We start from the raw sequence: 72,089 nt of genomic DNA, 5'->3' as shown, positions 1-72,089 counted from the left end.
AATTTGTGCAAATTGTTTATTAAAATGGCAATTTTGAATTAAGTACTTATTATATTAACTTTTTCGAAAGAAAATTTGCAATGTCAATTTTAAAATAAAAATTCTAGTTAGTTATAATTACAAAGAAATTGAAATTAAACAAGCTTCGAAAATTCAAATAAAATTTTAAATTACTATCTTTATGCATGGTTTAAGGTCTAATTTTGGGTTGCAAAAACATTTACAGAATCGATAGGTCATTATCGGTTATGTTAATTGAATAGATAAAAGACAAATAAATAGGTAAGCTCCATAAGTTTTTTTTATTATTAAGAAAATATTACCGACTATATACAAATTAAAAAATAAGTAAGCTTTTAACAAAAAACTAATATTTACTAGGCTTGAATAAAATGAACAAATAAGTAAATTGACTTATCACTTCAAACAAGATAATTTATGGTATAACACTAATTTGGGATATGTAAAAATTAACAGTGTATCAGGTGCTTTATCTTTAAATTAAAATGTTTTTATCACGTAAAAGAGTAAAATAATTGACATTTGGCTTACTAAAAAAATAAAAAATTAATTGCTATTTGAATTTTAAAATTCTATTAAAAAATATTCGATTTTTAAAACAAGTATGTTCAAGTAAAGTATAAAGTACAGTACCTATTAAAATGATATTATCAACCTTTTCAGATGATTCTGATTAAGATATTATTCTTAAAATTTAAATCTAATTATAATTTAACTTTTTTTCTATGCTCTTATCTATTTTCCATGACTAAGGCATTTAAGGAATAAGATCGAATCCTATTGACACTAGTAACATAGATTATATGTATAATGAATTCATATAATCTGTGTTAGTATCAATCATATCGTTTTCTAGTATGATATAATTCTTTCTTATATCTATCTATTTTTATTATCATTCTTCAATTATATATAAAATTTATAAAATTTAATTTCAATGTATTTATATATATATGATGTTCATAAAATATAAATAAAATCATTATCTTCACTTCGTTTATTATTCTGACTGTGAAATATATAAAACAGTAAGTAATGTCTCATTGACGAATTTTTAGCTTAAACAACTATGCTTAACAATTTACCACCCAATTTGTGTTCATTATTTTTATAAAATACGAAACAAATCACCAAGGTGAAAAAATATATTTATTAACTAGGATATAAAAACTTTTAGAGCGATGTATAAACTTAAACAAAAAATGATAAAATATGGTAAAATATAATAATATCTTTATATACTATTATTTTAATAAGTATATAATAGTATATAAAGGTATTAATAAGTAGATGTTATTAAAATTCGCAATTTATTAAATTCAAATTAATACGGATGTTTAAATTTTTAAAATATTGCCGAACTAAGAAAAAAAAGTACTTCCTACACACACAAAAAAAACTAATAAATGTTTAAAATGTTAACAAAGAACAGGTTTATTTGATAATAACAAGGGTATTCATTAATAATTGTAATTTACCTCCACCTGTAATCATTTATTTTGTTACTTAAACAGAAAAAATGAAGTTTAGAGGTCACCCGGTTGATCGAACAAATTTAAAACATATAACTTGATTCGAAATAGATATAAAGAATAAACTTATTTCCTGAATCATCATTATCCGATTTTTGAATAAAAAATGTAATATGTTTTGTTTAATGAATATCTTACGAATAAAATTATCTTTTTGTTCCCTTTAAAATAATTAATTATTTTTACTATCATACTTTGTAGAAAATCATTGAACGAAAAAAAAAATTAAAGTTAAGAAGCTAAATCAATGAAAAATAAAATGATGACATTTAAAATATCCTTTATGACAGTTATGTGGAGTGAAATTTTATAGCAGTTTAACAATGTTGGTAAATATGTACCTTCAGAAACCGGAAATAGATTTGTCTATAGCTGTAAATTTATTAAAGGATTAAAAACTTATGTTAGTTCATTAAGAGATAAACTATATTCATTGTTCGAAAAAATTAAGGATCCCTACTAAAACTTCAATAGTATAAGTTGAAATTTGATAAATATGATTATAGATCTCAGTGTCTAGAGTTCTAACCACAGACTCGGTGGCGTAACTTTTTGCATTTTTTTTTTACTTTTTTTTTGTCTTAATTTTAATTATTAATTTTATAATGGGTCGCGTCTCGGGGAAGGTTTTAATGTATAGTACGATTAGGAAAAATTGATTAGATATTCGAAAATAATAATAAAAGAAAATGTGTAACGTCAAACATGTTACAGTTAGTACTGTACAGCGTGAGAATTGCCTTAATACCCCGAATACCTATGAATTCTACTGATTTACCTAAACAATTTAAAAGACTTTCATTTCCCACTAAAGTTTCGTTCGCTATTACAATTAAAAAGGCTCAAAGCCGAACATTTCAATATGTTAGTATTGATTTGCGCACTGATTGTTTCTTACATGGACAATTTTATGTAGGCCTATCAAGAACAGGTAATCCGGAAAATCAATTTATTATATTACCAGATGGTTTGAAAACAAAAAAGTTTTATTTACTCTGAAGCAGTAGCGTATATAGGAGGGGTCCCGAGTGGTTTACAGCCCTCCCCCCGAAGTGTTTAAAAAAACTTAAAAATTATTTTAAACGTATGTTATATTTTAACGGTGCTTTATGCTTATTTAGAATTTGCGTCCAACGTCAAATAGTTTTGGGACATTCTATAAATGAAATGTAGACAAGTACCTACCGTGTCTTGTTAGTAATTCTTAGATAGCAGTGGTAATTTAACTCTATCTATAGTAGCCCCTCCCGAAAATATTTTCTATATACGCCACTGCTCTGAAGTATTCAATTAAAGAAAATATTTAAATATTAAAAAAAAAATCATATTACATGCATAAATGACACGCAAAGTAGGTTATTATTAACTTACGAGAATACTAAGTTATTTAAAAAAACGTGTTTAAAATTAAAAAAATAATTAAAACAGATCAATCTAACTCATATGTTATTTATGCGCAACGATATGCACAAGGTATGGCTAAATATATGAAAGAAGGATAAAATTACTAAATTACAAAGTTACGAATCAAAGTTCACCGGGTAAAACATACCTATGAAAAATATAGCAATAGTAATATTGCCGGGTCAGCTATAAAATGTGAAAGGAATAAAAAAATCCTAAACACTCAGTATTAAGAACCACACAAGAAGATTTCATCACAAGTAAAAATGTTTAACGCCCAGCAAAATGGACACAGGTCAGCTTGTAAATAATAATAATGGTAACATTACTTTTAATTATAAGCAAACTTTTAAGTAAGATTTATCTTTATATTTTGTTATATAAATAAATCGTCTTTAAATTTGTAGTTTATATTTTTTAATAGATAATCATTAAAATAATATAATTTAACTATACATGAAAATGTGTAATTGGATCAAATGTTTAAATTAACTAACAGGTGATTATCATTATAACGTTATACCTTATACGGATTTAAATTAATTGGCTTGCAAGACATATAATTATTCATACATATTGGAATTTCTCATAATTTTATCAATCAAAAAAAGTAATTCGTTTTCATCATGAATAAACCGTGAACAATAATTTATTTATAACCAAAATTCCGTAAAAATTGAAATAAATTAAAAATTTAATACCTAAGTATATTCTTATTAAATATTCATAATTTTTTCAGTAACGCATTTACGTACGATAATGTATATGTATAATTTGTTTTTGTCAACAAATAGGTACATATCCAGCTGTTAAATTAACTATTTGAAACTAAAAAATAAACATATAACTGTATTGAATCTAAAACGCCTTCGCCCTCAATAAGTTAGTGGAAAAACGACAGAAATTGAATACGATTTATAACTGATAGTCATTTTTTGATAAGGATAACAACAACAAAAAATTTCATTTAATTTTTTTTCATAATCTTTTTATATATATATATATATATATATATATATTGTGAATTAAATGGAACCCCTGATTAGATAATATACACATAGTCCAAAGCTTTTTTCTTATTGATAATAATAAAAAAACAACTAATACTTCGACTAAATGATATATATACACATACACACACACACACACACACATACACAAAACGGTTATTAAGTCCTCAACTTCAATTGCATATTGTATTCATGTATACTCGAAATTGAACGACCAATAGCTTAGTATTTATCGTATTTTTTTACTTACCAAAAAAACACAATGGGTCGTACAACATGAACGCCAGCACATTGAGCATTTGTTCGTAGTAAACATCGATCGGGTCCGTTTTCGTCGGGTCTTCGACGTTGACCTGAGAGGCGGTGACACTGGACTCGTGGGTCGCATCGGAACTATATTTGACTGAATAATAAGTTGCTGCCGATATCGATAACACGGTGGCCGAAATGTACGTGGACAATTTGGGAACAGGCAGACGGTCGACCATCATGAATGACATACTTTTTGGTCACTGTAGTCGGGTATTCTAGTAGGTGCGGTCTGTTTAGCGTTTAATGTTTCATAAAGTACAATGAGATCAAGGTCGAAAGTTCGAATTTTCGTATTTTTGGGTGGAAATAAACAAAAAAAACAAATTATTCAAACGATCATGATGATGTAGATACTTCTCAACCGGAGTGAACAGCACCACTGTTATTTAATCACGTATGTTCGCATATACTTAGAATAATAATAATAATAATAATAATAATAATATAACGAATACGAATAGATACTATGTGCGATTATTAGAAGAGGAATTGTTTTGAGCGGACGAATACGTTGTCGAACGGCGTTAAATAAAAAAAATTCACGACGACAACGACGACGGGAACGAACACACTGAATGGAAACTGGCTGATAGTGTAACGCGACAGTAGGACTATTTCTTGATAGTGACGTGTGTTTTGTGACGTCACGTCAGTATGTTTGAATCGTTTCTCACAAGTAGGCACGACTGGTAGCTCCCTCTGTGAAGCAATGCGTACAGTTAGACATTACTTATAACAGGTCTACGTGTACGAAAAACAATATATTTGTATATGTTTAAATGTGTATAATACGTATTAATGTTATTTATGTCAGTGGCGTAGTTAAAAGGTGTGATGCATAACGTGATAAGACACCTCCCAGAACCCTCGTTTTATTTATAACACGCTGTACGTAATAATAGCCAACTTATTTTTGTTTTTATATTTTTTCGATATGAATATGTATTCCGTTATAAACATATTAAAATAATGTGTGTAAAATGATTTTAATATTTTGTTTTATCGAAAATATAATATGCATAACGCATGTTATGAGTCTTGTAACGAATATTTCACGAAACTGGAATTTAATATTATCTATAATCACATTCACCTGGAAAAAAAAATTGTCATTGAAAAAAAAAAAATCCTAATCCTACTATGTGACTCACGCTCACTGAGTGTATAATTTACAAGGCGTACGTACTTCATACGTCTACTGCACTTGACTTATATTTTCACTTTTCACATATCTCCCGACGTATCCATTGACCGCCAACCACCTAGATTTCAAGGTGTACCTATTCTATAAACAGGATATCCTCCACTGATCACGGTTATATAGAGTTATGATAAAATAAATTATGTATTATTGTTATTGAATATTAATTATTTTTGTTCTAGAAAATTCGGTTGGCAATTCGGTTACGACTCTATTTTTCTTATTATTACTGCGCTTCAGAATTAATCTTGTTTTTATTAACAAATTAAAAACTAGCATAATGAAATCGTATTTCTAAATAGTCTTTATTAAATAATATATAATACATAAAACTTTTCTCTAAACCAGAGATTTTTATTTTTAATATAGGACCATTAAAGCCTCCAGGACCGTTTCCAAAAGACAAGGACAGTAGATATTTTTTCAGAATCATATTATTTTTTTAAAAGTCACTATGGACCAGTTAATCGCTTTTGGTTGTGTTATTCTGTACTTTTAGATGCAGCCTATTGTCAACCTTGTTGGTTGTTTTCTTCAGAAATAAGTACATGGTGTACGAGCCTTTGAAACTGGAAGTATTTATTAGAAAGAATCAAATATCATAGTTTTTCGAAGAACCATATTGATGCATGTACTGTGTACGATAGATTGCAAAACTTGAACATTGATATGTTTCTTGAAAATGAAATTTGTAAAAAAGCATCTTTTTGGAGAATGGTTCTTAAGAGGTTATTCGATATTGTAATAATTCTTTCAACAAACTCTTTATCATTAAGAGGGTATCGGGAGGATTCCCGTCTAGAAGGATACCACTGCATTTTTTTAACAGTTGTATAACTTGTCTCCAGTATTACCAAACTCTGCATCAAGTTTTGGAAATGCCCTAAGATAATGGAAAATTTAAAACTCAAGTTTTTAAAGTTTTTAAATGTATTTTTGTTATTTAGGATCCATGAGATACTTGAGCCCAACTATTTAAAATAAAATGATTGAGTGTATAGCCACTACTCTTGAAAGTCATTGGCTGGGAAAAATTAGAACATCGTCATTTTTTGAAATTATTATAGATACCATGAAAGACATAATGAAGACAGATCAGCTGAGCATTGTTGTGAAGTATGCAGTGATATTCAAGTCTGAATATGGGCAGAAAATAGAAGTAAGAGAAGTGTCCCTTGGTTTTTATGCAATCATCAAGCATGGTGAAGTAAATTTAGTAAATCAAGTGATAACATTATTTTCCTATAAAGATCTTGATATAAAATAAAATATGCGATCCAAAGTTATAATGGTGCAAATGTGATGAGTTGTAGGTATAATAGTGTTTAAAAATATATTAAGGATATTCAACCAAACGATGAGTATGCACATTGTGACAGTCATAATTTAGATTTAGTGATAAATTATGCTGTACGCGAATAAATGGAAATACAACATTTTTTCATAACTTTGAAAAACTTGTATAACATTTTTGGAAACAGTATTAAATGTTAGGATATATTATCAGTATTTATATGGAAATCAGAAGTCACTCTAAAAAAATTAAATCGGACAAGATGGTCTAGCAGAATAAATAAAGTAACTGCAATTAAACTTCAATTTTTCGATATTATTAAACCTCTGAAATAGCAATAATAAATAATAATTTCGATAAGCGCAACGAAGCATAAATTATAACAACAAAAAGTTTTAAATTTAAATTTGTGTTAATCTGTGAGTTCATATATCGTGTATTGAACGAAAAATGATTTTTCTAAAATTTACAAAAAGTAGATATTGATTTTGATCAAGGAAGGAGAGTTTAAGAAGAAACTAAAAAAAAAAAAAAAAAAAAATTGAGAGTACATAGAAATTACTTTGGACCATTTACAATGAGATAGACTATAGTCATAAAAATAATGCATTCATAAATTATAGTGCAATTTCTTGAAAACCAAATAAATTATAAATATATAATCACCATTTAAAAACAACTTGTTTATTGTAAGTACTCGTATATTTAATTGATATGCTTGTGATTAAAATAATTAGGTATAAGGTTTTGTGGAACGTGGGCAACTAAAACAGCAATATTTAAATTTGATAAGTAATTATATTAGATATCCTTGTATAGATGATTTATAATTAAAAAAAATATTATTTATTCAATATATTGGGTTATTGGTAATCACTGTAACTAAGCCACTGTAGATAAGTATACCAAAACTAATTTAAATAAAACAAAACAATTTATAGAGTTTTATTTTTTACCACACGTAAATTGAAATAAGTAGGTACTAAGAATTGTAATCTTTTTTTAAAAAATGATCTATAGTACAAAAATGTTAAATTCGGCTCTTTGCGTGGACCTATGTCACCTATCCCTTGGACCGGGTTTGAATATATATTATATATATTATATATATTATCCTTTATAATATTTATTGTTAACTATTTTTCAAAAATGTAAAAAAAAAAGTAGTATTTATCATTAGAGGAATATATTATATAGGCATAGGCGTGCGAAGAGTTCCTGGTCAGGTGCAGCACACATTTTTATCGGTCTTGATACCTTTTATTTTAAGAAGATAACATTTATAGCAAACTCATTATATATTACATATATTGAGTATACTACTGTATATAGCAGGGATCTTCAAACTTTTTAGGCAAAAGGCCACATCATTTTTTATAAATTACTTGTGGGACGTGCGTACACATAATAAAATATATTAATAATACATAATAATAATAATAATAATAATAATAATATGTTATATTATAATATATTATTATTATTGTATTGATATGCATAGAAATATGTTAATATGTGTCACTTTTATATTTATAATTGTAATCTGCGTTCTCCAGTATTCATTGTTATGAGTTCGTCTATTACTGTTCCAATTTTAATGTTATTTAAATTATTTTGTTCAACAAACAATAGTAATAGTGATTCCAGCCTTTCTTGTCACATTGTATTTCTGAGTTTAGTTTTTACAATGGTTAACTTCGAAAATGCCCTCTCACAGTTGCAGGTATAGTAGACAGGTATAGTAGAAAAACCTATTAAGACTTTTTTAAAATTTGTAAAAATGTCTCCCTTTAAATTTTCTTTTAAAAAATCTAGCCAATATATCCAGATTTTGTTGATGTGTCATTTGGAACACTTGTAATACATTTTAAAATTTTAATATCAGCAATAAATTCTTCATGAGAAATTAAAAAAAAAAAAGTAAAAAAAAAAACTTTTTTCAATAATGTACAAATATATCCTTTTATAGACTATAACTATATTCTTAAAATCGTCATCCCAGAAATGACAGATGCAGCCTAGACTGCATGTGCTGCACCTGTGCGCACGCCTATGTATATAGGTATTAGTACGTAGGAATACTGTAATTAGAGGACAATATTAAATAATTATGATAAAAGTACGTTTTGTTTTTTTTCTTTTAAAATCTCAATTTACATTTGGTAGTTGATATATTACATAAAATTGTTAACATTTTATCGTATAAATTAAAACAGTTAACGTTATTGATAAAAATTCTTTTGGTAAAAATAAGAGAGCGAATCATTTTATTTATAACTTTAAGTACAAAGCATTGAACTATTTAAAGTTTATATAAATTATATGATAAAATACAGGAATCCAAAAAATAATAAATTTACCCATACGAAATATATATATTCCATTAGTATGTTATAGTAATAGTCTACTTGTGTACGTCGTAACATACTTATAAGTGTATAGATAAATTAAAAAAATTCGTAAATGGTGACATGACAAGTATAAATTGTTGAAAACTATAAAACAACTGTTTAATTTATGATTGAAACGGTATGTCTTATGAACACAATATTTTATCATAAAAATAATTTTCCTCTGATTTCTTTTACCGCTTAATGAAATAATTGATACGAACGTTTCATAAGACGTATTTAATCTATTCTCCCCTGAAGAACTTGTATAAACCTTTATGGATCTATGTACATTACTACTATGTATATGAACACACGATACGACTATAGATTACAAATTAATATAACATGTGAGTTCTTGAACCTAACTTGAAACCGATCCGAAGTTTAATACAATCTTATTGGATGATGTATTACCTTTATATACATAATTGAGATTGTCCATCAGCTGGTCGACTTTCAAGCATGTTTCAAAATATTTTAGAAATGCTTTATGAGTCGTCACGCTGATACACCTTAAACTTTCCTAGGTCTTTATTCATAGATAAATCATAGCTGTCATATAATATGTCTGTACCCCATAACCCCAAAGTACACGCAGATAAATAACAGTCTTAATTATATATTTGCGTTTTTATTGACTGTTACAATCATTCATATTCATGTGACTGCCGGAGAACGATTTTGATTTTGCTGCGTAAAAACTCTCTTTAAAAATGCCATGATTTCTACGTTATAACATAAATATATCGAACGTACGTACGTAATACGGGACCTTAAGCACCTTGGCCCCAGGCAATGAACAAATTATAACGTAATAAATTTCAATATTCGCTAGAATGGTCGAAAAAACGGTTCGTGACGTCATGCAAAGTACGTTCGTAGACGATTATGCGTACGCATTAGACCGATCATAACATCACGATGAGTGGATTTCAACTAGTACCTAACGAGGAGCCATAGCATAATCTGCCGGTCTTGTTAATGATATTTTAATAATATTGTAACATTCGCAGTACAATTATTATAATAACTGAATAATATCGTACTCGCCACACAGGAAGCGAAGCGCGACCGGAACACTATACCTGTTGGCACGCTATCGGCTGCAGCAGCTTATACGCGGATATGATATTATGCGTCTATGCGTACGCCAATAGCATTGAATATTTGTTTAAGAACATTTTATGTTTGTGCGACTACCTTGAACCACACGTCTACGCGCGGTTGTAAACCGGTCCGATGTTTCTGACCACGGCGTCAATGTCTTCAAGAAAAGTGATCCTTAAATTATATGTTATATGTCGTGCGCTCGAATAATATTGTATGTGAATTGCACGTGGATGCACAAGGGGATCAGTTCCACATTCTACTCTCGTTTACTCGGTAAAATATTTTCTTCCACATTTTTCCCCCCATTAATTGTATCCGTATCGATGACGCAACGAACGTTTGTGTACATTAATATGCTGATGTTGCGTCGCCGATTATGTGTTTCGTGTTCATCGTGTCACTCACCGAGTCTAAATAAAATATTTATACCCAAATTATTGGTATAATAATTACAGATTTCATTGAGTTCCGTGCACGGCGAAACATATGAATGATACCTATACATCCTCTAAACAATAGGTGTACTAACCAATACCATTATTAGCGTTATTATTTTTAGCGCCCCGTGTAAAGAATCATTTTTAACGTCCCCATCCCTTCTAACATATATTTTTATATCTATGAGCTATAAGGAGACTACACAAGAATAAGAGGTTCTACATAACTACTTAATTTGTAATTATTAATATAATTAATATAATTAATATAAGTAATAATCAACAACTAAAGAACAATATAAGTAATATAACTCTAACTGTATAGGTATACCTATACGATTAGGGTTATATTACTTATACTTCTATAGAACAAAACATGTAGATAATAACCTATCATACTAAACCGGTATAATTTATTAACGATCAACTTTAGACATAAGTCAACTCCTCAACGAGTTATTAATTGTAAATTGCCATTCAATTTGAACATATCCGATGTACAGAGTGAGAGTTTGTTATGGAATCATTCATCAATTCATCAACCTGTAGGTTTATGTGAAAATGATAATGTTCCTTACATAGCAGCAAGTCCAGGTAATAAAATCAATATATTTATAATGGCATGAGCATTTATTTTTAATTTTAAGAATTACATTACCTTAATTAATTGTTACTTATGTAGACGGTCTTATTGAAGGCGATTCAATAATTGAAAAAAAATTTCCTTTTACTGCTAAAAACGAAGTAAATATATTTGAATGTATTAAAACTGGTAAAGGAACTCGAAGAAATTATTTTATTTTATTAATTTTTAATATGTGGACATTTTATAACGAAATCAAATTACGCATGGCTGTGAATATTGATTTGGGCTTTTTGTCGAGTCCATACTTAGTGAAAAATCAAATAAAACATAAGCGTAACTTTCAAAACATAGACAGGTGTTAAAAATAACTACATAAAAGTTGATTCTAAGTGGATCTGGCATTTTTTTTTTTTTTGGGCTTTTCACGAGCCATTTAGACTCTTGGCCGCTAAAACTAATTCCTTCCATCGTTCTCTGTTGTATGCTTGTTCCCAGTCCCCTCCAATTTCTTCTAATAATTCCCTGACGCTATCCCCCCACCTTTTCAGTGGTCTTCCCCTTGGCCTCTTTCCTCTTATCACATAAGTTAATGCTCCTTTCAGTACACTTCCATCGGCTCGCCACACGTGGCCTGCCCATTCTACCCTTGTCCCTCTGGTAAATTGTACCACATCTTTTCTTTTGTAGAGCTGGTATAGTTGGGTGTTGGTTCTTATTTCCCATTTCCGTGCCGCATTGTTGAATACGGGTCCGTAAATTTTTCTAAGAATTTTCCTATCGAATAGACCTAGTTTTTCATCATCGCCTTTTATCGTTGCCCATGTGGCACATGCATATGTCAATACACAGCGAATGTAACTTATGTATAAATGTTCTTTTGTTTTTCTTGACAACAGTTTAGATTTAAAGAGGGTTCTTAGTGCATAAAGGCATCGATTAGCAGCGTCCAATCTGATATTTATCTCTCCATGCATGTTGTTTTGGTTATTTAGAGTAGACCCCAGGTACTTAAACTCTTGTACTTGTTCGAAGATGTTATTCCTCACTTGGAGGTTATTATGATCACCTCCTCCTCGTTTTACCATCATGTATTTAGTTTTTCCACTGTTGATTATTAAGCCAATATATTTTCCTATCTTCATCAGTTCTTCAACAGTACTCTGAATACTCTCTTTTGAATTCCTAATAACCACTATGTCGTCTGCATATGCTAGTAGGACATTTCCTTCGTCAAGGTTTAATGTCTCAGTTCGTGGTATCTTTCTTATTACACTCTCCAATGCCATATTGAAGAGAACTGATGACATCGCATTCCCTTGTTTTAATCCATTATTTATTGTAAACGAAGACGATATCTCGTTGTTCACCTTGACTCGGCTGCTGGTGTTTGTGTTACATAATTTTATCATGTTGATTAATTTAGTTGGTAAACCAAAGTTTTTAAGGATTTTCCATAGTCTTTCTCTATCAATGCTATCATAGGCTTGTTTGTAGTCTATAAAAACCATATGCAGATCCTTCGCGAATTCGTAGCTTTTCTCCATAATTTGTCTTATGACAAATATGTGATCAGTAGTTGATTTATTTTTCCTGAATCCACTTTGGTAGTTCTCACTATCTCATCTGTGTATATTTGCAATCTTTTAAGTATAATTAATGATAGTATTTTATATCCAGAATTCAACAGTGTTATGCCTCTATAATTTTCGACTTTATTTCGGCTACCTTTTTTGAAAATTGGACATATCAATTCATTCCATTCTTTTGGTATCTTTTCCTTTGTCCATATCTGTTGAATTAGATTATGTAAGTTTTTTGTTAGGTTTTGTCTTCCTAACTTCAGTAATTCAGCAACAATTTTATCCTCTCTTGGAGACTTATTATTTTTTAGAGTTTGGATTGCATACTGTATCTCTTCTAAACTCGGATTTGGTACTTCTGGTTCCGCTGTGTAATATATGGCGTGGTCTTGTTCACCTATTCCTGTTGTTGAGTCTCTGTTAAGGATTTTTTCAAAGTACTATCTAAAGTTTTGTAATAAGAGTACCATTATTATCTTCTATCATCCGTATAGCAGGTACAAATCCATTTTTAAAGGTTTTCGATGTCTTCTAATCGCTCTTTTTCTTCAATTCTCTTTTCTTTTCTTATCAGAGTATTTACTTTTCTTCTTTTGTTCTCGAAGTCCCTTATGTTCTCTGGGGTTGGTGTGTGTATTGCTTTGATTCTGACTTCATTACGTTCCCTGATTGCTTTCTTGCAATTATCATTAAACCATTTCTTTGTTTTCTTTCTTTGTGTGAGTTGAATAACTTTTTCTGCGGATTTCGTTATTGAGGTCTTAATTACTTTCCATGATTCTTCAATCTGTTCTTTGTCGAAGCCTTCTCTTCTTCCTAAGATATTTGCCACTGTTTCTTGATATGTCCGTACAGTTTCCTTGTTTTATAATTTATCTAGATTATCTTAGATATATTAGATATCTTAGATTATATTATCTTAGATTTGCTTTTTATATAACTTCAGACTTACAAATATTCTTAATGTATGGTAAAATAAATTATTTTATTATAATGATAATGAATAATCCGGATAATCCGTGAAATCTTATATAATATATAATATATAAAATCCGTATAATTTGGATTTTTGTAATCCGGATATGCCCACCACTAAACATAACTTCCTGAAGTTTTAACTAGCCTTTTTGGTTATATCATCAGTACGATAGATGTAATACTCCAATATTATGTAACCCTTAGTTAATACAAATTAATAAAATTATAAATAATCGAATTAGAAGCGTTATATATGTATTCGTACCAAACTAAGTACCAACTACTAAGAATACAAGTATAAATTCGTTATAGACAAAGCATGTAAAATATATAATGGATTACAATATATATGACAGCTTTTACATAGACAATTATAAGGTTAATGCGTAGCCATATCTAGGTAATTTAATAATATAATTATTAAGTACACGAAGATAAGCGATATGTATTGTAATTTGTATTTTCAGGGTATATAGAAAGCTGCCAGTGCCCCTTTCCCAACTTAGTTATTTTTAGCTTTCAAAATTCTGGAAAAAATATACACACAAGTGTCTAAATAACTATTTAATTTAAAATTTTAATTTTTTTCTTAAAAAATAGGTAACTGAATAGCCATTTTTTTATTATTATAACTGACAATTTACAACATTTTGTTTTATTTTTTCTGTTACAAAACAATTTATTTTTACCAAATATCTTAAAATAAATTACTTTTAATTTGACCAACATCAGTTAAAATACGGGCACCTTACTTTTAAACTTAAATTTCAGAGCCCCATTCACAATATTTTGGGAGGTGCCTGACCACATCTGGCACCTTCAACAAGTACGCCTATGATAAGTACAATATAATTGTATACAATTTATCTAATGCCTATTAAAATTTACTGACATGTTTAAAAAAAAAAACCGAATGAAAGGTTATTTGTATTAAGTGTTTAATTTATGTGGGCCAGTGTATATAAATGTTTAAATTAATCCGTTTTACCAACAGAACTATCGTAAATTCATAGCCTAAACCAGTAACCATTAAGTTCTCCGCCCAGTGGCGTGACAAAAAAATGTGGGCCTTCTAGCAAAAATAAAAAATGGGCCCCTAAATATTGTTTAGGTAGGTATATCAGTTTAAATACATTAATCTGATACAGGTAAATCACGTATTTTAATTACGACTTTGTTATGATATAATAAAAAATAAAAATATTTATTTAATATTACTATTGTTTATACATACTATACATTGCTTACTGGCCGGTTTTCGATGGCATGAAAAAAAAAAAAATTCTGATAGAGGACGATTCAAAACTAATAATCATAAAATCTTATTTAATTTTGGCCGTTGTGTTGTAAGGATGGTAGACGAGTGTGTATCGATCAGTATATTATGCGAGCACTGTGCACAAAAAATTATCATATTTTGTTTAATTCGTTTAGTTTATTCTGTTCGGTTGCTTAACATGGAAGTTCGAGTATAGAAGAATATACTAGACAATCGGAAAAATTTACATTATATTTTTTATTTCGAGAAAATTATTTATGATAATATAATTTTGAATCTCATAAGGACATTTTAGTGTCCTTAAGATTCCCCAGGGCAGGTTAGTTATGTAGAGTAATAAAACGCCTTATCGTTAATATTCTTATTACTTTGTAGGTATTTCCACATAAGATTATACGTACTATAGATTATAATGGTATACCATGATTACCATACGATTACGAATATATTTAATAATAATAATAGATCATTATAAACATAGTTTAACACTAATTTAATTTGAAATAACAATTATTCAATTTTTTTTTTCGCGGGAATTAAATTTACTTTAATCGAAGGTCCCAAATTACCGTGAGGCCCCAGTTACGCCACTGTCTCCGCCCTCAATAATTTCAATAATTTTTCTTGTTGTAAAAAAATTAAATTATAACGTCCCCCTGTTTTAAATAATTTTATTGAGATAGGAGTTGGTTAACATATATCAAGTGATAAATTTATCAATTCATAGATCATCCATCTGCTTCCACTGTATGGAACGCCACTGTAACTATATAGGAAATTAGGATAACTGTATATTTTCAATATTATTTTAATTCAATAAGAAATCGTTCGTTTTCATCTCACAGAGATAACATTTTGAGTTATGTATTTGAATAGATATTGCCTTAATACCACAATATATACAATTGATCTTATAAACACTGCGCACGTGCACGTGCCGTCGGTTTATACCTCCTCTCCGAGTTCCAAATAAATTCGGTTCCTCGTGACCCTTCCCGTTCTGCAGACGATTATTATTGCACTCTTTCAAGCGATATTAGCATAACATTAGGCACCCATCTTAAACACGGTCGTGCGAGGCATTTGCGGGCGGTAAGAGTTGTACAATACGTGTGTGAATTTCCGATTGATATAAATTATAATGTTCAAAATCTCGGTCGGTATAATTAGAAATTCGACAGCCGCTGTCGCGGTTCAGTGGGTGGGAGGAAGAGTCGAGGACAACTGATTTTTATCAGCCCTATTTATCTCGTCTCACAAACACAACGCTAGTATACTGTATGTACAATAATGTAAGGTCACTCTTTTTTTATATGTATTCATACCGTAAATTGTACACTGTTCGCATTACGTCGCTGCATATACTGAATATTCTCCAATCTCGCAAGTCTTTTGTCTCTTTTATTTTTTGTTTCGCCGCAGGAACGTGCATTTCTGAGTACAGTGACTATACATTATTTTGAGTACACCACCGGCCTCGGGAAATGCCTTTGTTACAGAGGAACACTCGTGCGCAGCATTATAAATTAAATGTATACCTATAATAGAGGTTACGTTAGGTCGATCAGTTTAGTCGCGGAAATCGATTTACTTAGCTGATTGGTAGTCTAGTTCCTAATGAAACAGAAAGGGGTGGCTCCAGGGGGAACCCGGTGGCCACGGCCCTCCCTCAAGCACATATTGTATTTATAAAAAATGTATATTGTTAACAAAAAATGCATATTATAATATGGACTATCATACGACACGCACAAGTATGTAGATAGAGCCATAGAGGTATGACGGTTGAAAGGAGTTTCTCCACACTTCGGAGACTAAAAACCTGGCTTCGTTCAAGGATAACTGAAGATAGACTATCAGCACTATGTCTAATTAATGTATATCATAAAGTAGATATTCTAAATCAAATAGATCATATTATTGATATTTTTGTCAATTTTAAAATCAGATAACTTGAATTTGTGTTGTAAAAATTATTTTCTTTTTGTTATAAGATTTTGTAAAATTATAACTTGCCTCCCCCCCGTCTAACCAAGGCTATGGAGCCACCCCAGAGTACATAATATAAGCCATAGGTTTCTGTGAGCTGTGTAGGTTGAACAAAATTTTAGGTATTCGTTAAATAAATAAATTCATATTGGATATATGTGGGCCTAATTATCAATCGCACAGTTATGTAGTCGCACAGTAGAGTTAATACTGTTAATAGTATAAACCTACTATTCACAAATATACAACGATTATTAAAAATAATTTACATCCATCTCTTAAGGATAAATAAAGTTTAAAAGATAATAAGAACCTATCGGTCTTGTTAAATTACACCGTTGGAAATATAACATATTTTTTTTCTACACGTAAACTTCATGGATTGTAAATCGCAAGTAAAAATAACCAATTGGAGTAAATCCGAGGATGCACGACGGTGCACTTGCACCTCTGGCAATATTTAGCAGGGATAAAAGTATAAATTTGTACCTGCTGAAACAAACTAAACTCAAAATTCTATGAAAATATAATTATATTTGATAAAAGATAACAAAACTGAACAAATTATAACAATATAAAACACATTACGTTGTATAATAATTATGTTATCATTAATCAATTATAGTTTAGCTAATATTGTAGAAAAATTTAAGTAAATAATTTATAAAAATAAAAATACATTTTTGTGTTGCTAATGCGGTCGTTTCTATTTTTAAAATAAGAATAAGTATGTAAAAGAGTATGTATGAGTAATAAATGGAGATTTTATTACTCATCAAATATATAAGTTATTAGTATATTATGTTTATGCTTTCGTCCCAGGGGGCTCCAAGACTTAGTTGGGGGAGGGGGGAATGAGTATTACTTTTTATAAAACTATAACAAAAAATATAATATATCAATATCTAAGAATACACATGTTCCAAGTCCATTTTCCTCATTTTTGCAAATTACTAAAGAAGTTTTGTTGTTTGCATAGCTTTAAAACTAGAACGAATATTCCTTTATTTTTATCATGAAATGTATATAGAACGTATGTGCACTTGATTATATTGTGTACCACGATTTTAATGATGTTAATATCTCAATTATGCCAAATTTGGACATAGCATATGTGTGCTCTTAGGTATCGATATATAATATGTTCTTAGGGGGAGGGGCTGGAGCCACGCCTGTTTGCACCTGCTAAAATTTAATGGAATTAGGCCAATGAACGTAACTATAAGATTTAATAAATATTTCATAAAAGCGTTGTTTCATATGATAATTTTTCAAATATTTTCTAACAAAAACCAATTACAATACCAAAAAATAATTAGATACCTTCAAATAAATATAATAAGTATGCTGTTAATTTATCATCAAACTTTTTAGTAAAATGCTTCGGTGCATCTATTTAATTAAATTAGTAGAACCCTAGACAGATACTTTTTTTTTGTCATTTAACTTTTTTTGATTGTGGTCTATAATCTTAATTCAATCACTTTTTAGCAGAATTTTTAATTATACCTTTTAGGTTTCTTGTTTATTGGGGAAAGACATGGTTATACTACTACTAATCCAAAGAACCCAAACATAATCACTAAATTATATCAGAGGTATTATATATAGTATTATTTATAAAAACTAAATAAAATATTTGGTCTATTTCTTCTTGTTTATTTTTTTATATGCTAATGGTTAAGTTAATAATACTTCATTAAGTAATCTGGTCATAATTTAAATATAATTTTGGACATAAAATATTCGTTATATATATAGCTATAAATATACAAGTTAAAGATACATATCACGTGGCAATAATTGAAATAGCTTTGGAAAATGGTGATTTATTTACCTAAAAATTAAAATGTATTAGTTTAGTAATTAAACAAAATACTAAACTAGTAAAATGTGTGCAATCAAATATTGTTATGACTAGTTTATTTAAATTACATAGTACTGCTCAATTTCATATTTTTATATTTTAATTACTGACCAAAAGTTTTAATGTTTATTACAGAAACATGGTTCAACTAAAGTATAACTTAAATCATACAATAGCCAGTCATTTTATTAGTTGGAATATTTTTTGATAACTTCTGAATTTTAGCAAAAAATAATTTAATCTTCAGACAATAGATCAAAATGAAGTATTAATTTATTTAAAAACTCAATTTTTAGAACCCACTGTGAAAATATTTACCATATTAGATCCTGTATAAATTATATTAAAATGGTATACATTTAATTTCAATAATAAAAAATGTTTAAGATACTTTCCACATTTATTTATTTCTTTAGAAACTATGCAATTTTTATTTCAGATGTTAATATAGCAGCATTGATATTTTTAAACACTTTATAAGAAATTGACATATCAATTTAAAAATATCCAATATATTATATCCAAGTTGTAATAGTATGTATGAAGAAAACATTTGTTGGTGTTATAACTATGAAATACAGTTAATTTTCATGATGGAAATTATTTATTACCACAATTTATTTTATTAATGCTTTAATGTTTATAAACCATACAAAATGATGTACTTATAATTACAATTTTTAAGACCTTTATATTTAAAATTTTATTTATTTAGCTTCATCCTTTATTCTGTCGTATATTTCATCACAATCTTCATTCTTAATATGTTTCCATCCATCTTTAGTAATATGATATACTGAAAATTATTAAAAAATAAATAAAATAATGAAAAGGAATGAAAAATTGTCTATAACTATATTAATTATCTTACCTCGAACAATACCACCACTGTAAGCATCTCTGTGAGTAGCATGGAATATAGCTCTTTGGCCTAGTTTTTGAGCTTCATCATCAGTAAGATCCCATTTATAACCAGAATCAAGTACACCAAATGCATATATTGAACCAGAACCTACCGAAAATACTTTTCCAGGTGTCCTAGAACCATCATTGTCAATATAAAACAATGACGGACCCTTAAATATTAAAAAAAAAAAAAAATTGGTCATTTATAATTTGATTTTAGTTTTAAAGTCAATATAGATTACTTACATTTTTATCATACCCAGCTAACATCATTCCAATAGACAATCCATATCCTTTATAATAATAAATCATATTTGACATAATTTTGGAAGCAGCTGTAACACTAATGCGTTCTTTGTTTCTTAGCTCGTGTAATCTGCATTGCTTAGAGAGAACTCGATCCCAGTAAACACAATCAGCTGCACCGCCAGCTAATGTACCTAACATGAAATCATTGATTTCTACAACTTTTTTCATACACTGTGAACCAATGTATTGTCCTCCAGTGGCTCGAGAATCAACAGCAATAACTATGCCTCCTTGATATTGGAAACCTAATGTTGTAGTACCATGATGAAAGTTTAATTCAACTGGACGACCCATTGTATCACGAGCTGTTATCATACGCATATTTTCAACTGGCTGAAATAATTTCAAAATATTGAAATATTGTACTCAACAAATAAAAATAAAATATATCCACCAAATACATGGTTAATACATATACAATATTTTAATATATAATTTATAGTTATTACATAATATTACTAACATAATACATTTTATACATTAAAATATAACTTAAAGAACACATAAAAAAGAAATTTAAAAGTTTAAAAAAATATGTAAGTAATGTAAACAATTATTAACTTCAATAAAAATGACATAAGTGTTAAAGTAACTAAAATTATTTTTATTTTTGTCTTTATTTCTTAATATATTACATTTTCATTATAGTCTAGTAGGTATAAAAACATTTTAAGAACTGGAATAAAATTATGAGTAAAATAATAAAGTATAGTCATGAAGTTAAACTATATATAATTAATTAATAAAATAAAACCATTAAATAAAATATAAAAAATATTTATTGTAAATAATATTATTCTTAGAATTTTTAGGTATATGATATATCCTGTTGATTATACAAAATAATGGCATATTTTATTACATAAAACATAAACTTATCATACATTGAAGTATATTTAGAATCAAATTCCTTACAAGATACTTACATTTCCTGGAAGTGTGTACAAATTCATTTGATTAACAGTATTGTCATTCTGAAAAGTCTCAAATGCTTCGTTTTCTTCAACTGCATATTTGCTCTTGAATAAAGTATCATCAGATAGTCCACACAATGATAGCATTGCCATAATTTATATTGTTGCTAGTATAAATACAAGTTTATGATTCCAAAAAAGCAATGCTAATGATTAATATCAACGTTGGATAGTTTAGTAAAAAGTTCAACTCAATGATATGAATATTATATTTGTTGATTTATCATTTTTGAAAAAATTCACATAACCTCAAATATCTTATATATATGCGACGTTTCATTTCAAAAAATTATTAAATTTGGTTTTGTAAGAAAATATAATTAATTGTAATAAAAATTATTTATTTTTCAAAATTATGTAATAATAAGAAATTTTTTTGATTTTATAAAGTTCTAATAATTTTTGTAATATATTATAACATAATGTATAACCTCAATTTTTTTTTTACTTTGGCAACATCGCTTTTGTCCACACTTCATTCTTGTTGTTGTGGATTAACTAGTTCTGTTCCTTTTCTTCAAATTTTCCGCACGCGTTTTAGGTACCCAATTTAGGTAAGTAAATTTATCTATTTATTAAATTTTTCTTGATATTTTTATTCTAATTTTAAATTATTAGTTTACCATCTAGTATAACGTGGTTTACTATTTAATGTAATAACTCATTAATTTCTATCTATTGACTTCGGGTTTCTTTAAAAACGTGAGGTTTCCTTATCCTTGCGTTGTCATTAGTTTTTGACTTAACTTATACTTAAGCAGTTTTATGAATTAATATTTTATTTAATTATTTACGGTTCTTATTATAAATTATTTAAACAAATAGATGTTTTTTTAATTTATGTTTGAATACATTTTGAGGTTATGTTGTTTAATTTGTAGGATTAGGTCGGTCTCCTAAAATGGGTGGTTATAAGTACGTGCAAGAAGTCTATAGAAAGAAGCAGAGTGATGTGCTTCGTTATTTGTTGCGTATTCGCGTTTGGCAATACAGACAAATGACGCGCGTGCACCGTGCGCCTCGTCCAACTAGACCCGACAAAGCTAGACGATTGGGATATAAGGCCAAACAAGGTAATGATTTTATAGTTCTTGTCAAATGGTTATTGATTACTTAATGCCTAAATTATACTTTTGAATGTGATAAGGATTTTCCATATTCCGAGTGCGTATCAGGCGTGGTGGTCGCAAACGTCCAGTACCTAAAGGTGCTACCTATGGTAAACCCAAAAGTCATGGAGTCAATGAATTGAAACCTAAGCGGTGTCTGCAATCAATTGCCGAGGTAATTTTTTATTAAACAAGTGTCTATAAGCAAGCCTACATACACGTATATTATTTAAGGTATACATATCTGTATAGATGCTGTAGTTAAGTTACTTTAGTTAATGGTTTAATATTGATGGCTTAAATTTGTTCTGTCTTACTTGTTTATGATTCTATATTTTATAATTTTCTTAATTTTTTTTAAATATGAAGCTAAATGATGTTTTTTTTACCATGTATCACTCCTTATTTAACATATGAGGATAGTACAAACTATTATAGCTTGTTGTATAGCTATGTTCGATGATATATAAATTGATTTTGTAAATGTACATGATAATTTTAATGATGACAATCATATATACTTCTAACAGCTGATAGTTTATGATGGATTTAACTTCCTTGGATGTCTGAATTTACCATGTTACATTTAATGTATTTTAGTATAATTATATTATATAATATGATTATTTTAATAATTTTTAAGTATTGATAAAGGACGATCATTAGATGAAGTTTTAATTTAAATTACTTTATTGATGATTATGTACCATGCACCACTCCTTTTTTCATTAGATGAGGATAATTTTTGTTAATAACTGAATATTTTACTATAATTTTTATTTAGATTTGCAAAATAATATATTTTAATTATTCTTTATGATGATTATGTACCATGCACCACTCCTTATTTAATTAGATGAGGATAATTTTTATTAATAACTGATTATTTTAATACAATTTTTAATTAGATTAGCAAAATAATATAATTTAATAATTCTTTATGATGATTATGTACCATGCACCACTCCTTATTTTATTAGATGAGGATAATTTTTATTAATAACTGATAGTTTTTACTTATATTTTATAATTTATAGATTAATAATATATATCTTTATGATGATTATGTACCATGCACCACTCCTTATTTAATTAGATGAGGATAATTTTTATTAATAACTGATTATTTTACTATAATTTTGAATAAGATTTGCAAAATAATATATTTTAACTATTCTTTATGATGATTATGTACCATGCACCACTCCTTATTTCATTAGATGAGGATAATTGTTATTAATAACTGATAGTTTTTACTTAAATTTAATAATTTATAGATTAAATGTATCTTTATGATGATTATGTACCATGAACCACTATTTATATCATTATATTAGGATATCCTAAACTTAAAAATTGGACCATCAAGTATGTTTTATGATGACAAATATGTGTTTTAACAACTGAATTTTATTGAAGGGTTAATCTTCCTTGGATGTCTGAAAACTATATTATTGAATATGCCTAGTATACCACTGTCCTTTATGAACATTTGATTTCATTAGTATTTTTTCTTAAGCATTTTAATTCTGTTTATAAATATTTATATTTAACTGCTGATAGATTACTATTGAGGATTTAATCTCCTTGGATGTCTGATTATTTTGATTTGTCAATCTGGTGTATTATGAAAATTATGTACTATATATTACTTGTATTTATTAAATGAAGAATCAATATTTTACCTATCTGATACATGTTATTATATTATTAATATTATGTCTTCCATATAATTATGCATTCTAATATACTATAAAATTTAAAACATCAGAATTACATCAGTTATATGTTTAAATTCATAAAAATAAATCTATTTAAATATTAAAGTATTTAAGTAATCAATAAATCATTGCAGTTACTATATGATGATAAACTGTGTTTTGCATTTATTCACTGAATTTGATTTTTGTAGACAAAAATACATTCTTGTTCTCTTGGCTATCTGAAATGAAAAAACTGAATTTAATTATTTTTAATCTATCGTTTTATATAAGTTGCATTTTTTATTTCATATTATGATGATAAGTTGTGTTTTCTATATTATATTCGCTGAATAATATTTATGTAGACATAAATACTTAGTTCCCTTGGCTATCTGAAATTATAAAGCTGTGACAAATGATTCTTAAAATTAATAGTTTACTAAAATATTGACTTTATGATGATAAATTGTGTTTTGTAAATATTCACTGAATAATATTTGTGTGGAAAAAAAATACATGTTCCCTTGGCTATCTGAAACTAATTAAAATATTTTGATTTAAAACTGAAGATTCTACTGTTACAGTTTTTACTTATAAAATAATTTAAAATGTCTGTTATCCGTATTGCACTTTGTGTAATTATTTCTTAACATATATATCAAAATTATTTTCATTATTTTTATATAAAAACCATGCTAATAATAGGGTGAACAATATAAAAAGTTTAGGTGGAACATTTTATCTTAATTTAATATTCAATTATACAATAATGATGATAAATTGTGTTTTGTTAAACTACTGAATAATTTACATGTTGACAAAAATACATTTTGTTCCCTTGGCTATCTGAATTGTATTTTTTAAGTAACCGTTTTTTTTTTAAAAGAAAATGATCCATCAAGCATTTTCATTAATACATAATTTTTGTTTTTTATTTTTTTATTATATTTTTCTTGATAAATGTTTATTTAGTTAATTATTATCAATTATCACCCTGTAATGGACTAGATAATAATTCTTTTAATTTTTTATTTTAGGAAAGAGTTGGTCGTCGTTGTGGAGGTCTCCGTGTCCTTAACTCTTACTGGGTAGGACAAGACTCAACTTTCAAATTCTACGAAGTTATCACTGTTGACACTGCACACCCAGTACGTTAATAATTTAATCTTAAATGTTGATTAAAATTATTGTATACTTTAATTTTTAACTATTTTTAAAATAAGGGAAAAGTGAAACAGAACTTCATTCAGTTTTTAAATCAATATTTCTAATACATTTTTTAAAACTTTAATAACCAAATGTCAATAATTTCTTTAATTTCTTTTTTTTTTTAGGCTATTCGTAGAGATCCCAAGGTCAACTGGATATGTAACGCAGTTCACAAGCACAGAGAATTGCGTGGTAAAACTTCTGCTGGCCGTAAATCTCGTGGTCTTGGAAAAGGTCATGGTTTCTCACAAACAACTGGTGGATCAAGAAAAGCATGTTGGAAGCGCAAGAACACCTTGCAACTTCACAGAAAACGATAGACCCATTATTATATACTTTTTTGTATTGCGTTTATTTGGCAACATTGTATGTATAATAAAATGGTGATTTATCTTATGATGTTCCATTACAGTTTTTTCTTTATTATTTGTTATGTTTATTTTTCTCTGATACCTAATGAAAAAATAGTTATTTTAAGATGTAATAATTAAAAATTCTTATGAAACTAACATTGATATAAAATAATTTGATAGGGTTTTTAGAGAGAGAGTAAATTATTTTTAAAAAAAACCTTTCATATATATCCAATTAATTTAAAATTTCATTGAACTTAAAATTTTTAGTTCTATAGAACTAAGTAACACCATGTATAATTTTTTTATTGCTTTAAATATCTAAAAGAATGAAGTATTGAAATCTATGTTAATTGCATGAAATAAAAGTAGGTGTACTAAAATAAAATTTAAATTCAGTGAAGAATTCTGTTTGTAAAATTATCTATATTTTATACTATCAAATGATAAAAATATTTTACCAATGAGTCAGATTTAATTTAATGATGGATACTTGAAAACATTTAGACAGTTGTCCTTCGATGCTGTCTTTTTTTAATTCAGCAAAAATATAAAGTAAATAATCTATTGCATGCACTTCTGATTAGTTATACCTACTTATAATTTAAGAACAATGTGAATAGCATATTACATTAAAAGGATGTCAGCACAAAATAAAATGTATGCAACGCTCCAGAAATGGTGTTGCCCTTTGTGGCAGGCCGTAATCACCCTTATCGTCGAATTTTATAGCTGCGCTGAACTACTCAAAGAATATTGATACTTAAAATTTATTAATGTATATTCGGAAATCAGTGATTATCATTTCTAACATGTATTTTTAAATTTGGTGAATTCAATGTCATAATTTAACAATACTTAAATAATTGTGATATCAAATGTATCATGAGTACTTATTCGTAGACAAGTTTATTATAACAGAATAATAAGTTTGAATAATAGATGGGTCACATGTATTTTTTTTTATTGGGAAACATTGCAGTAGCGTTGCAAAAAACATAATTACGCAATTTATTTAAAATAGATGTTAAGATACTTGGACTTTAGTGCCCAACAAAAGCTTACTTGTAAATATAAATCTTGCACTGTAATAATTATGTTCAGCAAATAAGTAAAATTGATTGGTCAAATAATACAAAACATCAAAATGTATTAGAATACATATATATATATATATTGGATTTTTCTATATATTTTTAATCTTTGGTCCTCTTAACACAGCATAATAATATGAATTTAATGATAACGTATACATAATACCCATTTTATAATAAGTATAAATTCTTCAATAATATTACTAAGTTCACATAAACATTAATCATAGCATAAATTTGGATATTGAAATTAATAAATATTAAAAAATAAAAATAACATATCACAGAGAACATTAAAACTAAGGTGTACGATAAATCATTTTTAACAAAATGGTAACATTAAATATATTATAAGTCAAGCAGTGTTTTTGGAAACAGATTCATCTTGATGAAATCATCCAGAACCTGCAAGAACAATTATCAATATTAATTACTTATTATATTAGTAGTGATCAATCAATACAAACCTGTTTTAATAGATCAATGGTAATTTTAGGATATTTGAAAATATAACCAGTACTGTTGATAAATTTATTTCCATTCAAATGTACACGATAGCCAATCAAGTTATCTTTTTGAATGAATGGAGTCAGAGGAGTATTATGGATATTGGACTTTGAACATGCTTCGGCCCATGGTATTGAGTGCTTGTCATTTGCATTGGATGCAATAATATCTAAATCATTCTTGAATAAAACATGAATTAATTTTATTACAACAGGACTTTAGAAATTCTTATGTTGAAGATGAAAATAGTTTAATATTTTAAAACAATGGAAGTCATAATGATTTATATACTTTACACAAGGATGAAAAAAGGGTTCCAAGAAACTCGTGTTTGATTCCAAATATTGAAGATACTATTCCAGCAATCATATCTTGTGTAGTCTGCCCAATATCCACCAAATTATATGTTTCTCCAATAGCTTTTGGTAACTTCAATAAATCCCAAATTGCTTTACAAACATCTTCAACATGTATTGTGTTACAAGCTGTACTACCTTTCCACAGTATTTGAATGGGTAGATGTAGACTCCGATACAAAGAACCAATTACAAGATTTGGAGCTATAACACAAATTCAATTAAATGCCAACAGTCAATGTCTTTGCCTTAGGCATAGAAAACACATACTGAGCCCAGTTCTGTCGCCTAGGCCATACACAATAGCTGGTCTGACAACCGTATAAGGTAAATTCGGAACATCTTTCAACTGCTTTTCTACTTCTAGTTTGTACTTTGCAACTGATGTGATTGGCATTATTTGGTCATCTTCTTTTATCGGTTCTTTGTGGTTACTGGTAACTTGTCCAGATGACACTTCAACATAACGTTTTACACCAAACTTGGCAGCAGCATGAGCACAGTTCATACTAAGTTTAACAATTCCTTCTTCGTAAATTACATCCGGTAGATTAACTCGTGTTTCACCGGCACAATTTATGGCATAATCAAAAGAACCCTCAAAAGCACTTTCACATGGACCTGTACAGAGGATAAAGTAAAAACCATGTTTTAAGTGTATGCTTTCGTTTGGTGGGAGGAATGCATGAGATTTTACCTTGGTTTATTAGATTCGCACTATGGAATTCGACTGAAGAGGATTGGAACGCTTCTTTATGGTCGTCATTGAGCCAAGCTATCTGAGGCGGCACCTTGTCGACTACCCTGATAAAAGACGCCAAATTGTTGTCGACCAAGTACTTGACCATATTGCGACCGATAAAACCACATCCTATATGTTCGGTTCAGAGGCAATCAAGAAATTAATACGATAATGGATGGTAGAGAAATAATAAACAAAATCTACAATACCTCCCAAAACCAGTACTCGGTCTCCAGACATGTTGGACGTGTAGACGACGGCGGTGGACTAGCGTGCGATACGATATTGTTCGAAACCGATAACGCTCGGACAGTATTTTCTGCAACGGAACACGCAACATGTAGTCATCAACGCGCGTATCGATAAGATTTTTTTTTTTCTACACACAAAGCGTTTTGGCGTTCAGATAAAAAAGGATTTCGTACGTGGCGTACGGACGGCGGGTGCCGGTCGACGAACACATATTGTCGAAAGAGGAAGTCTCGTCATCGGCGTGCGCGCGCGCACGCGATTAGAATAATGCAATACGGCCATCACGCGCGACTCGCACGTACAATAATAACATACAACACGCGTAGTTTTCAGGGTTTTTTTTTCCCCGTCGTTCTAGCGACAGTCATAAAAATGATCATATCGTACCTATGACCTACGCTGCGCTCGGCGAAACAAATGCTCGACGAGGCAAGTGAAAAAAAAAATATATTTAACGATGTAATACAGTAGTCGTACATCATAATTATATATTTTAAATATTATATTATTAATACTGTTATAAGCGTTTTTTTTTTTTTTTTTTTTATAAACGCTTACCTGATTATGAGGTGTACCTGAAGACGTAAGTACGATTATATGATTATAAATACTACAGATCGCTCATTGCAGAGTAATATTCGCTCTGCGTGTTCAGCGGCGTTTGCCGCTATAAGCCGCTGTTTCGGAAACGAGTACCGGCGTTTTACGTTTGAATCGCTAGTGCGCTTTATTAGTCCCACCTATCACAATACATTTTTGTCGTCTAAAATCGTGTGCGGACAGTAGACGTCATAACGTTATGTTTGTCCGCGATTGTGTTTACGCATCGCGTGGCTTTTTTCACAAACACCCGCCTTGTTAAAATTAATAATATATTAATATTTATTATTAATTATTCATTTTCGTGTATTATTCATCCAGTATTGGAGGTTGTTATTAACCCTTTATATGTCACAGGAAAAAAGCAATAAACCTTTTATAGGGAACTGGTGTATAATAGGTACAACTTGCCGACAAAAATTTGTGACCTTATTTAGTAGTCATTAATAACATTTTATTTATAATAATTATATTAGTTATAATTAACATATTTGTTTACACATCAAAATTGATCAATTGCCAGTTGATAAATAATTTAAGAACTATTATAATATGTAATCATTCATAGGTATTTGTGTGTACTTTAATTTCATGATAATTATGAGATTAATCATCGTGAGAGGTAAAATATGTTATGTTTGTCTATTTTCACTCATGAATGGTTATGTTTTAGCTCCGTTATTGATTATAAATACTTATCGTATTTTTCTTTATAGTTTTTTTACTTAAACTTGAACCCGATTCATATTGGGTATTCAGTGACTATTGTCCTCCCCCCCCCCTTTACTACATTTCTGCAAACGTCCCTGTTCACCATAGTACGTAATAATATGTTAACACTGTATTCATATGAAATTGTTTAATTTTGTTTTATTGTAAAAAAAAAAAATGTAAAATTGATAAGTAGGTACTATTTATATTTTACTTCGAATTAACATGGCATCTAATTTTTTTTTATTTTCTAAATACAAAACGAAATGTAGTAATTTTTTTTAGATGATAATCTAATATAATAAAATAATGATAATACATAATAAATAATAAAAATAATGATTTTTTAGTTGATATATTTCTTTTTAAATTTGCTCTAGCATTTTTCGTTACTTGCCCTTAAATGATTTAGCACATCTTGCTATTTTCCTCTAGCCCAAACCTGGTTATGGTTTAGAAGTTTGATATATTATACCATGTTGGTCTGAGGAAACTATTAATTCAACAGCTTAATAGTTTAATTTAAGTTAAGGTTAAGTTAACCGACATCTTGGACCTCTCAGAACACTAAATTCATTCTCTAAATTCTACCGACCACTTACCTATATTTTTATAATATTTAAAATTTATATTATAAGTCTCATGTCCTTATCCAGAGATAATAGCTTTTTATATAATTACGGTTCTTCTGATAAGTATTATACAAAATTATTATAGAATAAAAATACATTTATAAAATAATAAAAAAGGATTTTTTTTATTTAAGATGACAGTTATAACATTGATTAAGTATACTTAATCAATAGTTTTAAGTTACTTTGAGTATAACAAATTAATTTAAACCTAGTATATAAACGGCGAGTAGGTATTATACATATTAATCTTCATGTGATTTGTTCCTGTTGGTTTTGAAGAAGTTCGTGCATTTTTGGCTCCAATTTAGTCACTGCAAGAAGTAGAGCTTTACTTATTTCTAGTCGAGACTGATTCCTTATCTTAATAGCTGTGACAGATGAAAATGTTTTTTCGCATAAATACGTTGTTGAAAATTGAATTAAAATTTTCTTTACTTTTTCACTCAGTAATGGGTATTCTTTTTTAACGTACAGCTAAAATTATTTTGATAATTCCAGGAATATAGTTTTGAGTGTAGAGTCAGATGATAAATCGATGAGGCTTTCTTTTTCGTTCATATTTATCTTGTTATATTTATTTTTTGCTGCAAATGGATCTATTGTCCACATATTGCAATGTCTAGGATCTTTTTTTTTTTAAATAAATAATGACAAAAAGATTGTGTGATTGTAATGTTGTTGAATAATAGCTACCACCTGCTGGTTGACGTCCTTCTCTTTCATATATTAATCAACATTTAGAAACAATCAGGCGCGGATACAAAGGGGGTTATGAGGGCTTAATACCCCCTACTTAGACATTAGGTAGAACCTATCAGAAATAAGAAAGACTTCGTATAAATCGACATGCGCAACGAATTTTGGTAGTAACTCACTTTACTAGTCCCCTCTTTTTTAATTTCTAGTTCCGTCCCTGGCAACAATTGTAGATCCTCTTTAGCTAACTGCGTTTGTCAAAGAAATACTTTTTTTTTAAAAGCATCCATTTTATCTCGTACTGTGAATACATCCTTAAGTTGTCCTTGCATAGATATATTTAGTTCATTTAAAAGCGACAAAATATCTGCCAAATATGCAAGTTTGGCTACCAACTCATCATTGAATAAGAGTTCTTAAAATTTCAGATTATTTTGCTGTTGGAAAAATTATTTAAATTCTTCGCGTAGAACAAACAGCCGGGTTAAAAATTCCCTTTCGACAGGCATCTTATCTCTGAATGAAGGTCTGTATATTGGTGTATTATAATTTATTATGATTGGTAGTTCTGTGTTCACAATGTGATTCAAATAACCTTGAATTAAGCGTTTTGTGACAAATATTATTCACAACTTTATAATGCATTTAATAAAAATTAGTTACTTATTAATAAGTGTAATTAATTAATTAAGTGTTGTTGTTCCTTAAACCATAAAGTACATAATATTGTTAATAATTTTTAAATAAAAAAAAAATTGTTTATCCAAAATTATGAAGATTTTTTTTTTGTGTTTCATTTTGATTAAAAAGTTATATGTTCACCTTAGTCATAACAAATGGTCATTGACATATTTTGCATAAAGAAGTAAATCATATCAACTGATTTTCACACATTATAGTCAATATATTTGTATGAATTATTCATAATATGAGTATAAGATTTAAAGTACGCTGTATCTTATGTCGGAGTGCGAACTAATTATGTTTTATTAATCATTTCAAGTGAAACATTTTTATTTTGTTCCTACCATTGAAATATAATAAAATATAATATATTTCTATGGTACCTATAGTACATTGGAATCAGATATTTCGTTATCTAAAGAAAGTGGTTTGGAGGGTACCATCGCTGGATGATTTCCCTCATCTTGTGCTTCATGTTATAATATTTTATTTTATGTATATAGTGTTATGTCAGTCATCTATTTTACTTATTGTGTTATGTAATACAGATTGAAAATTTTCTAAATAAATAAAAAAAAAAGAAAGTGGTTTATATTTTTTATATTTTATCTGAAAATGTGTAGACATTGTACCGTTTGCGCTCATTCTTACATGTTTTCATATAATTTTTTTGTTTAATTACTTGTGAAAACTACTGTCTCAATTATATTTTATATTATAATAAGTAGATGGCACCTACATCGTTTAATTTATTAATTATAAAATATAAATTAGCGAAAATAGAATAAAATAATTATTTAAAAGATTTAAATATAAATCCAACACATTTAAAATATTCATAGTATCTATTTAGAACCAAATTTAATCTAACCTATATTATAATAAAATGAAATCATCATACAGGCGTTCTTAATGATAATTATTTTTAAATTTTAACATTACAATATACATTTATAAATAATTTAAGAATAAGTTTACTGTCAATTATTGTACTTTAGAAAATTGGATTTAATTATTTCATTTGTATTCCAAAGGGCTAACGGATCATATTTATCGTTCTGTGAAGAAGAGTCACGTTTTTGAAATACGAGTACAAATATGTAGGATGCACCTAAACAAATTCGTATCTACAATTTTAAATTTTATCATTACACCCATAAACATAGATTTCAAAATATTGTTATTTGTATAAGCATACATCTATAACTTGTAGACTAAGGGTCAATAACCTATCGATATTTTTATAAATATAGATCGATTGCAATAAAAAGTTTTGGCATTGATTATGCCAATCGCATCCGTCAGAACAATGGTAACTTTATATGTCTTTGGTAGTAACTAATGATGTCATTTTTATATGCATAGTATAGAATATTTATTGAATTTTATTATTCTATTAATATAAAATTAAAATAATGATTGTATAAATTATATTTTAAAGACCAGATTTACCTTGATCAAATTATTGGATTTCCAAAAATAAGTTACTGCTAGAATGCAGGGCATATTTATATTTGTTATTATTATTTCTTTTAAATGTATTCAGTGGCGTACCCAGGATTTTATTACTGTCATTCAGCCTTTTTCTGAAGAGGCCATATCGTATCAACCATCTATATTCTGTATATAAATTTGATCGCTTCTCTAGCAAGAAACGAGTTACTTTATTTGTTTGTTATTGATACCTAATATAAATCACTTTTCGCAATAACAAAAGTGATTAATAATTATCTCATTATTAATTATTGATTTTATTTATTGCATTTCGATTGTTTTTAAATTAATAACTTAAATATCTGTATCATTTGAACCATCTACTTGTATACAATGATTTTTAAAAGAGTACAAGACTTAATACACTTAAAACTTAATAGTCCACGGATGCGGAATCAATCATGATTGGTAAATCGGTAAACATAAAACTTGTTTCACACACGACGGTTTCGTCAGTGTGGATTTTAATTGACAGTAAACACATGAAAGTGATTGCGGCTTTCACATGGGTCGGTGAACGGATTTTTCTCGTACGGCCGTCGTGTCGACGACTGAAAAGTACGACGGTGCCGTCTTCGTTTTATTTACAGCACGTCACGACACGATAAAATATTAAATTATTAGTTAATACGAGATAAAACCCATTTAAACGGACGATACCAAACCGTCACACGTTACAGCAAGATCCGATCAAAACATTTTGGACGAAGGTCGGTCGGTCGGTCCGGTCCGTGTTGTAACGTATAGCGGTGTGGTGTCGTCCGTAAAAATGTATTTTAATATAATATCATATTTTGATAAGCTAATAATTTAATATTTTGTCGTACCGTTAACTTTTAACGTGCTGTAATGGTCAGTGTCGTGTCGTAAAAGTGTGAATGGCGCTTAAAATGAAGACGGTACGACACCGTACTTTTCAGTCATTGACACACACATATGATATTTAATAAACCACTATTTGGGAGAAACAAAATAATATTATTGTGTCCGGCATTGAATTAGTCATGATAATTAATTACACAAATACTTAAATATTATATTGTTATTTATACAATAAAAAGTGTATTAAAAAAAAAAAAAAAAAAATTGATAATTCTTATTTATTATAATAAGTCTATTTATATAATTTATATAAATATATATTATACATTTATTTATATACTAATTTATATAATAGTATTATATTTTTACCTCTTGGAGGTATATTCATGACATCGAAAAAAATGTTGAATGTTTCTTTAACAATCATTCATAAGTTATTTAATTTAGAACATAACAAAATCAATACATTTCCTATGTTTTACACATATAGTAAAAAGGTTGAAGTACAGAGATCAGGTGAAACGGAAACGATTGATTGATTGATATAGGTGTTTTTAAAAATTTAAATTTAATGTTGGTACTATTCTATATTGATTTTAAAATTTAAAAACCATTCTGAGCGAATGATGTTGGGTGTATTAGCCTCTATATCATAAAATAGTTTATATTACTATATTAGTTTAATTACCTAATACTTTCATAAACAGATTTTTATAGTAAAAAAAATTGCAAATATATATAATACAAAATTTGGACTTTGATTTAATTAATTTCATGAAAACAGTTAAAATTAATATTTAGATAACCTAAATATAAATTATATGGTTAATATTTTTAGTTAATAAAGTAAGTTATAGTTTAATTGAAATTCATATGAAATTCGTATACCTAATTTAATGAATTTAGTTAAAATATCTGATTTTTTTTAATATTATATTATGCTTATAATTTGTTTTTTGCAACTTTCAAGTAAACTTTTTTTTATATACAACGTAGGAAAATTTGTGAAGAAAAATATATCCAATTCTCAAACGTTAATTACGAACCTTAGATTTGTTAAAATTTGTAAATAAAAATTAGTGCTTATAAAAAAATGTTATTTACATTAAACTTTCAAAAACTATATGTTGAACATAACCGAAGAAAACTAATTATATTTGCACATTTGCATTTGTTCATATATTTGCAATTAATCATATCGCTTATGATGTAATGATAAATTATAGCTATTATAATTATTTTGTTATTATATTGGTTAAAAAATATCTCTATTTAATGAGTTATATGATAATAAGTTTGACGTATTATTTGAACAATCATAAACACATTGATAAACAATAAATAACAAACAGATAAGTACTGTGTGCACCTAGCTAAATATAAATTATACCAAATAATTTTAAAATTTAAATATATTTAATTATTTATTTGTTTGACAAATCATTATATACAAAATTTATTTTATCACACAATGTACTGAACTGTTTTGAATACTGCTGCGTTTTACTGAACATTCATACTGTTTACAGTTCAAAAATACTTTGATTTCTTTGGACTTTAGAATTGGTTAGTCTGGTTCTAAAAATATGTATTATCAAAAATATAAGTTATATTATCTTGCACCGAATGACTATAATATTTGAATATTTCATGAAATATTAACTTCAATACTCCCCACCAAAGCTTAATTTAATTATAATTACCTGATTTAATCAAATTACAAATTGTTATTTGAAAAAGTAATTAGACTGTATAGATCTAGTATTATTTATGATTTTTTTAAACTCAATATTTTAAATTTAAATTTAAAAAAATATTGTTTAAAGTTTATCATAAATGTAAATTTTTTTAATTGTTTATGTATTTATAATTGTAAATGCATTTATACCTATTTTTCCTTTCATTTTCAAAATAATATCTGGTATTTTGATTTATTATTCAAGTTAGATATATATTGAATTTATCCAGTCTTAATTTTTTATTTAATTTTTTTAATTGCAATTGTGTGATTTATAAATAGAGGTTTGACAATTAGTTCATGTGTTGTAAAATATGATACAAAAAAATTATAATAAATACATAGATTATGTAATGATTTCAAAGACTGATGGCTTGGGGAAAGAAAGCTATACATTGATTGAATTTTTTGAAATGTAAATGTTATATACAGTAGGTTAATTGTTTAATAGGTCACGACACTGTGTTTTTTACAATCGCCTTTTTTGGATCATCGGGAATTGTGAGAATAGATAATAGATTGTTCTAAAATCAAGAGGTTATGGTTATTGAATTTGAAAGAAATAACTTGTAAAAGATTTTTGCTACATTTCTAACGAGTTGAATAGAGATCATTATGGAGGATATCATTAGAAACAAAATATGTGGCTTTAGTTATTTGGCAGAAGTATTGATATTGAAATATTTGGATTTTATTGACGTTTTAAGGTTTGATAGATTCCCATAATTCCATTATCCATTATATCCAAAATCCATAATAGATTCCATTTGTCCGTATTGGTTTGAAGAGCTATTTATACAAGTTTGTAGTTGAGATTGACGTATTTAGAAGTCCGTAAAAGATGTAGTTGGCGAGATCGTTTGTTTTCCTACCCATATAACCATCAATTTATAAATATACATATAAAAAATATAATATACATATAAATATATCATAAATTCATACAATTAGTTTTAGTTAATTTTACCATTATGTATCATAAAATGTGTGCGAAGCTATAAAAAATATAAAAATTCTATAATGCTACGACCAGGACATTTTAATTTATAAAATATCGATACAAAAACATAACTCAATATTTTTAATTTTTAATAAACTCATGAGTTATTCGGTAACAGGGATCTTTACGCAGGGGTAAGTTTTATCACTCATCAAGAGAGGCTAATGGAGGTTCAAGAATTGAGTTATTTGGTTTTTAAATATATATATATATATACAATTTAAAATTACAGAATATGTTTTTGAGTTCCTCATAAGTAAGTCATTTTTTTCACAATAGTGACAAATTTTAATTAGGTAAATTATTGGTATCAATTTTCATCTGAAACAATTTTAAAAATATAGGTATACACATATAATTAACAACAAGAATGAATTATTTATTTATAAAAAATTATATAAAATAGGTACCATATTTATTAGTGACGATTGTCGATATTTTATAATAATTATTAATATATTAATATATCATAATACTTGGCTTTGTATAATAGTTAGCTTAGTCCTAAGGAAGGGGGGTTAAGGTTCCCTTAACCACCCACTTAAATCCGCCTTCGTCCTTACACGTTTTGTATTGCATTGAATATTTAATTATTTAAGTACTGTCAAACATCATACAAGACTTACCTAATTATTCCGAATTAATTTCGAAACCTTAGAATATTTATTTTCTAATTACAAATTTTTATTTTATTTTCATTTCATTACTCATAAAATATTTCCGTCCATTTCAATATATTCGTATTATATGTTGAATGTAGAGAGGGAAATGCTTTGTTCGAAAGTTACCGCTTTTGCTTCACACTTCTGTTTCTTCCATGATAAAATTGAAATGGAAATTCCATATGACCTAATCAGTAAAGTACTATTAATCAATAAGATAATAATAATAAATAAAGATAAAGTAAAAGTATAAAGTGGTATTATTTATTAGGCATCGTACAAAAGATTTTATTAACATTCGTATTTTAATAACAAAAGAAAATTTTATTATCAAAAAAATCAATTAATCTTAGTAAGTTTACATAAAAGTTGATGTTAACAATTTATAAATAGTTTTAGTCTGTAGGGAATTTATAATTTTGTATTTTTATAATTCTAGGGATACATTGATAAATAATTGTTAAAAATGGGTGCATTACTGTCATTGTGTACAGTAGGCCAAGTAAGTATTATTCTTCTTATTTTATTGTGTACAGTTCGATGTAATCTTCTATTATCAAATTTGTTAGATGGCTTGTTGTTGCGGCCAAGCGGCATGTTCACTGTTTGCGTGTTGTCCATCATGCGGTAACTCTACGTCAACTAAAGTGATGTACGGCCTCATGTTACTTGTAGCTGTAATTTTAAGTTGCATTACCCTTGCTCCTGGATTGCAGTCCTTTCTACAAAAGGTAATTTTTATTATAACGTTTCTTATAATATTAATATTTATTGACTGATGTGTTCAGGTACCATTTTGTGAAAATGAGCAAAGCTCAAGTTTAACTAAGAATTTCATGAATAACTTATCATCCGTGTCAATTGATTGTAAAGATGCTGTGGGCTATATGGCTGTGTACAGAATTTGTTTTGCCATGTTTGTATTTTTTTCACTAATGTCATTAATCATGGTAGGTGTAAAAGATTCTAGAGACAGACGAGCACTTATACAAAATGGGTAATGTTCTATAAAATTAATATTTTATTTTGTTATATTTATTTTGATACTATGAAATTTACTTCATAGGTTTTGGGGTCTCAAGTACATCATTGTATTTGCGGGTATTGTTGGTTCATTTTTCATTGCACCAGGAAGTTTTAGCCATATTTGGATGATTTGCGGTATGATTGGTGGTTTTATTTATCTTATTCTCCAATTTGTACAAGTCTTAGATTCTGCTCATTCTTTGGCCGAATCATGGCTTGACAAATGGGAACAAACTGAAGATAAGAAATGGTACATTCTATATTACAATTAAGTTAAAATGTTTTTAAATTAATTAATAGCAATTTATCATTTTAGGTATTTTGCGTTGTTGTTTACAACATTAGTATCTTATGGACTTGCCATTACTGGAGTTATTATTATGTATCATAGTTTTACTCAGGTAAAGTTAACATTGGTTAACTACATTATTTCTATACTTAAAATAATTATTTTTCTTTAGGATGATGGATGCGGATTGAACAAATTCTTTATTACACTAACAGTTGTAATATGTATATTTATTAGTTCAATTTCGATTACTTCGTGTGTACAACGTGTGCATGAAAAATCTGGTTTATTGCAATCATCAATTGTTAGTTTGTATGTGGTATATCTTACTTGGTCAGCACTCAACAGTGGTCCAGGTAATGTATATTAAATTTTTCAATCAAAATATTTTACCTTAAATAATATTAAATGATTAACTATTTACTGTTAATTTCTAATTTCTGTTAACATTTTAGAAACCAAATGTAATAAGAGTTTGGCAGAAATTTTCAGTAAATCAAATCCAGGCGATTCCAAAATTCATTTTGGTTCTGAAAACTTGGTCAGTATTGGAATTTTTGTTCTATTTGTTTTGTATTCAGCTATTAAAACTGGATCATCATCTAAATTTTCTATGAGTTCTTCTACTGAAAGAAGTGAGTGATTATAAATATTTGTTTTATAATGTATTTATTTATTTTTTCATTTTCTAGTAGGAAATGATAATGACGTTGAAGGAGGACCAATATCTGAAGATGACAATACTGGTAAACTCTTTGATGATGAAAAAGAAGGAGTTGCATATTCATGGTCATTTTATCATTTCACATTTGCAATGGCTACTTTATTCTTGATGATGACACTTACAAATTGGTATTCGTAAGTATAAACAATACATTTTTTAATACAATTATGTATATGTATAAATTATTTTTATTAATTTGTTTTTTTTTTATTAGACCAAACTCTAATTTGAATGACCTTCACCCAGACTATGCTTCTACATGGATCAAAATACTATCCTGCTGGGTTTGTGCTGGACTGTATATTTGGACATTAGTAGCACCAATTCTATTGCCAGACCGCGAGTTTTAAACTATATTATTAATAGTATCAAATAAAGTATAAAAAGTTTTAAAGTTTATAAGGTTTTAAAAGTTTAAATAGATTTTTTAATCTATCAAAAAATTAATTTGATTCTTATGTCTTTATAACATAAGGTACTAATCATTCATAATATAGTATCACTAAATAGTTAAGAAATATAATCTATTTATGGAGAGGTAGTCTTTTATTGATATTTTTCTTAACTTATGTGTTAGCTTATTATTATTATGATTAATATTAAGGTTTATAAATATTTTTGTATAATTTTAATTAATTTGTCACGTCAAAAATTAATTAGAATATTCGAACAATTTATAAGTGTGTTACTATTATTTATGTTTGACTTTAATACATAAAATGTATGTCATTGATTGAAACATTAAAAATGTATTTTACTTAATTATTTACCTTACTGTATTAAATTATGTTGTGATATAACAGTTAATATATTTAAGAATAAGATTAATTTTTTTTATTTAATTGAGTTATGTATGTAAATTATATATGGAAAGAAAAATGTTCAAATAAGAAAGATAAATGTTTTTTATTTTTTATTTATTTTTTGGCCTTTCATGACAGTTTTGAGTTGAGTAATTTCTTATATAACAAAATATGTGTAGAAATGTTAATGGTTTTTATTAAGTATTTTATAATTGTATGAAAATCTAACTATAAGTATATACTTTATTCCAAAGATGTAGTAATTAATTAATATTCAGACTATTAATTAAAAAAATTATGGTTATTGTGTACTAGATATATTATAGTCTGCAGCTGGGGTCGGCAACCTGCTTTCCTCAGGCTGCAGGTTTCCCGCGAATCAATTTTTTATGGATCGCACAAAGGTGGTTAATTTTTGTGTTTTATTTATGTTCAATAAAATTTTTCATACAACTTTTAATACTATTCAATTCTTTTTTCTTTATTAATAAATCTAATCTAATCGTTAATATTTGATGTTTATTCTATATAGTCATATAGTCAGTTTAATCTATAAAATTGTTATTATTATCTATTTGGAGTCGAAAATAATGATGGTTGCACTACTCAGTCATAGGATTATATTATAGGATAATTTCAACTTTTGAAAGGGAGGGGCAACTGATTAAATTTGCTGACTTCATAATATTTAAAAAAATATGGTTACCTATATATTTAAATATTTAATATTTATGGACCATAGACCATCAATAAAATATTATTTCGGAACAAAATATGTAAGGATTAGTAATTGATAATGATGTCATGATGATAAACAAAGAACATTAAAACGTTTCAATTTACTCAATTAAATAATAACATTAAAGATAGTAATACTTTAATTAATTTACTTATCCTATAGGCTATAAGTTACCTATCAATAGATTCAATGGAATAATAATATAAATTTAATTAAATAAATACTAATAATTTTACTATTTTTATATTTAATACTATACAAAATTTATTTATAAAAACATAAAATTGTATCTCAAATATAATGTACCGTAGTTTTGGGTGAATCGGAACGAATTTAACGGTTTTTTTTTTTATGAATTATGAGCTCAATTTTTATGGTATCGATATCATGAAAACTGTTTTATAATGATCATTGATCACACGTATAGAAATATATAACATACCAAAAGTAAAGTTTATAAGGTTTGCGTAATAACAATTGTCATAAACCGGGGAGGAGCCAGTATTACCAAACTTTTAATAAACCGTCAATGTGTATTTAAAATAGAATATTACCTGATTTCTGAGTACAAAATAGTAAATAAAAATGAACTATTTACTGATTTTGGCATTTGATCATCGGACAAAGAATTGCCGACTTTTTCAAATTTCTTAGAGTGGGCCATTTGCCATAGTCTGCCCCCCCCCAAATTACGCCCCTGCTGTCAACACAATGTGCCTAAATCGATAAATCTAAAAACAATCTTCCCAATGAGTAAAAGTGGCCTATTTCAAATAAGTGGTCCACCAGGAAACTCGTTATCCCGTTTGCCTAGTCCGGCCCTGATAGTCTATTATTTAAGAGTCCATATACTTATTTTCATTTACAATTTAATTTAAAATTATATTAATTATGTGTGTGTAAATTATAAAATTTATATAAAAAGTAGGGATGTGTAGTTCATGAGCTAGTCGACTCTTAAAAATGAACTGGACGAGTCGAATCAGTATTACAAGAGTTGGCGACTCAGTGAATCACTGACTCAGTTAAACTCATAACTCACAACTTTTCTACTGTAGATACACGTTTCTCGATTCTCAACTCCTTTGATAACGGCTTGCGAATCCAAACGGAAAATGTAATACCAACTTAAACAATAATTCCCCTAGGATTTGGTTATTAATATTTCCATTGTTTTTTAAAACATGATTTCTGACTTTCTGAGAAAAATTTGTAATGTTGTACGCTTATAGTCATAATTAATTTCATATGCGATAAACTAGTCACGAATATGAACTGTGAAATTGTGAGTTGAATCAAGAGTCGAGACTTGAAGAGTTGACTAGAGTAGTGGTAATCTGATTCAAACAAAGATTTGAAGAGTTGGGAGTCGACTCTTTGATTCAACTCATTACACTGAATTGAGTTGAAAGATTCAGTTCAGCAGAATGAGTTGGAATTCCCATCCATAGTAAAAAGTACTATTTCTTTCGTAAACGAAAATGGACATGTAGATTTTCATTTAAACCAAGGTTTGAAACCGTGAATGAAAAAATGAAAACTTTATGTGAATTTTTCATACAAGAACCATCACAGGTGAATTGTGATAAGTTATTATTTAAAAAATGTTTTAGATAAAATAATATAAATGTAAATTTGTAATTGTATTATTCATTTTATAAAATAATGTTATTTGAAATAAGTTAAAAATAGGTATTAAATTTCTTGCGGGTCTCCTAAACAATAATATAGATTCTCTAGTCATTCTCTCTTAAATTTCTTTTGAAGTTCTATCCCATTCATCACGCTTAAAGGCCCTCTTCTACATACCTCACGCCTCCACCAACTAAAATAAGTTAAAATAGTTATCAATAAAACACTTTTTTTATAGTATTGCGTCTAAAGATTTGGATAAAATAGTGTTAATATTTTACTTAGAGTATTTCCTACCCTCCTACCATGAGGGTCTAGTACCGCCTATGGTAATAACTTATTACTTATTATTTTAGGCTTATTACTAATAAACCTAAAATCGTTTATTATTATCTAAATTATATTTTAATATTATTAATTATCTGGTTATGTAACTTTTTCTTTTTTTTTTACTAATAACTTTGAAGAGTGATCAGTTTTTACGCAAATATGACGTGTATTTCAGACTCTATATCCCTTTCAACTTCAAGACATTTAATGTAAGTTAAATATTTAGGCACTGGTAATAGGCAAAATTCGGATTCTTGAAATTTGAAATCTAAAATCTGGATTTATTGAATTCTCGGAGAATTCGAACTTAATTCCTATTACTAATAGGCACTCCTACTAAACAATTAAATTAATTTTTTTTTATTATTTTTAAAGGAACTATTAAATCAAGGTTTGTTATTTTAATAACTTTTATACACAATACGGTCAAAAAATATCTTGCATAACATGTATATAATATGTACCCATATGACTAGGAAGTGATTTTTATTTATTAACTACCTAGGCAATTGAAATTCCTATTTAAAAAATGAAAGATTACATTATTTTCAAGGCTATTATTATTATTATTAATGATATATTTGATACTGAGAAATATAATGCATAGGTACGTTATTATATTTTTTCTTACTATTTTGACTCTGAATAAAGCGAGATATATTTTATTTATTAGAACATACTTCCAATGCATAGCTTCTGACAAAAAATGATAAAGAATTGTTTTAATTTTATATTTTGTGATGAGTTATTATAAATAAAATGTTTAATACAGCTTAATCAAAGTAGGAATAGGTATCATGTCTGTAAGTTTGCGTGTAAACCTAATATACGAAGCTGTACGTAATCTTTAAATTATAATAATTCATTGATGTACTATTTTTTTTCCTCAAAATATTTTTATTTATTTAAGATTTGAAAAATAACCGATTCAGGACTAACATCAATATTACTGTTGGCATGCGTGTTAATATGTGTCAAACGATGATTTATTTGCGTCTATAATAGTAACGTTACTGAATAGTGCGAGTTATATTATAAGTACTGGTTATAAATATATTGTTAAGGTTTTATTGTTTGTCCTAAATGAAAAGTAAGATTTAAAAATAATATATATGTTTCAGGATTCGATTTTAGTTTACACGCATACAATTCACTCTGTATCTTATGACAGATGTTGATAGGTGATTGAGAAGTAAAAATGATTGATGATAACTACTGATCATACACTTACACTGATCAATTTCCTAAAGAGATTATGAATTTTAAATGACTGTATTTTTTATTTTAAAATTATTTATTTTATTTATTTATAATTTATTCTTCTTCTTCTTCAGATGCCTATCCGATTTCAAATATTGGCTACCATTCCAGCAATGTTCTCTTTGTTGATTGCATCGCGAAAGAACTCTGATGAGCTCTTTCCAAACCATTTCCTTAGATTATGAAGCCATGATTTTCTTTTTTTTCCAGGTCCTCTTTTTCCAATTATTTTCCATTGCAAAATGGAGTGTTGAATACCTATTCTCATTCCGCATTATGTGTCTTAGGTATTGAAGCTTTCTTATCTTTATAGTATTTACTAGTAGAAAGGCAACGCCGGGTAATTCAGCTAGTAATATAATATAATAGTTATAAGCCACTTTAGGTGTCTCATAAGATGAAACGATTTTTATTTGTTTTCAAAATTATCATATACATTATCTGTACGACATGTCGCGACACACACATATATATATATATAAATCCCAAAATACAATAATGTAATGTAATACCTGGGGTATAATAAATATAATCTTAAGAATGGCAAGACCATACTATGAATATTAAACATCATGTTACTAATAAAACTATAAACAGGATTTTGTATTCTGGTGAAAAGATAAAATTATTTTTTTTATCACAAATACGGTATGAAATTATATTTTTTATTTTGTGTCCTACAATTGCCTATACAAGGCGCCGTCTATAAATTTTATTTTATTATGACAAAAGTAAGCTTATAGGCGTGCATAGACTTTTAGTTCTTATACTCGTAATTAATTAGAATCCCATACATTTAAAAGGCCTAATAGTATTATATTATATAGCATTATATTGATATAGATTCTTCCAAATTACTTATACATTTTTCTTTGTTGGTGCATCTCAAAAAATCAAAGAACAAATTTAATGTTTTATTTTAAAAATTAAATTATTTAGGATTATGATAAAGTATTAATTAATTCTTACCAATTAAATCATCTACTTTATATTTATTCTTTATTTTTTTTTAAGTTTATGTTGATTCGGACTATTGACAATCTTAATTAATTTTGTTGTACCCGGCTTTATGTTTTGCATTACCGGTATTTTTTTATACTTGAGTTTGATCTTGTGTTAAGTTTAAAAAAATGGCATAAAATACCATCATCGTTGATTGTTAGTCATTATTAGTAGGTATGCATATTCGCCCTACACGAAAACAATGACCTCAGAAGTCAAGCATAGTAAAATAAGGTAAAATATATAAGTCTATTGCGCAATAGGTAAATAATAAAATATTGAATACAAATATTCGTTGAACATATTCTGATAGATTCAACTGGTAACTTCTATTTATTGATGCCTGTAGTTACAAAAGCGTGCCACTGGTGGTTAGTAAAATGTTGTGATTTGGTCATTGGTAGGTATAAGTCTGTGGTTATAAAAAAAATGTTAACGTTCAAATACAAAAGATATCAGGATTTGTGGGCTTCAACGCTTCAATCAAAATATTTATTATTTTTTTCTGCAGGGCAGGGTAATATTGTACGAGAAAAAAATAACAGTTGATTTGCTTCTTTTCCGTTTTCCTGGAAAAAATATGTTTACCGCTTTTTTGATACCACTTCTACTGTTATATAATTGATACCAGTTAACAGGTATACATACATATATATTATAATGAAGCGTCCGTGTGTAGCGTTTAAACTTTCAAGTATGTTTAACAGTGCGTGGACGTAGAATATTGCAAGTGCGTATTGCGTGTTACCCAAATATTGCGTCGCCGTGGTGAATATTACTAATTTATGCCGTTTCCGTTAATGCTCGTTCCGCATTGTTGTTTGGTTTACTTATAAGTTCGCGTCCGCTACCATCACGTGTTTCCCGTGTGACTGCACGAGTACACTGCTTGAAAACTATACTTTGCTCGTGCGATCTGCGACGAAAATATAATATCGTACAATCAATCGGGTTATAAGTATTTATTTATAGCCGTCATCGGGACAGGGTGTCTTTCGTGTGTTCTCATATTTTTTCCTTTAACTAAATATACTATTATGCATCGGTATGCCGCGTTGATTTATCGAACGTCAACACCCGATCACACATTTATCTCTTCTGGATACAAACATAGAGTAACGCAAGATATTACTATTATTATTCTGTGCAAATGAACTGTTCGTATTTACTAAACATACGCCGTTTGTTGGCAATCGATCATGTACTTCAGTTTTCCCAAAGTACTCTCCTACCATCGATTCAAATATTGTAATCGTCGATTCCAAGGCCATCAGTTAGAAAATAGGTATTTGACTTTATATCAAAATCAAGGTTACGAACTATACTCATTTATTCGCATTTAATCAATGCGTGATTTTTTTAAAAGCTCGGTGTTTTTTTTCTTTTCTTTATATATAAAAATGACCAGTTAGCGCAAAATACAAAATGACTTACAATATTCTGAAACCATATAAAAAAACTGCTTTTGTTATACTTTAAACTTACTATCGTTAAGTCTAAAAATGTATCAAGGTCAACGACGACTTATGATGAAGTTGGTGGTATATCAATGAGTACTTAAGATTTACATCACCGATGGCATAATGAAACAAATGAAACAATCGACTTGTGGAAGTCATAAAATGGTTTATTGTTCACAAAAAAAAAAAAAAAAATTATCGAGGCTTTGAACTCGATTTCATTTTTGATACTATGGTTTTAGTTTTTTTTTTAATGATCTATTTTTTGATAGAAAGACTTTTTTTTATACATGGATAATGTCGTATTTTTTCTAATTTTAATTTATAATTATTCAATTACTATCAATATTATTTTATAGCTTGCTATATATTATTGTTTTCGGAATAGGTAAGATTTCTTGTTAGTTTTTAATAAAACTAACTTTGAGTTATTGTAAATAATTTTTGATGTGTTTCGATTTTCATTTTTATATTCATGCCTTGATAATATAGCGGTTTTATTAAAAAATATTTTATGTACGTAGTTAAATCTGTATATTCACCAACATTATATATTTACATGAGAGTCAATTAATGTTTAATCAGAGTATATTTATATTAAACCCAGTACACACCTTTTAATTTAATTTTTATTTTCATCAGATTTATAATAATACCAAAATATTTTTGGAACTAGAAAACATGTAACACTAAATACAATAAAATAATTATACTCGTATTAATTCATGATTAATACAATTTATACAGTTTTTTATAAAAGTTTCCACTTTTTGAAATTATATTGTTATATAGGTAAGTTGACATTTATTCAAAAGTATTTATTTAAAAACTTATTAGAATGTTATTTAAATTGCAATGATGCATATATAAATCATGTGCTTTACATCGTGGACATAACTATAGTGAATTTTCACTATTATAGAGGTTGAGACTTTTATACAAAATCTGTGGTACCATAATTTTTTAAATTGGTTGATATTTTTTATGTTGTTTTCCCATGAAGTTTTTACAAATATGTAGAAAAAAATAAGTTTATGTTCAAACATTGTCAAACAGAAAATTATCTTACACGTACTATAGTCAAACAAATTATTTTTATAAACATTTTGTGTATGTGATATATATATATATATATATGGTACATGTTGTTTAATATTGATATACAGTATATAACGCATAACAGTTACATTTATAGTTTAATTTCAAACTCGTTTGGTGGTTATTTCTTAAATGAGTTCTAATTTTTTTTAAATCTATTAATCTATAAAATCTAAGTGACAAGAATTAATGAGTGTAAATAATTTTGACTTTACCTGTGGTGAGTAAGGTATTGGTTTTAAAATTATGGGGTTAATCGGTTTATTTGTAATGACATTTTTAAAGAGAAATTATAGTAACCGAAAAAATGTATTCTAGCGTATAACTCTCCAATTTCTTGGACATTTCTTAGAAACACTAAGATACATTTTTATTTGAAACTGTTAGATTAGATTAGATTAAACTTACAGATTTCATGAAAATGTATCACGTCTATACTTGTCTATACATTTCTACACGTCTAAATGTATCACCTTTACTCAGATATATAATTAATTAAAATTCAATTCTCTGCGAATACCTTTTTTATTTTCAGAAATATACACATTTTTAAATTTTTTTTAAAAATATTCTTATATATACATTTTAGTAATACTAACCTACTTCCAAATCGTATCACACTTGAAAATCTTTAAAAATATAATAAAAAATGTTTGATGTTGGTTTTTCTGCTTAAAAATATGTTAAAAAGAATCTTCTAGTCTACAATACTTTTCTTGTATCGATTAAAATCTATTATAAAACCAAAATAAATTATTCAATTCAATTCATTTTTATAAGTGACTGTTATCAACTAATACAATTTAAAAGAATTTTCAGTGTATTTTATCTTTAAGTACATACTGTAATATTTAGTGCTTTATATCGATATTTATTTTTATCATCAAAATATTTTATTGATTTCATTGGTAACTTTGAAATACTTTCGTTTCCTAATCAAAAAGTAAAAAATGTATCCCATTGTCGCGCTCTCTCTGATTCGATACGATCTTCATATAATATATATATTGTTCATCTCAGACACTAGCATACAACATTCAAGAGAGGACGGTGGAAAGGAAAATATCGGTGCGCGTGCGGCAGGCGTACTACGGGGGCGCTACACGCGGAAAACCCCGTCACCACCGGATACAAACGTTGTTACCCCTTTGTGTCCTGTTTTTTCCCGTACGTCATCCCCTCCCAACTAGGGCCGCCGCAGTTTTCACCCGGACACCGAATCGCGAACGTCACGCCACCGAAGATCCCGGCAGCCCGACGGGACATGATTCGTAAGATACTATCAGGTACATTGAGAACTGAAGTCACTATTATTAGATTGTTTTTTGTTTTTTTTTTACATCGCGGATTGGGTACATTTGTAGAAAATAAATATTTTTGAATAGGCACCGAGACAGTTAATTAATTTATCATACGTGTTCGATTGTCTATATCATCTATATGTATATACAATATATACGTGTACCGAATTATAAAGTACTGCAACTGCGATAATGCATATTATATTTTATAAATATGTAACGTATCGGATTATTAGGATTTAACGTTTTTCGTATGTTCGTCTGAAGGGATTTGAATGTTATATAAACTTAAAGAAAAAAAAAAATTCCTGGATGAATAAAGATTATTTTTTGAACTTAAAGTAACAAGAAAAAAATCATAATTTTAAATAAATATATACATGTATTTTTTTATAGTATATTTTGAGTAATCACTTATTTTAACCAATAACTTTATGACATTTTAATATTAATATTAAATTAAAAATAAAACTTCCAGTAAAATATTATATATTTTTAATTTTTATAGTCTTTATAATCGCTTTAAAATATATTTAATGTATAAAAGTATTACATTTACTCATTTCAAACCGTGTTTTATGATTATTTTATATGTATACACGAATATATGCCACAATGAAATTATTCGATATTTTGTTGTTCGAAATTTAAAATATTTAGTATCACAATATACTTTAAAATCAAATAATATTGTATTTATAGTATATAAGCAGTATATTATAACAATTTTTTGTGGATTTCAGATGTATTTGGTTTTTCAATAAAAATATTATGCAATAATATATTTTGAAAACATAATAAACTTATCATTTAGTAATTATTATTTTTATTTTATAATAATATTCATGTAGTTTTTTTATTTATCAAATGTAATAAATTGATGTATTTTTCAATCTGTGATTATAAAAAAAATATTATAGAGTAGGTTGTTAGATTTTTTTTTTTTAAAATAGTTGTAAATGTTTTAAAATATGTTATGTTTACTATGAGTAATATTTATATATGAAATATATAAACTTCCTGAATATTTAAACAAAAACTTAAGTTTAACAAATTATTTCATCGCAATGACTATTTTTACTACAATGTATCGATGCAACTTGCTTTTTTAAACAAAAGCATTATAATAAAAATATTAAATTTTGTTAGTTATTTCTTAATTCTTCCTTACTTTGATTACATTTAAAAAAAGCAGAAGAAAATATTACTAAGAATGATTGTTATAATCAAAAATCATAAGATTTGGTCTAGTTACCCATTTAAGTTTAAAGTATGACATTTATTAATACAATATTTAGTATTTCCACTATGGGTACTATTTTGGGTATCGCAAGGTACACATTGGTGGCCCTATTTTTCTCCGTATCATAATTGGTTTATTTTAATTTCATGCTGGCGCCGATGCCTGATGTAACAGAGTTAAATTGAATTAATTAATGTTTGAATTAGGCTTATAGATGACAGTGTGATTCTAGATTACATAATAGCATATTAAATAGAAAAAAAGTTGCTCGCTAATAACTACTGTAATCTAAAATAAGTACAAGTTCTATTGGGAGCATAGGGTTCTATTTTAATTTTGCAGTTTCTTTTGGTATTTGCTATTTTATTTTTTTAGATTTATTTTCCTCCCCATTAGTAAGGTAAGAAATAACTCCAATATACCTAAATTTAAAGTTTCATTGCTACAACTGTGGCTTGGTGTTAGAAAAATGTGACCGGGTAAAAAATTTGGCAGCCCTATTTTAAAACTGAACTGGTGTCCCTGATTTCCACGAATATTGAAGATCAAGTTAACAACATTATATCTTAACCAAAGCATATCGACATTTAGTTCCAGTAGCTTTCTGTTTTCTAAAATGTAAAATAATATAATTATTTACACAGACTGGCATGCAACAATGTTATAAGTTTATAACAAATAAATCATATTCATGTATTATTGATCAAAATATCTGTTAAATATAACGTATGTGTTCGCTTAGGTACAGAATAACATTTTACACTTATATGTGTATTATGTACCTTTCAGCTGAGATATTAAGCATATTTTTTCTGGTAATCATAGTAGAAATTGATTAATAATGTTTTTGTACCTTATGAAACCGATAAATAATCGGCAAAAAGCAATGCTTGTTGTTGATTCTCTTTAGTTTTAGGTTTACTTACGAACTAATTACGTTTTCGTTTATTATTGATTTATATATAAGTAGTGGATAAGTACCTAAGATTATTTTTATGTACTATTAAATCAATAAGAATTTTAATTAATGAATATTTCAAGTATAAAGTTGAGTGATAAGTAAAAATGCGTATTTCTCCTCCTTCCTTTTTTATTTTTGAAGTTACTTTATTTTTAATTAATTTCCACAAGATATTACATTATAAATCTCTGCGTATAAATTATTTATATAATTCGCCTATAATTGATCAAATTGTAGTAATATTTTAAAAATACGATATAATCAATGTAACTATTATTTGTCATGAAATGGAATGAAAGAATATTTAACTGTTAAATACGATCGAGTAGTTAATTATATTAAAAAAAAAAATGTATTTATATTATTCCTTTTTTTATTAAATCATTTATAGTAATGATATCATTAATTTCAATGTTATGAATCTAAAATTTATCGATTAAATAATTCTAGGGTTTATTAATTTTTAAATTTTTATTTTATTTTGGTAATAGATTATTAAGTAAATTCAATGGCTTGCATATGACTGACACATTTTACGCCATTTAAAATATTAGAACTTATAAAATTGTTGAACTATTGGAAAATACATGGTTGAAAGTAAAATCATTAAATTTACAATATACCACTACTGACAATCAATCCTTAAGTGTTAATCCCCCAAACGGGCTCATTTAAATATTTATTAAAAAAGCAGAAACTATTTACCAAAAAGTTTTTTGTACTGAAAGATAATTAACCAGCAAAAACGAGATCTGATAATATACTGTTAGTAGTGGTGAAGATGTCAGGCGTTTTATTCGTTTCCGTCCATACACTAATATATTCTTTGCATTTACTGCACACGTTGAAAATTGATGATATTATTAAATAAAACTATGGTGGATGAATTTATTTGCATCAATTCGAATTATTAAATCTAGATTACTATTTTTCATTAAAATTATAACTACTAAAAACGAGAAAAATAATTGTACAATATTAATTATTAAAAATTATATGTAATTAAATTAAATTAATGGTAGATGTTTCTGGAATATATAATAAAATTCAAAAGACATCAACCAACTTTTTGTCACATAACTTAAGACAGTAGAAATAAAATAAAATAATTTATATACTTTCTAAATAATAAATAATTTTTGTTTGTTTAGTAAACATTTTTATCATACTTACATTTCTGAAGATAAAAAAATAATAAGATAAATCTCGATTTTTCAATAATTTAACACTAAATCAACTAATATTAAATTGGCAATAATTTTGTTGTACCAACCAAATAAATTACACCGAGCTATTATTTAAAAATAAATTTGAAAATAACCGAAATATTTGGCTTAAATTTTGACTTTGCTACACTAACAGTTCCAGAATAAGTAACTGAATAATTACTTGTATAAAAAAATGATGTTTATACTTAAAAAAGCGTTTATATTATCACAGGGTATTAGAATATTCTTTAAGAGGTATAAAAATCTCTGTATTTAAAAATATAGTTTTGTATAGTAGCCATACATTTATTTTTTATAAATTAGAATTTGAAGAATGCATAAATTAACTAATTAAAATTTAAAAAGGACGAGTATGCTTAAAAAATGTCTCTGTATATAAAAAGTATATAATTTTGCATTTTAATACATGCATATTATATTAATTACTTAATAACGTTTTTTATTTAATTATTAATTTTAAAAGATTACTTATAATAATAGTAATAAGTAATATATATATATATATATATATAACATACCTTTGTTCATAATAGTTTTGTGAATACAATGCTATATATTCATGGAGAAGTAATAAGTTGATCTCAAAATGACCTTATCGGATGGTTCCTAGTGTGTATCCCACTAATGTATTATGAATAAGTGTGTTGAATCCGTAGAAAATACATTTTTATCTCTGATCAACTTCTGTTTCATACAGTGATACAGTATTTTACCAAATTAAGCATAACATAATTACCAAGCCTTTGGAAAATGCAAAATGACTATATAATGACTTGTAAATAAATTTGGTTTTCTACATATTTTAAATTATTGTAATGAATAAGGCTTACTTATCAAGGTTTTCAGGTTTTAGTAAGATAAAGATAATATTTGAAATTCATTTATATATCAATTGACCGTATTAATAAAATTGTTAAAAATTATCACACAATATTGAAAAATTATATAATAATTGATAAAAAACATTCATTATAAGAGTTTATTGTAGTTTATTTTACCTTTGCACAATAATGTTATTGTGTAGTGTACTTACTTGGTTTCTATTAAAAATAATACTGCTAAAACTGCGGACGGCATTATGGACAGTAAAAAATGTACAATTTTGAACACCAAATGCCTTTGGGCTTCTCTCCTACCGTATTCTTTAAATTTTAAAATATACTTTAAGCTATAATCGGCATTGATTTATATTTTAAAGAACAATTATTTTCTTTTTTCTATTTTAGTATACATACAAAGAAACTTTACATAGCTCAATGGAGCCATGGTTTCTTTATTTGTTTAGTATACACTATGGTTTTTACTTGAGATGTGCTCAGGATACCGTTGGAGTGGGAACTTTTTAATATTAGACTTGATTATAATCATAATTTTATAAACAGTGTAAAAAATAGTTGACTATTTAAGTGTGTGTGTATTAGAGATCAGCACGGGCCGGGCTAGTCCGACCCTGCCCGTACCCGATCCGTACCCGGCCCGACCCACACCGGGCTTGGTCCGGGCCGGGCCATAATTGAAATATTACGAGTTGGTTATAGGTGGGATCGTAATATTATTCATTGGGCCGGGTTGGTTAAACCAAAACTAATTAATTTAATTTGTAGCATTATGTATTCTATATCTATAAATAATTTTATATTTAAATTTTAATAAAATTTAGCATATTTTTTTTTTTGTAAAACATTTACTGTCTTTATGAAATGTTTTTGTCTACTAAGTCGATATTGAAAGGAAATATAGATAATGTATATTTTTATTTACAAACGGGCATGGTCGGGTTGGACTTTGAAAAAAAAATTACAAACAGGCCTGGTCGGACTAGATTTAAAAAAAAATAAGATATGGACCGAGCCTGGACGACGACGATTTATAAGTTTAAGTTTTGGGCCGGATCGGGCCGAAAAAAACGGCCCGTGCTGATCTCTAGTGTGTATATGCTCGGTGAATCTCCAAAACCATTTCCTTGATATACTCGTGATTCTTATTATCCTCAGTATTTGCTGATTGAAACATTGAATGATTTTTTTCAGATTTTTCCTGATAAAAAATATTTTAAATAAGATTTTGAGCTATAAATTATTCATATAAAACTATACTATATGTATATATTGAAATGATAGTGATTTTAATTAGATTAGCAACATTGTTTGTTATTACTATTATCAAGTAATATAACATCTTAATTTATTGTAATTTAAATAAAATATTGAAAATAACGAGAACAATATTGAATTTATCGCTGTTTATAAAATATTAATTTTGATGGATTTTACAAAATCTATTGTTCAACAAGTACTTTTATCTTATATTCAGACATAAAAGAAATCTCTATTGTTAAGTACCAAGAATTCAATATTATCCTCGATGATTTTTCTCAGAGAAACTTTATAGGACCTCGATAATTATTGTACCCATTGTCTTCAGGGGTTATAAAGTTTTAAGAGTTTCTCTGGAGGTATGGGATGTTTATGAAATTGACACAATAGCATATTTACCAATATTACTGTTACTTGTTATTTGGTACTATATTTTAATGCATTATTATTATTTTTTTTTCAAATACAGTTTATATTATTAAAAACATATTTTAATGAATTTTACTATTTTGGAATATTTAATCATACTTAGATAAGTAGACAGGGTATATTTAAATGGTTTTAACATTTTTTTAGACATTATTTAAATCTAAAATTATGTGCGCAGCTTTGTGATACACTTTTTGCCTACGTTTAAGTATGCATGTTCATTTGAAACAAGGTTCCTATGTTATAATTAATAATAAGAGATAAAAATGAATTTCATATTAACATTATAAAGCGAACATGTTAATATTAAAAAAATCGTTGATTTACGTATTTATCTAACTAATAATTTTTTGTTTCCGTGTAATACAATACCAACACCATATTGGATGAAAATTTGAATACATTTAAAAATCGGGAAATGGTTGTTAGTGAATAAGTAACGACTGGGACATTATTTCATGTTCAGAAATACCTTTTTCATTTTCCATACTATGCGCTCTTATCTGTCAGCAAACATATTACATCCACTATTTGTCAAAGTTTTCTCATTACAAACGACGTCTCTCATGTTCTGTGAAATCCGTCTTCACTTGAGGTGTCGGTTTTCGACAGTTTGTAAACAGGCTTAGAAATTGGTTATTGTAGACTGAAAGTTGAAATTTGATTGTTGACATCTATCCATTCTGGAAAAAAATATGGAATATTTGCAAGCGACGATCGACCAGTTCTATTTTATAATTTTTATATGAAAATGAACTGTCTATTTTTGATATACATAGTGGTCGGTTTAAAAATTGTTTATTTTGTATATGAATTCGAAAAGTAGTGAAAGGTTTATCAAACATTTATTTATACCAACAGCTAGCTAACCAAACCAATACCTAGCTGATTGTTCATAGAGAACATTGACAAGTGCAAATATGGCTAGTTAGGGAGCAGATATTTGTATTTTGTATACTACAGTAAGTACCTCTAGAATTGGCATCGACATATTAAAATAACAAAAAATATATTGTATATTTTATGACATACGGTTTGATACAAATATAAATTATATTCTCGTTAGCTTAACAAATAACCGTTTAATTAATTTAAGAAAGATAAAGGATTAGTTTTCATAACAGTGCCGCAATTACCGCAGGAGGAGGCGGTGAAAGCCTCAGATTTACATATATAAACTGTAAAATATTTTTCATTTATCGTTTTAATTTATTTTATGATGAAACCTCTGTTAACACAACATTATCATCACAAAACAAGTACGATGTTTATCATGGAAAACAAAGATAACAGAAATATTTATGCAATGTAGATGGTGGTAGGAGATTTTATATAAATTAATAAAATCTTCGTATTAAAGTATTTTTACCGCTTATAGAAACAAAAATCATTTAAATTAAAGTAATGTTCATAGGTTCATACAAAATAACTAAAAAATTAATTATTTTTGCATCACAAAATATTTTAAAATATTGTGAATATGATATTGGAATGCAACTTATAACTTTCAACTATTTTGAATAAACTATGTACATCAATATAGACATAACTAGGAAAATTGTATGTATTAAAGATTTATATTAAGATTCTTTAAAAACAATGTAAAGCACAAACATTTTTTTGCGGTTTATATTAGATAATTATTATGTAACAAAATACAATACACGTACAGCAGAATCAGATATTATTTTTATATAAATTAGCATATTATAATATAAATATTTATTATTCAGTTATATATTATTCTCAATTATATGTATAAAAATGTATTATAAATACAAATTTTTAGAAATAATATTTGATTGTTTATTTATTTTTTTTTTAATAGTAGTTAATTACCAAATGAAGTAATAATAAAGTTGTATAGTTATAAATAGGTATAAAATACCTCTGTTGATTTATTTTTAATAAATATGTAGGTTGGTCATAACAACTTTTATTCTCCTACAAATATTCATTGCTTAATGAGTTTCAAAGATTTTTGAGGTAGTTTGGGAGTTGAAATTATAAAAGAAAGAAGCAAAAATATTTATTTTTGTGGTGTATGAAATTCAAATACAATCTTATATCTTTCCTTTCCCATCTAATATTAGTTCATACATTTATTAACTATTCAAAATTTAGAAACTACTGATAACGAAGTACTTCTAAGATTATCTTGCACCTGGGGCTCAAAATTTTAGTTGCGGCACTGATAATAAAATATATATATATATTTATATATATTATTTAAGGTTTAAAATATTTTTTGTAAATCGTACAATACGGTTTTTTTTAGGGTTTTCAAATGTTCTCAAAATTTTTTTTTTCAATTTTTTATTCATAGAAGTAACAGAAATTTTTATTAATTTTTCAATTCGAAAAAATATTTAGAAACATACATACACATTGTCATCACTCATAAAAAAATAAAAAACACATTCTTTGTAAGACTAATAATTTTCTAGTTCATGCTTAGCAATTTAGAACTTTTGAATGTACTTATAGTTTATTGTGTGAACGTTTGTTATTTAATAGTAAATTCGAACCTAGGATTCGAGTCATATTTCCACCAATGAAGTAGGAAAAAGAGTCCATGGGATACGGAGGATTTTTTCCATAAGCCATTTTGAATTTCAATGAAATAATTACATTAGCTATAGGAATATTTTTTTGCTTATTGAAGAATTCGTTGTATCAATTTTTAAATATCATAGTTACGATTATGCTTGAATTTGTAAATATAAGATCATAAAATATTAACTTAGGCAATTATTGCTTTAATTAAATGTTTCAAAACTCTTATTTGTTAGTAAATATATTCTTGTTTTTCACTTAAAGTAGAAAAATATCTAAAATTTTTTTATGTATATTATAAACGCTAACGATTTATGAATTTTGGAAGTTAATTTATTCAAATCTCTCTAACAGTACAGAATTATTTTATTAACTAAATTCTTTATTCTGTATTAAATTATAGGATAAGTAAAATTACCTAACTATTCGTTTTTAATTACAGCTTGAAATTCATCTGTCCTTTCAAGTGAAATAGAAATTTCACATTATTGAAGAATGGCTACATTCACAGGTGGTTCCGGCCCATCCAGACAAAGATCACTCAAGGATCGACTTCGAGAAGGAATTACAGGCAGCTTTAATTGGCAGTAAGTACAAAAACCGAATTAGTAAATATTAATGGCAATCAAATGATTTTCATTTATTCCAGGTAAGTGGTAATTGGAAATATGTCATTTTATGGTATTATAGCTTAAATATTAGGTTTATTAATTAATAAATTAGTAGTTAAATAATAAGTAATTAATAGGTCTGATCATGCAGTAAGTTCGAGTCGGTATTATTTAGGATGGAGAAATACATTATTCTGTAACAGATTGTTCTCATCTGTAATGGAAAGGAAGTAAAAACTATAAATCATGTAGACAATTTTTGTTTTTATCTGAACCCTTAAAGAAAATCGCTGCCAGGAACCGATATTTACACACACATTCAAACAATGACATGTACCTAACTTTTATTTATGACTTTGGGGTCCACTTCAAAATATTATTCTTTTTTCTTTGTGTATACTTATATTTTATTTTAGTATTTATACATGTATATAAGTGTTTATAAAAATTTTGAATGTAAGAAAAGTTATATTTGCTCGCACAGGTATAAAGAGTAATCAGTTTAAAAATTGAACTCAATTATCTACATATAACTATTTAGTGACAACAATCAAAGGCCAACTATAGACAATCTTGTTAAGAATAATTTGATTTAGTTTTCTTTAAAGAATAAAATATAATTAATACAATCTTATAAGATTTAATGATCAATACATTCCCTGTCGATTTTTAAAGGATTTAATTAGTAATTTGATTATTCTCGAATATTTTATTATTTTTATAAAAAAAAGAAACAGTTTGTTTATAAAATAGTTAATAACAAATCAAAATGATCGGGTTTTTCTTCTATGGTAAATGTTATTTCAACTAATTAGAAAATGTTTTCATGAAATAATAAGTTATTTTATTTTGTTAAATAACTAATGGTATTATAGGTTGATCTTATTAAAATATTTATATAGTAAAAATACTTATTGTAGAATTATACAGTAATATCAAATGAAAATTTGTTTTAAAGGCAAGTTTTGATATTATATTATTTGAATTGTTTATTTTGGTAGTTATATATTATTCAACAAGAAATAGTAAAGAATTGTACATAGATTCCTTACACAAGAATTTAATAAATTTCTTATACTTTTAACTACAAGTTTCCGGCTATATATTAAATAATTTATTGTATTTCCAAAATAAATCCTGTTTTAACAGATATTTTGTATTAAGTATACTGACTGTCTACCCTTTCAAATGACATCAAAAACATTAAAGAGTATAATAAAATGTTATTATCAATTGAAATGTCATCAAAAGGTTAGTGAAAAAGGTTTTCACACCAATACGTTTAAAGAATGTGCAATTATAAATAAATGTATTACTAACTTCATGACTTTTTTGACAACGGAAGACTATAGATAATATTTTATTACGCACCTCAATTATATTATTAAAAACGATAAACTACTCTTACTTGTTATTGTTCATTGTTTTTCAGAAATCATAAGACAACTTGTTTACGAAATCGGTCGTGATTAGAATTTTATTGTTCGATTGTGCAAATAGATAAGTTAGTGTCTAAAAACACGTGCATAGAATACAAACCAATTTTATTTGTAAAATCCATTGCATATCGGTGTATTTTATCTATATACTTTGTTGATAGGTATCTACGTGATAGTTATGATCAAATTATAAAACCTTTCAGAATTATGAATGTTTATAAAACACATAAAATATATTTAAGTTAAAAAATGTTTGATTTAAATTGTTTGTGTCCCTAACAAAATAATTATGTTTGAAAATATATTTTAACGAAATTAATAAGCTCATATAAATAAATTATAACAATAGTAGAAAAAAACAATTTAATTTATCGTATTTATATTAATTTGTCTTTTGTAGTCATTGGTTAATTTAAGCTTGAGTAAACACTACTACAAAAATAATATGATAAAATATAATATATAAATAAATAAATAAACAAAAATATTTTTGTGTATAGAAATAAATAAATAAATAAATAAAAGCTTAGCCTGGAGTAATATTATATTTTTAAAGTACGACCGGTTTCGAATTAAAAATTCATTGTTAGGTATATAAAAACTCAATAAATAATATTAATATAAATATGGAAAAATAAATAATTCCTTTAATTTAATTTTAATTATTTTTTAATATAAAATATAATTTGAACTAATTAGGCAATTATTAAGTATTTAAATTATATATTTACCTATTTTATTCGCAAAACTTTTTTTTTTAAGTTTAGTTAATAATTGAGTCTTATAATAATATTCTTATTATTATATTAATTACTAAATCTGAAACATCTTTATCGGTAAAAACTTAAGTTCTATAAGTTATTCTTTCTGAAAAGTGAATAATTTCTTGTGACTAAATTGCCATATTTAAAGTATTCTTGTTTTTAAATTCCACTTTTAAGAAATAAGGTATTTTAAATGCAATTTATATACATTTTTTTTCAACTGTTTATCATATGTTGTATTGTACTGTGGTTTGGTTAGTTAATTTTAATGAAAACATTAAGATCTAGTTTTTTGAAATCAACTAACATAGACAACTACGTTTTTTTTATTAAAATGAATAGTGATAAGATATTATGAATTTTTTTTAGCTCATAACCTTAAAAGCGTGATAATTATGAAAAGAAAAAGCTAAAACATTTTAATTTTTAACACATATGACTGATATGGTGTATTATTTAAAAAATTACAGGATCGTTTTTTCTAATAAAATATCATTGTAACCATACATTGATGCTGTTTATTTATTTGTAAAATAAATAATATTTATTATATATTTTTCTATATAATTATTATTGCTTGATCATTAAGAACACGAGTACATTAGTTTCTATCTAAATTAAAATAAAAAAATATAATTATTCATATGAACAGACAAAACTGATTATCAACAAATTTTTGAAATATATTTAAGTGTGGGTACACGTAATGATAGCAAAAATAAGTATTATTATCAAAATTATTATTATTATAATTATATATTGCTATTATGATATTTTTTTGAGTTATTTAGTGAATATTGATTTTGTAAGCAAACGCGTGCTGTAGGAGTAGTGCAAAAACCTTCTCAACTCACCTCATAGTGTGCAAAATTAGATTTACCTTAGTCGTATCTATGTGGTTCTTTATGTTTATATGTAAGTTGTTAGTCGATCTTTCGTTTTTATCATAAGTTTTAATAAGCCGGACGTTCATTATTTGAACAAAACTGCATACTTATGTCACATAAGTTATGTGTGTGCATTTTTGGTTTCTTATTTCTCATTAAAATTTTGTATTAAAGATATTTATATTTTATTTAACTATCAAATCCGTAAAAAAACTTGAATACCTACATTTCTAATGTATTAATATTTAATATACAATAAAATGTATTGTTATCAATATTTATTTGGTTATATTTCTATCATTAGTCGTAATTATGTATATGAATACATGGTCAATATTTTAAACTAAAAACTTAAAAATTAGTTTTAGATAAATATTATTTTTCCTTCAGTATTTCGTAAGCTTACTAAAATTATATAGTACATTACAAGTATTGAATAAATATAATAATAATATAACAAAGATCACTATGATTTACTCGTATAGGATGTTTTTTAATTTTACATCAAAACAATAGATCGAAATGTAGTAAGAACTGTGTTGTTGTCATATTGTTTTAATAACCCAATTCCCATAGTGAGTTTATTGAATTGAACATAAAAATCATTAGCTAACATCTCTACCTTTTCTGTAGTATATATTTTATATGTATATGTATAAGTAAGAATTTTTTGATTGACGTGGACACTCTACAGTGTACGAGTATAACATAACAATCTAATAATAAATGTTCCATAGTTGCAAATAGGTCGATATTCACAAAAAAAATAAATCCTTGCTATTATTGTATGACGAGCGATAAATTAAACATGCTTAAGTGTTCAAATTCAATCAAGTACAATAACGGGCATCAAAGGTCTTCTAGCTCAATGATAAATAACCATATTTGTAATGTTTATGTCGGGTTTTATTTGAAGGTTGTTTTATGTTGTTTTTTTTTTTTTGTTTTGAAGTCAAATACACGTTGATGGATCATAGCAATTAAGGCTGGAATTAGTAGTTCTGCACGCCTATCTGTCTTGACAGTATAAATGAGTAATTTTTTTCTCCGCTTTTCAATTAGTACCGCATAACTCTATCATATCACATCGTTGAATAAAAGTCCTTCTTCTAGAAAATGTCACCTACGTAATGCATCACGAGTAATTATATCATAATATTATTGTTTGACATAATATAAAACTAATATGTTAAATTGGTTTAATATTTAATACTCGATAAAAAGTTAAAGCCGTAAAATACTGAAAAATTATATAATTTAAATAGAACGAAAATGTGGGGAAAAAATTTAGTATATTTATATTTTTATCAATAAATAAGTTATTGAAATGTTTGACACTTAACTCGGTAAACTTGGAATAACATGTTTGCCTCGAGTCCCTATATTGAAGTAGGTACCAATTAAAAATAAAATACAGGAATAACATTGTTACATTTAAAGAAATGTGTTTCTTGTACGTGATCTATTTTCATATTTTATATTTATTGATCTTATTTGGTATGACTAAGATGTATATTAGTTAAATTTAAATTCACTTATGGTGTTTTCTTTCTGAAGAAACACATAAAGATAAATACCATTCTTTCGTGAATTTTATAATTCTAAAAATGTGGAAAGATAGGTGTATATACCTCTTTTGATTAAAATGTATATATAATAACATGCTGTTATAATATATTATTGTATTCTCTATTATGTATTAAAATTTAATATTTTTTTAACAGCTGATGTTGAAAACCATGCCTGGTAAAATATTCGCAGATATTTTATTTATATATCTTCAACCTTACAGTGATAATAATCAATAGTTCGTAATGATTAGAATAAATAAATAAATAAATCAGCCCTCGAAAATGTAAACATTGGTGAACCAAATTACGTTTGAATCGTTAATAAAACAACCGTACTTTAATATATTTCCGTACAGTGTTTGTTAAATAATAATTAATCGTTTTAGTGGCGCATGAACATCAAACGTGGTTAAATAATACATGGGGGGCAGTTTCGTATAACTGGTTGAATGCTTTGAAACGGATGAAATTAGTCGGCACGATGTATGCTTCTCCATTCCATATTATATGTACGCAAATAATATCCCTGTGAAACCGTGTGTGTGACTCGGCCTACATACCAATTTCATCTGCAGCATCTAACAATTATTATGGATTAATTGAAAATCGAACAGAACGTCGACTGGTGTTTTCTGCGTGTGACTTACACGGGAAAACAGTAAAACGTGGGGGTGGCCTACATCCCGTCGTACAGAGGTGGCGCGACGCGATCAATTATTCATGGTATAGAAGGTGTGTGTGTGTGTGTGTGTGTGTGTGTGGACTAGGCAAAATTTTTCCGGCTGCATAATATTTACAGACGGCTCGATTTAATAAAAACAAAATGTGTTTACTATTTCATAAGCAAAAACAAAAGTTGTAGAGACTGTAAAAACCTAAAAATAATATTTTTATTTATTAGACTATACTGATATTGGTTCGATTAAGTTCGTATCAGGTTTTATAAGTTAAAATGTTCTTTTGGTTTTTCATTCGGTGTAAAACATTGAACATTTTTAACCGAACTGAATCGAGTATAATTCATGTATAAGTAAATGAAATCTAATATTTTATAACTGCAGTAGTATGAGAGCATAACTCTGTTAATTCTTAAATGTTCAATAATAACTGTTGATAAATATTATTTATAAACCCTACCTTTTTCTCAATGACTGCTGCAAAAATAGAAGATTAACTTCAAAAACATATTTACAGCGTATAGAATGAGAACCATTGACTTATGCGCTGTATTATATACACACTTTTGCCGAATACTACAAATATATATATATATATATATATATATATAATGATATAGAAACGTGTTTGGAGGGGGTTTAAAACCCGCCAGTAAAATTCCCATAAATCTAGCGCTGACCCTATGCACTGAAGCCGAGTTGCAAGATTACCGATTTGTTTTTACAGTACTTCCAACCAATGCAATAAGAATAAATTGTAACAAACGCACTGTGAAATTTGTTCGCACAGGTATTGAGCTAGAATCGGGTGACAGAATAAGAGCTTTTGATATAGGGAATACGAGGGCCTGGTCACGACGTGTTTTCAGGTTTTGTTGAAGCCCGAACGCACAGACATTTCTAAATTATGGTCTGGAACTACTCACAAACTAAAATGAAAGTGAATAAGATACTTTTTATCAATGTCAACGCTCGTTTTTAAAGCTTTATAATTGCACAAGACTATTTCATTTTTCTATGAGTATATATTTATACATGAGCACGTATCGCGGTCAAATGTCAGGTGCAGAATCGGTAAATACCTGTACAGATATATTTATTCGTATTATTAACTAAAAATAGCGATTTACGAATACATTGCACACAAATTAGTTATCCACATTAGGTTATTTTTTTGACACAATGATTGCACTAAAATAGTTTTCGATCATTTTATAAGACCTGAGAGACATTTTATTTTGTGAAATATTTGCAGTTCACGTTGTATCTTATAGTCAATTTTAATTAGAGTAATTTGAACTATTAGACGTGATATTTATCAATAATTAGATTAAATTAATATTATAACATTATAAGGAAGTTGTCGCAGCAAATAAATTTAAAACTTTTAGATAATAACATTCTGTATTGAAATGTAATTAGTAATATTCAAATATATTTTAAAAAGATTAGTAGTTGTAGTATTAGGTGTTCACTGTATAAATTAGATACTAATAATTATTTTTAAAAGGATGTAACAGCCATATTTTGATGAAATAGATTATATTGTTATCACTTAAAAGTTATATTAAATTAGTTTTATATTTTTCTTGTGCATTTTTATTTTTGTGAACGCATATTTGCATGAATGTATAAACACTTTCAGAGTAAGGAAATTCGGTTTTATTTATAATTAGAGAAAATCTTCACTTAAGTTAATTGATTTTTAACGAAAATTACAATTTATTCCATTTCACTTTTTTTCGTTTCATAATTACGGAATTTGTTGGAACTTCTATAGTATTTCTTCTTAATGGTTATTAAAACAAATCCCCCTCCCCCAAATATATGTAAGACATTTTTATTTATAAATGTGAATATGAATTGTTTTTAATAATCCAACTTGAATGTTCTAAATACATTTTATAAATAGTTTATAAATATTAAATGCAAGTTTAAACTTTTTGAAAATAATAAGTCAGAAAAGCCCACGCTCATATTTAGTAAAAGTTCTTAAGTTTATTTTGGCGAATAAATTACATTTCTATGGCCATCGAGATATTGAAGCATTATTGGAAGTTTGTGGACGTGATTTTCAGCAGAACAGTATAGTTTCTGTACCACTTTCAGTCAATTATTTTATCGTTTCATTTAAACTTTAACACAAAATGTAAATAATAATAATTTTTATTTAATTTATAATAAATAAGTGATTTATTTATAAAGAGTTTTATTAGTCGGAAATATATGAATAAAGTCGGTATTTTGAGTGCTCTTAAAAAGTCATTCTAATAAGTAAAATGTGTTATCTACTTATACCAATAGGTATACGTAATATAATCAAAACTTGACACGCTTTGAAAAGCCCTTGAAAATATATAACTAGTAAATCACGCATAAAATGCAAGCTACAACTTTAAAATCACTTCATGTTTAAATAAATGAAATTAAAAAAAAATAAAAATAATGAATTGTTGTGTTATTTTGAACACGCGTTAAATGCATGGTGTGAAAACATCAAACATTTTAATAGTAAACTGTGCATAATTCTATGGTTTGTAATAGGTTACCATAATTATGCAAGGCAACGTTTATACTCCACCACATTAATATTTAAAGTCCCCTCCTAGACTTGGGTGGAATCTCATTGTTCATATACCAACGAAAACTTGGCTCTCCTCTACTCATCTGATCCTTGGGAATATGACAAACAGCTCTTTGTTTTGAGGTTTGCTCTTTCACGATAATCAATATTTATAACAACAAGAACTACTTTCGATTCTTATTTTATTTCATTGGGGTGGTTAAATTGAATTGATATAAGCTTATTGTAAATTAATATATTGTTAGTGTTCATGAAGAATGTGATAACTTAATAAAGATAAAGAATTTAATTAATTATAGTGGAAAGTCATTAAAATAATTTTTTTTAAACTTAGCTAAATTAGGTCTAGACAGAATTCAAAGCCTAAATAAAGTTACTTTTTATAATGTATAGCTATTTTGAAAATGTGTATCGTTTGATGAAAAAGTTTTGAAAAATTTTTGGTTTTTTTTTGTGTATTTTTTATACTCTTAACACTGTCAAATGCTTTCAATGAATAACATTAGATTTTGATTTAATAAATAAAACAACAAATATAAAAAATTTAATTAAAAAAAAAAAAAATCCCTATAAAATGTAAAATATAAAAGTTCTCGTGTAAAATGTAAATTAAAATTTAATCATGATAAAAAAAAAAAAATAAAAAAAACAGTTGGTTAACTATGAATTTATCAATATAATTTTAACAGGTCAGAAGACAAAAAAAATGTATTTCAACTGAGTAGTTATACATTTTTCATTAGTTTTTCTATCCACTGTATTGGTTAATACTTTTTTTTTATTGTATTACATAAGCACGGTACTGTAGATTCTCATTATGTCAAATCTCCAGGGAAGTAGAAAAAAGTCCAAAAAATCAAAAAATTCGAGATAAATTTTTTAAAAAACTGCACTTTTGGCTATAATGAGAGTTTTGAAAGGATAACAATATTATTTAGAGTATCGAAAAATTCAAAGTATCGATATTCATCATAACAAAAATCTGCTGTATAGTAAAAAATGAAAGTAGATAAAATACAAATTATTATGTATATTAAGAAAATTGACGATATAGATTAATTACAAATGTACAATATATTACATTTTTTGAAAGTATTTTGTGTATGTACACAAATTTCTCATAACTATGAATACAACCATATTTTCTAAAAATTAATAAATCATACTTAAAAGCTTATATAGAGCTATTGTAACCATTATGATATTTAAAAAAATACAATGTTATTTAAGGTAATTGTAAAACTATAAAATATTATTTTCTTTAACATAATCATCAAAATACTCGTACTTCAAATTGTAGCCATTTAAAATACAGCAAATGTAATAGTTTGGAAATAAATAAGTGTTATTACTTACTAAAAGATGATTAAAAATAAATAATGAGTATATTTTATTTTGTTAATGATAAGAATTTGAAGATAATTAAATGCATTTGAGCATAGTTAAAGGAATTTGATTAATCATGGTAGGAATCAAAAAAAAAAAAAAAAAAAAAGAAAACTGTACAATTAAACATATTGCTTATAAGTGTATCCCATTAAGGATATACCTATTGTAATGTCTCCTGAGATATGAGATAATAAAGGCAATTAAAGTATGTTTGTATTATATGATTTACATGGTTAAGGACTAAAACTTATCGTACTTTGATTATATTTTTATGTTTTGATAAAAATGTTTCAAAAACCTTTTATTTTTATATAAAAAAGCCGTTTTATAGATTTGTTTTTTTTGAAAATAAATGTTGACAGTTTAATTTTTATTTTCTCTACCTCTTGATTTCCAAAAAAAAAATTTTACTATTTATTTTTATTGAAAAATAGTCTTTTATTTATTATTTTTTGAAAATGTCATATCATGTAAACACAATTATATTGAATACAAAACTTAATTATCTTCATTATCACAGGAGATATTGCAAAAACTTAATATCGTTGTACACGAATAAATTGAGAAAAACAGAAAAATAATTTTGTTGATAACTTACTTACACTATTCAAACAGATAGAGTTAAGGCACAACTTATAGATCAGATTGTTCATTTTTTACCATTCATTGTAATTTATTTTATTTGCTGTAGTTTTTTTCATAAATGATTTGTCATCCAGACATTTAGTTCCGAAATACCCAGAGTGATCGTTTTGTTTTCTGACGATACAATCTGCTCTTGATAAATGTTCGTCAGTGGTGTCCATGAAACGTAGAAAATGGTATAGACGTTATTCAATGAGGGGGGCGCGTTGAAGCTAATGGCTTGAGCATTAATAGACATAAAAGACTCACCCTATTCTAACAAAATATGATAAACGTAAGAGTAAAAAATTATACACCATTAATATATACATTTATAGAGAAGTTTAACAAATTATGTGACATGTTATTTTTATGTTATGAAGTTCATTTTATTTTTGTTGATAAGTCTTCAGATAGTTATATCCCATACGCTCTTTATTATATAGATTATTATTTTATATTAAGAATTTAGTACAATTATTATGAGTAGTATATAATAAAGAAAAAAGTGAAATTTATTACAATTAATTAGTTAAATAAATGTATTTTGTTAAAATATTTGTTGTATTATAAACATACCTGTTGTACCAATGATTTTAAATTACCATTTTTGATCAAATTATATTTTGAACAATTCTTATTTTAAGGTTTTTATCAGGAATTGTATATTTGTCTCCTTTGTATACTGAACATGTGACTGTCATTTGTAAAAATGTAACTAGAAATGAGCGGCTCAAGCAACAGTATATTTATTTTTTAGTTCTTTTTTTTATTTATTTTTTAAGTACATTTTATTTTTTACGTAAAATATATTCCTTGAGTACAATAACTAAAAAACTAAAATTAAGATAAAAAAAAAACACTTTATCTTCAAGTCTTTCTATCTTTATATAAGAATAAAGTTTTTAGGTGAGTTTACAGCTTGTTTTTAAAGTTCAAATAATTATATATGCAGTAACGATTATGATAGAATTTTAACCAAACTTTGTAATTTACCCAAAATCTATTTGTTTATCATAAAAATAATTGTAATCGTGTGTTTATTCTTGAACTTTTGCATCATAACTGACTAAATATTTTATTCTATTAATCTTGATTTATTCAAATCAAAATAAATTTTAAATGATAATGTTTAAGAAACTGTATTTGTTAGATTTATGAAATCATAATGAATTTGACACTATATATGTATAGTATAGTTACACAGTAATATAAAAATAATAGTAGAACAGATAATGAGTATGCCATTTGTTTTTTTAATTAGTCACTAGGAATGCCACTTAACGAAGATATTTGCACAATTTTAATATTTGTACTTCGTCATTACTTTGTAGATATTATTTTAATTGACTAATAGGAAAATACTTTTAAGGATTATTATTAAAATATTAAAAATAGGTACAGTTTATAAATTAATTAATCCATCTTTTTATTTGTTGATTGGTTGATTTTTATTGTTTTATGTTTATATTTGTAGTAACTTTTGCCAGTATTTAATATCAATTTGAAAATACGTTTAAATAAAATAATTCAAAACTGAAGTTTATTTAGAGTGACTGTCAATAACCATTGTTAACTTTTGGACGTCGGGCCCTAGGTTATAAATTGTAGGTACTTAAGAAAATTCAAAATATTAGTTTCCATATTTATACTTCAAAAACATGTAATTAAACTTCATTGTTATTGTTTGAATTTTATTAAGTTCAGATTATAATTATTACCTATTTGTGTTATTTCATGATATAAAATTTATTTTTCTCGAGGTTCAGTGTTAACATAGATATGTATATTAAAATGTATTTTTTAGAATAACACAGTTACTGATTTGTTTCAATATTTTGTTTCTTACAAATCAAATATAATTACGTATGCTTTTCTTTATATACAATAAGATATAGAAAATGTTGAATGCATTTTTTAAATTTTTAAAATTTTTAGAATCAAGATATTTTTGCTGAAACTAATTATAATATGAGCAAACTAAATTTATAAAATTAATAAAAAAATATTTACTTTGATTAAAGTATAAATGTTTACGTTTACGTTTATATATACTTTTCTAATATGAACTAAAATTTTTGTATTAAAAGAGAGTAGAAGTTGTTTTTTTTTTTTAATTTTCATTCCAAAACTTCATTATTATTTACAGTTGACTATAATTTCATTGTTTATTTCCATCCTTACATAATTTAATTTTCTCTTTCATTTTGATTTTTAGTGACATTTAATATTCATCTTACATTATATATTTTATTATAAAAACAATGATTGTGTTTTAAGTCATTGTACGAAGATTAAATTGCATAGCGTTGTTCTCTAACAATAAGATTATATCTCATAAACCGAAACTTAGTTATTACTTTAAAAACGATCGCATGCGTTGACGCATACATTTTTACAGTATTAATTTCATTTTAGATTAAAAAAAAAAAAATAAATGTAATTGCTTTTAAGTCTTTTGTAGAAAAAGGTTTGTAATGGTTCAAAAGACATTTTTTCCTTTTAAAACCGAATAATATTTCGTATTGTATATACTCATATTTATATGTTAATTTGTTTTTATTTCATTAATATACCATATTATGTTTCAATTGTTTCAATTAAGTTTCAATTTTAAATAAATAAATAGTTAAAAAAATATTGTTATAAAATATTATTGAATGAGAGATTATTAATCATTATAGGACATAAAAGAAACATTTATTTTAGTATTACCATGACCATTTTTTCCTATTATTTTTGGTGGATATTTTGTGAACTAATATTTATGGGTACTTAAAAATGATTGATATTCACTTGTTTATTCATAAGATCTAGTAATAAGATTAATTATACATTATGTTTTATTTTGTGAGTTAATAAATTCTTAGGAAATTTTGAGTATAGACAGTTACTTAATGAGATCTTCGAATTATAAATCTAGTTTTATAATTCTATTTTTTCATCGTATTAAAAACACTGTTACAACACCTACAAGTACTATAAGTACGAGGTTATATATTAATTAGATAAAGTCATTTAATTTATTAATGATTAGTATATACGTTTTCACGAACAGTATTATAATTAATTAAGTCATTTTTTACTGAAAAAAGCTGAAAATCGCTGTTTTTATTTGTTTGGGAAGTGGGGAGGGAATGTATGTTATTATTTTTTGAACGATATAATACACTAATTTATCAGTACTATTCATCATGTTGCCAAAATATACGTCATTTCTTCCATTGATTGATGTATAAATGATACATTTTCTTACGTAGAACCAATAATGGATAATTAAAAGAAAAAAATACACTATTAATAATAATAATTAATATTATATTAAACCTTATAGGTGTTCCTATTAAATTTTATTTCAGAATTATTAATTACAGTATGGTACGGCTTGCATCTACTATATAGTAAATACTTTAACAATAAATTATGGCAGTATATCCGTCTGACGTTTTCATTTACGAATTCCGTCAGTATGGTCACTGCATCCGTAGAATCGAGGCAAAAGCGAGGTGCGCTTTACTAACGCTCTGTTTGAATGCTGTGACGCCACACTGCTCTTCTAACGGTCATTCTGAGAAATGTCTATTGGATGAGTTTTATGAAATGGTATTATAGGTATCTGTTATATTGAGCAAATAATAAGCCGGTGATGAGTTATACTCAAGGATAAAGATTGCTACTATTCTCAGAATTATTATTTATTTATTTTTTTTAGTCACACCTCACTGATGTGCCTAGGTTTCTCTAGGCATATTGATAGTCTTCGTTTAAAAATATGAAATCGATTAAGGAGGGTCTGCAGGAATTGTTTAAATATCA

At 26.7% G+C, this 72,089-nt stretch overlaps 6 protein-coding genes across 10 annotated transcripts in view; 3 read left to right on the top strand and 3 right to left on the bottom strand.

The window, feature by feature from the left end:
- Window positions 1-12,852: 12,852 nt before the first annotated feature.
- LOC112689494 lies at window positions 12,853-13,366 on the bottom strand. Its single transcript, XM_025563233.1, has 2 exons — window positions 13,348-13,366; window positions 12,853-13,277 (listed from the first exon to the last, which is right to left on the bottom strand). Exons 1-2 carry the CDS (start codon window positions 13,364-13,366, stop codon window positions 12,853-12,855), a joined length of 444 nt encoding a protein of 147 aa, XP_025419018.1.
- Window positions 13,367-19,569: 6,203 nt separating this feature from the next.
- LOC112689530 (proteasome subunit beta type-5) lies at window positions 19,570-21,275 on the bottom strand. The gene is made up of 4 exons (XM_025563286.1): window positions 21,135-21,275; window positions 20,146-20,541; window positions 19,865-20,069; window positions 19,570-19,789 (listed from the first exon to the last, which is right to left on the bottom strand). The coding sequence occupies exons 1-4, from the start codon at window positions 21,273-21,275 to the stop codon at window positions 19,701-19,703; spliced, it is 831 nt and encodes a 276-aa protein (XP_025419071.1). The 3' UTR covers window positions 19,570-19,700.
- A 369-nt stretch (window positions 21,276-21,644) lies between these two features.
- LOC112689529 (60S ribosomal protein L15) lies at window positions 21,645-25,609 on the top strand. Its single transcript, XM_025563285.1, has 5 exons — window positions 21,645-21,736; window positions 22,064-22,255; window positions 22,330-22,466; window positions 25,032-25,142; window positions 25,329-25,609. The coding sequence occupies exons 2-5, from the start codon at window positions 22,084-22,086 to the stop codon at window positions 25,521-25,523; spliced, it is 615 nt and encodes a 204-aa protein (XP_025419070.1). The 5' UTR covers window positions 21,645-21,736; window positions 22,064-22,083; the 3' UTR covers window positions 25,524-25,609.
- Window positions 25,610-26,835: 1,226 nt separating this feature from the next.
- Window positions 26,836-29,174, bottom strand: LOC112689508. Of its 3 annotated transcripts, none has more exons than XM_025563251.1 (7): window positions 29,066-29,174; window positions 28,465-28,574; window positions 28,211-28,384; window positions 27,784-28,134; window positions 27,449-27,717; window positions 27,118-27,336; window positions 26,836-27,055 (listed from the first exon to the last, which is right to left on the bottom strand). In XM_025563251.1, the coding sequence occupies exons 2-7, from the start codon at window positions 28,493-28,495 to the stop codon at window positions 26,999-27,001; spliced, it is 1,101 nt and encodes a 366-aa protein (XP_025419036.1). In that variant the 5' UTR covers window positions 28,496-28,574; window positions 29,066-29,174; the 3' UTR covers window positions 26,836-26,998. The 3 variants fall into 3 exon arrangements, with proteins under 3 accessions (XP_025419036.1, XP_025419037.1, XP_025419035.1); XM_025563252.1 differs by lacking the exon at window positions 29,066-29,174 and adding an exon at window positions 28,643-28,927; XM_025563250.1 differs by lacking the exon at window positions 29,066-29,174 and having other exon boundaries at window positions 28,465-28,927.
- Window positions 29,175-37,791: 8,617 nt separating this feature from the next.
- On the top strand, window positions 37,792-40,145 carry LOC112689507 (probable serine incorporator). 3 transcript variants are annotated; one of them, XM_025563247.1, is made up of 10 exons: window positions 37,792-37,901; window positions 37,989-38,051; window positions 38,119-38,280; window positions 38,338-38,546; window positions 38,616-38,825; window positions 38,892-38,976; window positions 39,037-39,220; window positions 39,320-39,499; window positions 39,557-39,722; window positions 39,803-39,938. In XM_025563247.1, the coding sequence occupies exons 2-10, from the start codon at window positions 38,016-38,018 to the stop codon at window positions 39,936-39,938; spliced, it is 1,368 nt and encodes a 455-aa protein (XP_025419032.1). In that variant the 5' UTR covers window positions 37,792-37,901; window positions 37,989-38,015. The 3 variants fall into 3 exon arrangements, with proteins under 3 accessions (XP_025419032.1, XP_025419033.1, XP_025419034.1); XM_025563248.1 differs by lacking the exon at window positions 37,792-37,901 and having other exon boundaries at window positions 38,016-38,051; window positions 39,803-40,145; XM_025563249.1 differs by lacking the exon at window positions 37,792-37,901 and having other exon boundaries at window positions 38,016-38,051; window positions 39,560-39,722.
- An 8,950-nt stretch (window positions 40,146-49,095) lies between these two features.
- The window catches only part of LOC112689539 (TLD domain-containing protein 2), a 130,461-nt gene continuing 107,467 nt past the window's right edge, over window positions 49,096-72,089 (top strand). Inside the window, exons 1-2 of the mRNA XM_025563300.1 lie at window positions 49,096-49,198; window positions 58,170-58,314. Coding sequence (XP_025419085.1) covers window positions 58,223-58,314 — 92 coding nt within the window. The 5' untranslated portion in view covers window positions 49,096-49,198; window positions 58,170-58,222. The remainder of the gene's footprint in view (window positions 49,199-58,169; window positions 58,315-72,089) is intronic.

The sequence above is a fragment of the Sipha flava genome, unplaced genomic scaffold (assembly GCF_003268045.1).
Source record: "Sipha flava isolate LNK unplaced genomic scaffold, YSA_version1 44_pilon_pilon, whole genome shotgun sequence".
Lineage (NCBI taxonomy): Eukaryota > Metazoa > Arthropoda > Insecta > Hemiptera > Aphididae > Sipha > Sipha flava.
Note: the sequence above shows the minus strand (reverse complement) of the source record. Positions and strands in the feature narration are given on the sequence as shown.

Excerpts from the sequence above, each read along its gene's own strand:
- LOC112689530 (XM_025563286.1), bottom strand. The coding sequence starts at position 21,275 with ATGGCAATGCTATCATTGTGTGGACTATCTGATGATACTTTATTCAAG. Across the intron at positions 20,070-20,145 it reads TAGCTGGGTATGATAAAAAT|GGTCCGTCATTGTTTTATAT; the intron begins GTAAGTAATCTA and ends TTAATATTTAAG. Across the intron at positions 19,790-19,864 it reads CAGTGGTGGTATTGTTCGAG|TATATCATATTACTAAAGAT; the intron begins GTAAGATAATTA and ends AATAATTTTCAG.
- LOC112689529 (XM_025563285.1), top strand. The coding sequence starts at position 22,084 with ATGGGTGGTTATAAGTACGTGCAAGAAGTCTATAGAAAGAAGCAGAGT. Across the intron at positions 22,467-25,031 it reads GTCTGCAATCAATTGCCGAG|GAAAGAGTTGGTCGTCGTTG; the intron begins GTAATTTTTTAT and ends TTTTTATTTTAG. Across the intron at positions 25,143-25,328 it reads CTGTTGACACTGCACACCCA|GCTATTCGTAGAGATCCCAA; the intron begins GTACGTTAATAA and ends TTTTTTTTTTAG.
- LOC112689508 (XM_025563251.1), bottom strand. The coding sequence starts at position 28,495 with ATGTCTGGAGACCGAGTACTGGTTTTGGGAG. Across the intron at positions 28,135-28,210 it reads TGCGAATCTAATAAACCAAG|GTCCATGTGAAAGTGCTTTT; the intron begins GTAAAATCTCAT and ends TCCTCTGTACAG. Across the intron at positions 27,056-27,117 it reads CCATTGATCTATTAAAACAG|GTTCTGGATGATTTCATCAA; the intron begins GTTTGTATTGAT and ends TTGTTCTTGCAG.
- LOC112689507 (XM_025563248.1), top strand. The coding sequence starts at position 38,016 with ATGGGTGCATTACTGTCATTGTGTACAGTAGGCCAA. Across the intron at positions 38,547-38,615 it reads CGAGCACTTATACAAAATGG|GTTTTGGGGTCTCAAGTACA; the intron begins GTAATGTTCTAT and ends TTTACTTCATAG. Across the intron at positions 39,221-39,319 it reads AGCACTCAACAGTGGTCCAG|AAACCAAATGTAATAAGAGT; the intron begins GTAATGTATATT and ends TTAACATTTTAG.